Consider the following 58869-nt stretch of genomic DNA (forward strand, 5'->3'; position numbering starts at 1 on the left):
TTTTAGTTTTTCAATTCGGGTATTTCAATTTTAGTTGCCTATAAAACCCAAATAAGAACATAACAAAGCGTGTTGGAAACTTTTATAACATCAAATCATCATATTTCTTTCTTAAGCAAGGTATATGAATGCACACGCTTTGATGAGAGAAAGTATTATTTACCAAAGAGAAATAAAACACAAACTTACAAGTACATAGATCTAAAAATCAACACGTTATTAGATAAATAACAAACAAAGATCATAAGTAAATAAACAACACCCAAATACCCAATACATTCTTTTACAGGTTATGGGTCATTGCAGAGAGCAAATATCAAAACTTTTACTTTTATCTCCAGGAACAAAATTGTTAATTTGTTAATAGATACTCCACACATACGAGTAGTTTCTTTTATCTTCCCCATAATTGCTTTGCAATTTGATATGTCAATTTCTTTTAATTAAAAAGATATGGATAACAATTGGTAATAACTTAAATGGTACGATTGAATCTTATGAGTCAAATGGATTTACACAAAAAGCGAGTCGATTTGTTAAGTGACCCACTTTTGTCCAGAGTCTTACAAGTCATTGTGTGAACTTGGACCGAGTTACAAGTCGCAAACTTATAATTATTGTGTAGTTTGATAGTATGGTTATATATTTTACTTATTGTTACCTTGTTTTATGTGTTATCTATGTAGTTTTAATTCTTTTGTTACGAATATGGAGATAAATTACGAGTTTATGAGTTAAATCTATTAAAATAATAAACTTATATTATAAGAACGTTACATATATATATAAGGAAAATGATAATGACAGCCCTAAGGGTTATTATTAATACCTTATTACATACATAAAAAGTAGTACTTTATATATAAAAAACCACCCCTAGAATTTTCGCATGAGACAGTACAAATTTTAATACGCCCAAATGATTAATACTGACACCTCTAAGAGTTGTAATTAACAAAACTCTATATACAAAACCATGTTATGTAATATTATTTAAAAATGTCATGACTTTTACGAGTCGAGTTACATTATGAGTCATGAGTCAAAAAATCATGTTTTTGACTTGAGTCAAAAGTTACGAGTCGGCAACTATGGCTACAAGTATCATTTACTTTTATAATATTACATATAAAAACCGAAATCTATATTATAACAAAAAGAGGAAGTTGTATTTATACTTGACACCCCTTAAAACTCTTTTTAGGCCTAAAACTCTTTCCAAATTACTCTAGAGCTCTCTCTCTCTCTCTCTTTTCTATAGACTTTTTTATATATTTTTTATTTACTTATTAAATAGATAATTAAATTTAAAATTCTATCATAAATTCTTTTCAATCAAAACAACTTTTTAAATTTTGCAGATATATAATATCATTAATACTCTCTTAATAAATTATTGCATATACAACCTAAATTTATCAACAAAAAAACAGACGATTTTTTTATATCGTTTTATTTTATTTTTGTACTTTATTTGTGTTTGTTTATTATTTAACTAGATTATTTTCCCGCATAATACGTGAGATAAATATATTCAACTTTCATAAAAACATAAAAAAAATATTTTAACGTGTACCCACAAGACATATATTTAAGAAAATTAAATGAACTTACATTTTTTTAAATTAAAAAAATTTTAATAATCATTTATAAAGTATAAATTTTACCTAAAATCTTCATATTCTAAATTTTTTTAACTTTAATTAATGCTTCTAAACATGTGCCTTGTAGGCACATGTTAGAATATGATGATTCATTGGTTAATAAGTGTTTTTATCAAGGATGATTAACAGGACATGTATGTTATATTTTTGTATAATGATGAGCATGGTATCCGCGTAATGCGGCGACGATGGATGGTGATGGTGGTGGCAGCGTCAAATAGTGCAGGTAATTGATGTAGAGGTGTTTAATTTGAAAGGGGTAATAGAGATATTTCATAATATAAGAGACTGATGATGTAATTTAATATAAGAGGTTCGTAGTGATTTAATTTATTAAAGGTAGTTTGGTGAATTCGTATGTCCCATCTTTTGTAAACTTTCAACATGAAGGTATATTTTTTATATAGTAGTATAGATATTGTAAAGTTAAATATAGATTTTTTTTTATATTTACCAATATCAATTATCAAATTCTAGCTAATAAAGTAACATGAAATTACATTGATGTAAGTCATTAAATATTACTCCATCCGTCTCCTTTTAAGTGTCTTACTTTGACTTTCAAGTCTTTTTCTTGCAATTTGACTGTAAATATCTTCGTATATGTTACATAATTGAGTTTTAAATATATTTTTTATTGATATAATTTTCATTAACAACTATATAATAAAAATAAAGATATTTACGTTCAATGTTGAAAGAAAAAAAACTTATAAAGTCAAAATAAGACACTTAAAATTGGACGAATGGAGTGTAACTTATATGTGTTAAAGTTATGTTCATAATAAAAATAACACACAAAAAAATATATATAATCATTGTATATATGTTGATTGGATAAAAAATAAAAAACTGAAAATAATGTAAATAATTTAACATATTAATATGATTTTATGTTATTACTAACTAATCTTTAAATATATACAAAAGAGAAACCTTAATTTATAATTCGAGAAGTAAGGACCTTTAGACGATGTCAACTTTTAATTAAAGTCATTAGATTAAATGATGATGTTATATACTTTATTTAACTTTTTTAGATTTAACTTTATTTTAATAAATTTAAATTATAATTATTTCCTTATTTAAGCCTGTATACATTGATAACTAATGTTTTTAATGATATAATTATTGAAACTAATAATTTTATACTTTATATCATTTTTTTCTCTTTAAAGTTAATTTTTAATGTTTTTACAATAAAATTTTATTTTTTAATGTAATATGTTTTTATTAAATTATATTTATGTATAGGTTTTTTTTTATCATATAACGAATAAAATTTGGTTATAAGTATTTTTGTATAGGAGTTTATATCATATAACGTGTTTATTAAATCATTGTTTTGAAACCGGAACGGATGTGAAACCGGCTTTCTTAATAAAGAACTAAAAAATAAATATGGAGTCTATAGTAAGCTATCATAATTATATATCAGAAAAATAATTATACGAATATTGCATTGATGTTATGCATAATTTTAAGTTAGATTAATACAACATGCGATATATAAATTGATAATTAAATTGCTTAGTTTTTTAGTGTATAACTAAATTATTCTAGTAAAACGTTAAAACATAAGTACAATAACAATGCATACATATCAGGATGAATGAAATACATTCAAAGAATCGAAAACCTTACTTAACGAGAACTCTAATAAATGATGTATCAATTTTTCAAACGTATAGTCACGGTTAAACGGAATCTAAACGACTACTAATGTAACTTTATGTTTTTAGTGGTTTAATTCTTACCAGGTTAAATAAGTGTCAGCTTATAATATTATAAAAATTTAACATGTCATTAAATTATATGTTTCCCACATATTACGCGGGTAATAATCTAGTTTAAAACAATAATTAAATAGTATATTACATATATTGTGTTTATGAATCACATCAAAAGTAAACATAAATTATTAAGATTATATCCTTTTATTTATTTACTTACAAAAAGGTAAGTTTAAAAAGTCACCGAAGGGTACGTACACATGCACTATGTAAACTTTGCTAAAAGTAAAAATAATATATAAGAGGGATATATTTTGATTGATTGTATAAAGTATAAATATTAATATTATCTTTTATTAAAGATGAAATAATTAAATTTGATCTAATGGTTATAAATTAAAGATGGAGTTCATCCAAGGGTTCCTATTCGTTTAGGAATGAATTTTTAACCTTGTTATATTATATATATATATATATATATATATATTGGTAGATATTGTATTATTATGTGTAATGATGATAATTGAGCTTAAGTATGTGTTTTAGTGTGTGTTAATGGAGGTTGTGTGTGTTAGTGTGTGTAGATGCCGAGAAAGAAATAGTGCGTGTAGAAAGATTGGATTGCTTGAATGTGTAAAAGTTACAATACTAAGCTATGGAGGGGGCTTTATATACCTCTATACAATTTACATTAGACCCTCTTCCATACTTATGAAAATTACAAACAAGTACAAAATATGATGAAATACAAATCAACTACTAGAAATAATATTTCTAACATTATGTTATTGTTATTTTGCATCTATTTTAATTTAGTTTGTTGTCTATTGTAGTTTGATTATAAATTCTTATTTTACTACAAAAATGTTTATTCTATTAAAATTTGGTTTGTTCATGTTTTGTTATTTTTCACCTGTTTTGTTAATTATTATTTTCATATCAATGTTTGATATATATTTATATATACACACACAAACATAATATCACCCGGTAAAAACACTCTTAAAATAAGAATGGTGAGAACACTTAAAAGCATCATTTTGATACATTAAAAGTCCATAAACTAACATAGTACATAACTAATTATCATTAATTAATTGTTTAACAACATATTGTCTAAAATGAAAAAATCACGTTTTTTGTTAGATACACCATTTTGATAAACATGCATCCAAGATGGATGCACAAAAAAAAACATGATTTTCTCGATTTTGACAACTCAATATGTTGTTAAATACTAAATAATGATAATTAGTTTTACACTATATTAGTTTTATGGACTTTTAATTCATCAAAATGAAGTTTTTAAGTGTTCTCCGTGTTCTTATATTAAGGGTATTCCTATTTGATTACCCCCTATATATACTAGATTGGTGCCCGCACCATGCAGCGATGGTGAGACGATGACAGTGTGGTTAGTAACGTAAAAACAATTTCATTGCGGTCGGTGATGTGATGAACTTTTACTGTGAGATTTAAAAGGGGGGGGGGGGGGGGGGGGGGGGGGAGGAAGGGACGAATTGTGGATTAAAGTTTTTTTTTTTTTAATTTGTTTCAACGTAAGGGTGTGATAGGGGTAGATTTTTTTAAGAGTATTTTAGTCACAGTTTATAAAATAGAAATAAAGATGTATTAAGTTGGAGGATAAATTAGACCATATCATGTTCTTAAATTTAAGGGAGGGGGTTGAGTTTGTTTTATAAAAGAAGGGTAGGGTTAATGTGAGAACCACAAATATGGAGAGAATCGTGAGAACCACTAGTTCCATCCCTCTTTCTTCTTTTTTGTGTGGTATTGAAACTTTTTTTTGTTTTTTATTTTCTTTTAACAAAAACTCATTCCAAAAATAAATAAAAAATAAAAAATTTTGTAAAAAATCATATGAGTTACATGTTAAGAAAACATATGAATACGGTACTGGCGTTGCCCTACATCCGTTCTAAAGGGGTTGTCATCGGACGCATATGAAAATGGTATGGATTTGATGGGCGGCGATACAAGAGATGGTGACGGTTGTTATGGTACAGGCGTAGCCCTTAATTCTAAGGGCAAAATGATTTTTCAATGGTTCTCACGGTTTCACCATATATGTTGGTTCTCACTTGATCCCTTCACTATAAAAGAATATATATATTTATATCTAATATAATTATTAAAAGAGTAGTAATCCAAGCCTTTTAAAAACATCTTTAAAACAAAACCTATATTAAAAAGTTGTCACATAGGATTTTACTCTACATCGCATCACCACATTTTTTTATAATATTTATTCACTAAAAATTAAAAAAAATATATATTTATATACAAAATTAAGAAACCAAATCCATTATATTGAAGAAAAAAATCCCATATGAAAAATAAAAAACAAAAGCCGTATAAAATTAATAGAATAAATCTCAATATGAACAACCGGTATGAAACTTCACAAAGATAAATCTTACCTTCCTTAGGAAAATATTTTATGTAAACTAAAACGAAGAAACTTTGGTCAATTTTATATATAAATAGAATAAGAAAAGAATAATTAAAAATCTCATTCTTATTTCTTCCCCTCTCGGATGAAACAAATAAATGAAAAGTATCATATGGGTATGAGTTTTGGTAGTGATTTATACACTAGCTTTTCGACATTTAAAGCATATGAGTTTAAATTGTATATATATAATAATCTACGATAATCTTTATCTAATTTTTTTTATCTTGGATTCTTTTAATTGCAGATGGAATCAATAATATATAAAATTTCATTGTAATGATTACTTGATCATATATTATGTTTTTTCATAATTATGATCAAATTAATTAATGTTGTTTACAAAAATCATGCCTGAGGTTTGTTCAAAACTACATTGGTCATACCTACAATTTAAAAATTACGCGAGTCATACCCATCGTTGTCAAAAACTTACACTGACCATACCTATTACTGACGGCCATTAATTTGGCCGTTAAGTCAAGTCACGTGCTGTGCATATGAGGTATCAAAACCGTAATTTCGTGTACACTTCAGGTATCATTTGTGTAATTCACCCTAATAAAAATTATTAAGATATTTATATTTATATTTCATTTATTAAAGTGGGTAGATATTGTATATTAAATTCACACACACACACACACACATATATATATATATATATAATCTATATCAAAATAAAAATTAAAAAAATTATAAAAGGATGTCATCATACGATACAAGTTTAGGTTTAGAAATTCTAAGATTAAACTAACGATTAACCCTGGAATTTTAAACACAAAATTCTACAAATTGCTAACTTTGAGATATATTCTAAAACCGTAACGAGTATTCGATATTGCTTTACCCCTCTAATCTGTAGGGGATGTCAACAAACCATACAAAAAAAATTATATTGCTTTTTAAAATTATCTTTTTTTAAATAGGTTTTTATTAAAAAGATTAAATCATAAATTAATAGTAATAATAATAATATAATAATAATAATAATAATATAAAAGTGAAAATTTTAGTGGTTTTGATGGTTCTCATCCTTGTTATATTCACTATATACATATAACAAAATAATAATGACATGTTTAATAATAAATACATTCTTGTATCAACTATTTTTCTCGATATACTTTTCATTATAAAAATTATTGTTTCATAATAAATGTCATATCTACCCAACTTAATAATGAAGTATAAATAAAACTCTAAAGTTCTTAATAATTATTATTTTAGTGAATTACAAGGATAGTACCTGAAGTATGCATGAAATTACAGTTTTGATACCTCACATGCATGATACGTGACTTGACTTAATGGTCAAATAGACGACCGTCAGCGATAGGTATGATTAGTGTAAGTTTTTGACAACAGTGGGTATGACTCGCGTAATTTTTAAATTATAGGTATGACGAGTGTAGTTTCGAACAAACCTCATGTATGATTTTTGTAATTTACCCTTATATTTATGTTTTTCTTAATTCAAATGTTATATTTGTTCATGGTACAGGATTATAACATTCATATCTATTGTAAATTTTGCTTGTGATGTAGGTTTTTGTAATTGTTACTAAATATCGATTTGTATTGCTTGACGATTTTTTTATTCATGCCCATCTTAATGCATTATAACTATAATGATAGGTAATTATTACATATTTTTTAGTATTTACATGCTGAGCATTATAGTCTTATTGATTATCATCAATGTCAATTCAGAAGATATTTAAATTTATTTGACAAATACATTTAACAAAAATAGTATCAAATCATATATTATCAAAATCCTTTTATTATATGAATTTAAATATTTCTAACCAGATAAATGATATCACAATTCGATCCATTGAAGTTACGGGTTATGCATATTCATTTCTTTCACAGGTAGTAAATGTTTTAATAATTACATGGGTTGAGATTACAATTATACCTAACCGAATACAATACAGAGAGGAAATACACAACCATAAGATACTGTCAACCTCGCTTGAACTAATTATCACTGTCCAGTTATAAAAGCAACACCATTAGATTTCTAAGTATGTTCAATTGAGTTCATAAATTTTTTGGTATTTAAATGTTAATCATTATATATTATTATTGATTATCAATGTCTATACTAAAAGCTTTGAAAAATTAATTCAATATCCGCACGTACATCGTGTGGTTAAAAAACCTAGTATATATATATATTAAGACTATTCGGAGTTCGGACGAGGCTAAAGATCAATCTCTATATACTTAATTGAAAGATTCTCCCATATGCGCGTTACAATCGCGTGCGTAGGCGTGGTGGCTATGCTAAAAATCACGCGCAAAATGCGGACAATAGGAAGGAAAAACAACTACGGCTGGAATGCTTTTCTCCCATATTTTGGGCCAGAAATCAAGTAAACGTTTTTTCTTTCTTTTCTTACTCTCTCATCTTTTTATTTAAAAATTATTAAAGAATTATTTCAAAATGCAATAAATAATAAAAATACTTAATATGATAATTAATCAATTAAAAGCTTAACTTTTACCTAAAAGTTATTCTTTTCTTGTTAAAAATCTTTACAACAAATTATCTAAAATTGTACTCACCTAAAGAAAAAATATCTAAGAAATATCTATGACAATCTCTTATATAAATAAAAAAAGATTGTGATAACATCATCAATATTAAAGAAAAATTTATTTGGTATTGTTAGAATTTTTTTTATTAATTATTTGTTTTAATTTAATGAATTTATGAGATCATATTTAATTAAATATTGATTTTATTTCTCATTTTAAGAAGTATCTTTTACTTTTAAAGATTTTAATAATTATTTATATATTTTCTTTTACTATTAGATTACATGACATATACAAATGTTTTTCAGTATATCAAAATAAAATTTTTTTTAATTAGCCTACGTAATACGCGGGTTGTTAAGCTAGTTTACTTAATATGAGCATTCTAAAAATTATTAGAACATTGATAAATGTAGTCTTTAAGGCTTCATTAATGTGTTTTAAAAAATTATATTTTTCATATCAAAACTCACCCACTAAGTTTTATGGTAAATGTGAAACTATTTAAAATACCTTAATTACTGTCTTTAAGTCACGTTTAACCAAACCCAAAATATTTTAATTTGTTTAAATTCAATGTATACATATTATATAATTTATATAAGTTGAACATTAGTATGGATATAGACACACACAATTTAATTTATGTTCATGTTTATAGTTATGTTTATTTTTATCTTTACTCATTTATGAAATAAAATACCTCCCTTTCAACTTTTTAGTTTAAAAAAAATCTAAAATACCTTTAATTTTTAACATATTCTCAACTCACAAACATATACCGAAGATATCTAAAATATTTTCCTACTCTATCTATTCAAACTATCATTTTCATCTATTTACTAATTTAAATATTTCTACTTAATATACTTATACTCTTCATGAAACTTTTTTAACTCTTAATATAACTACTCTGTCTCTTCTACATAAATTATTTTTACATTAATAAACACATTCTTGCACCACCACGACCAGTCGACCACTACCACTACCCATCACCCTCACCGTCATCGCATTGTGCAGATATCTATCTCGTTTGAAATATAAAGTTTGTTATGAATTTATATTATAATTTGACAAACTTTCTTAAAAAATAAAATTGTGTATGCATTTCTAATTAAAATATATCGAATAAATATTAAAAGAGAAACTTTAAATCAAAAATGAAGTAATCTAAACCCTTTATTGAATTTTCTCTTTTTTTTATCCAACTTTTAGATCAACATGATGACATCATATTTGACTCAACTTTCAGTCAAATACTCTTTTAGTCATTCAACTATATATAAAATGCTCCAACAATACATATACAGTGAAACCTCTATTAATTAATAATCTTGGGACCAACAAATTTTATCAATTTAACGAGATATTATTATATCAATAAATTAATAGTTTATTAATTTAAAAAGGTTTTCTGATGTAAACTTTGAAGAAGACATTCGTGAGTATGATACCTTGATTACCCGTATGTATTATCAACATAAAATAGATGTGAAATACTTGATAGATTATGCTAGTGAAAATAATAAATGTTATGAGGTTTAAAACATTGGAGAAGTTATGACAGATATCATTCAAAATCTGATTGACGACGAAGTTGGGGGTGATTTAAAGATAGAACTCTTCACAACTTATTGTTACAATAATGGTAAACAGTGTCCAAACTTTTACATTGCATTCTTAAATTTGACGAGATTTATCGATAAACTCAATATAGAGTTAAAGTTCAACAAAAAAAAAAGTGACTATATATCATTATATACTAAAATTTGGAATACTTTAGTAATTATTAATTTATAGTTTCGTTGGGACCAATATAAATACACTGTGATTTAAAAAAAATTATTATCTTATTATTTTATTAATTAGGGTCCAATTTTGTACTGGTCCCAAGTTGAGACCATACAAATTATTAGTTTTATCGAGGTTATTAATTTATAGAGTATTAGTTTATAGAGGTTCTACTGTATTAATTAATGTTAATATTCTGCTTAGCTAACCATATTAAATTTAATATGTCTAATTCTTTTGTTACCCATTTTGACTATCAATCTCATATAACATGTATTATCTATTCTTTTTTTAAAAAAAATTATATTTGGATTTCATATTTGATTTTCTTATAAATCTTTGTATGGATTAATATTATAAAAAAAAGTTTATATTTTCTTTATTTGTTATCAAATAGTGATTGTTTCAAAATTTATATCTTCAAGTTTTTAATACTAAATTTTCTTTCAAGTATTAACAATTATATGTAGAGTTTCTTGTGTCAAGTAATATTATGATCCATCTTCCATGATAGTTTATTTTTCATAATTGGTTTTCTTACAAATAATTAATAACAAAAAATGTTGTATTAGATTATAGTTTAAATTAACCTTATAATACTTGATGATGTATGATCAAGGTTGAAAAATATGGTTATAATAGTTTAATGTGACTCGTTTGAATGAGTTCATCGCAGATATTTTCACATACAGTCATTATCATGATATGAAAAATGTATGAGTTTTGTACATCAACTACACATTAGCAAAATAAAGGTTAAATTTTTGCTCTCAATTCACTATATATAATATCATGACAGATCAGGTTGTGTTTGATAAGGTAGCTCACATCGATGCATCCAAGGAATCTTGGAACATCCGAGTTAAAATCGTCTTACTTTGGAAGCAAACGTATAACTACAATCCAAAATTGTCCCATTTGAGTATCTCTTTAATGAAAGAGGCGTTACGAAAATCAATAACTTAGCTATTGAGATTACATGCTTGTGAATTATTTTGTGGATACCATGAATCCTTATAATTTTGTGACTATACATCTATACGTAGTTAACTACTTTCTTACATTGGACCAAAATTTTTAGATTTCAACTCAAAGGAAAAAAGCACATGTCGTAATATGTAAAAATATAATCATTTGTGATACTACATAGAAACTAATATACACTTGACAGATGGATGATAAACCAGTGTCAAACCTTAGTATTTAAAGTTATATTTATACTATGGTTGATTTATAAAAAAGTAACCGGTTAGTTGTGATTGTTCTTAATTTATGAGTATTTATTACCGTGTCAATTTATATAGATTTTAAGTATTTCTTTTTAATATCATTATGCTAGCTGTTTATACGTATAAATGTAATATTTATATAAATTACGCCAGCGTTTCATGCGGGCTATAATCTAGTTAGTTTCTAAAACAAATATTTCCAAACTTTTTAGATTATACTTTAATTTGATCGCGTGTATATACTATATACAGACTTAAATCTAGGTTGTTTTGATTATAAAAAGTTATACATGTACAAATGATTTGTATTTAAGCATGACTTTTTCTAATATATATATGCCTATGGGTACATCCGTACATTATAATGGCTTAAACATAGAGCAAAGACTATATCTATTATTTCTCAAACAATATTGATACAAGAACATCGGAGTATTATGCATCACATAATCCAAATAATGTTAGATATTGATAATGTAAATTACTAATCTGATGCTCGTTGCGACACCATTTAGCATAGATATAAAAAATATCATAGTTATATGATAGTGAGATTTCAAATCAAAATTCTAAATTTATCCATAAACTTCAATTTTAGTTGATTTGAAATGTAATATATGAGGGGAGAAAAATAAAATTAGAATCATAGAATGTCACACCGACCCCTTCAAAGCCCCTAAACCTCATCCGTTGACCGCGCAATTCCTAGCTTTAACCTTTCAACAACTTCAAACATGAGTACTCTTTCAAACATGAAATTTCAATCTTTCGTGTGTATTTTGGTCAACATTCAACTTTCCGCTTCACCTTAAATCTCTCTCTACAAATACTTTATACTTTGTTTCAACTTATTATATATATACAATCCTATATCTATATTCTATGTTATTAACATATTTATATACCAACTTTTCAAACCTTGAAATCCGCGTTTGCATGTCCTCTTTGTATTGTATAAATATATAACACCCAAACCTTTTCCTTTCATTTATTATTCTTTCATTTATCATACAAACAAATTATTTACTAACAGAAAGTACCCAACTCATTTTTTGTCCAAAAAAAAAAAGAAAAGAAAACTTGCCAACAAAAAAATAACTAATTAGAGTAGCCAACATAACAATGATTTCTGCTTTTAGAAATCGTAGAGCAGCAAAAAATGCTAAAAATGTCAAGAAAATGATGGATGTGGAGGTTGATGAGGTGACCATACCGGACCATTTTCGATGTCCGATATCATTAGAGTTGATGAAAGACCCGGTGACTTTATCGACCGGGATAACTTACGATAGGGAAAGTGTAGAGAAATGGATATATGAAGATGGAAAGCACACGTGCCCGGTCAGCGGTGTTGTGTTGACTAGTCTTGACCCTGTGCCAAACCATACTATTAGAAGGATGATTCAAGATTGGTGTGTGGAGAACAAGTCGTATGGGTTTGACCGCATTCCAACTCCTCGAGCTCCAACTAGCTCAAATCAAGTGTCCGAGATTTTATCAAAGATTGTTGCAATGAGGTCAAAGAGAAATGGAGAAGGGGTTATGGAGTTAGTTGTAAAGATTAAGGATTTAGCAAAGGAAAGTGAGAGGAACAAGAGGTGCATTGTGTCAAATGGTGCATCTCGGGTGTTCTCCGAGACATTTGAGGCGTTTTCCTGTAATGAAAATCAGGAAAACGCCTCAGTATTGGAAGAAATATTGTCAGGGTTAACCCTGGTTCTTCCGTTTGACCAACAGACTAAGTCTAGTCTGGGGTCAAACAGATCTTTACATAGCATTGTAAAGATAATAAAGGCCGGAAGTTTATCTGGCCGAAGGAATGCAGCTTCGGTACTTAAAGAAATCCTATCATCGGATCAACGAAAGCTAAATGAATTCTCGGCGATAGAAGGAAGTATAGAAGCATTAGCAAAACTCATTTTGGAGCCAATTGACACCACCACAACAAATGCTTCATTATTAGCTATTTACCCTTTGGTTACTCCATTGACTTCCTTTGACCAAAAGAAAACCATAATAACAACATTTCTTGAAATGGGGTTAACCGAAAAGCTCATAGAAATGCTCGTACAATGCACTAGAAGCGTATGCGAAAAGACGTTAGCCGTTCTTGAAGGACTTTGCAGCATTGATGAAGGGCTTGAGAAGGCCTACAAACACGCGTTAACCGTCCCGGTTTTGGTGAAGAAGTTGTTGCGGATTTCTGATATTGCAACCGAGTTTTCGGTTTCTATTTTATGGAAGTTGAGTAAATATGAAAAGAGTATTGGAGATGAAGAAAATGTGGTGATTGAAGCACTTCAAGTAGGTGCTTTTCAGAAGCTTTTGCTGCTGTTGCAAGTGGGTTCTTCTTCAAAAACAAAGGAGAAGGCTGGTGATTTGTTGAAAGGGTTGAATATGCAAAGAGGAAGAGTTGAGTGTATTGAATCAATGGATTTCAAGAACCTCAAAAGGTCTTTTTGAACAAAAGTTTAGTTTAATTAGGGGACATAATTTGATTATTTTGTAGAATTTAACAAAGATAAATATACACATAGGAATTAATTAATATAATGATTCTTTTGCATATAATGTTGATAATAGCTATGAAATGCACAGCTGATTGTATTTTTGACTTCATTTTATTGAATTTGGTAAAGTGGTTTTTGATTATGTGGAGTGTAGCTATATCTATGATACAAACTTACAAATTAAGCACAAATTGTAACTCTGGCCAATTGTTTAATTAGTTTCTTCTTATTAATGTGTATAAAAGAAACACCTGTGACCTGATAATGTCATAAAACTATGTTCTTTTGATTAATTAACTGTTAGAACGTGATTCATTTTGCATTTTAACCAATATCATTTGTTAAAGGTGTCGCTTTGACCATCTTGTTTTGTGACCTTCAACTTCATATATAAAGCTTATTTACAATGAGAAATCAACAATATAAATGTAATCGATCAGTTCAATTCAAACTAATTTGTGTGCGCGATAAATGATCGATCCTAATTAAAGGATGGAGCATACATTTTTGATTTGTATTGTGACTTTTGTCATTTTGCTCTATTTGGCCTTCAATCTTACCCATTGATCAATAACCTAGCTATAAATGGTGTTTTAGTATAACACACCCATGCATGAATCTTTACTCCATCGTAAAGTCACTTTGTACAACTTACATACTTAATAACACGCTCAAGCAATAACCAAATTTGCACAATTTCACTGCTACTATACGTATGTATTTAACCCTATTAATAATGTCATTGTACTCCTTTGCTACAAATTCTTGACAAACGTGACATGAAAATTGCATATCTCTTTCTATTAAGTATTAGATCAATTTATTTTTGTTGGTTTTATTTTTTAGGGAAAATAATCCGTATATATTAGGTACTGCTATGTTAAAAAAAAGTTATAAATTAAATCTTTAAATTTGATAAACATACAAAAAAACCCCTTAAATTTAACATAATCCTCCCTAAACTTTATATAATTCCTCCATGTTTTACTTAATATAGGTACTGCATGCTTTAACTAACATTTCTCCTATTTTTTAATCCAGTGAATTTAGGCCCACTCTATTTTTTTCATTGAGCACAAAACTTTGCATATATTAAATGGGAGGAGATTCTCCTAATATGACTAAGGCTGACAATTTTGACACGGAACTTGTTAACACGACACGACATGTTCTTAACAGGTTTCGTGTTTGACCTTAACAGGTTTCGTGTCTTAACAGGTCCGGACCTGTTAAGATTCGTGTCTTAACAGATCCGGACCTGTTAGGACCTGTTAAGACATGTTAAGATTATACATATATATATAATACCAAGAATTGATATTATGATTTGATATATGATTTTTATAAGGTAAGATGTTTATGAACTTTTGTAATGTAAGGATTATTGTCGCTATATAATAGTTGGAATTCGTAAGAATTTTTGTATCCTTACGGTTTTTTTTCCCAATATTAGTCAAAAGTTCTATAATATACATGTTAACAGGTTCCTTAACAGATCTTAACAGATGCACCTGTTAATTTTCGTGTCGTGTTTGTGTTTGAAAAAAAAATGACACGATTAGTTAACAGGTCGTGTTCGTGTTTGTCCTTAACAGGTTCGTGTCTTAACAGGTTTCGTGTGACCTTTTATGCCAGCCTTAAATATGACTCATGTGACCCTTATATATGATATTTGAATCTTGACTTTTGATTTTCATTCAAGAGTCAAGATATCAAGTTGGGTCATAAAGTGTGATAGGAGGTTATATGTTATAGAGTGTTATAGCCAATTGTCTTAGTCGTACGGGCTCCACCATCGGATTTAAAAATTCATCGAAAGTATATCGAATGACATCTCTAATTAAAGAACATGAAATTTTAAGAATACTCATATAATTTTTATAATTTATCGATGTACGGTTTTTGAGATAAAAGATTTTGAAAAAATTAAAGTAATAAAATGATTTATGTAGGAGAGAGAAATTTGTATGCATTGATGTATGATACATTATGCATTAAGATGTGTATATTGTTGAAATTAAACGTTGAAAGTTGAAAATGAATTTGTTTTATAATATAGTATATATTTGTTTTATAATATTGTATAGATAAGTATCATTAGTTTGATATACAATCTACATCAGGTCATCACTTTTGTTACATTAATACTGCTTTCACATGTTTGAATAAATCATACAAACCAAATACTAAATTAAAACTACGTAAAATATATATTAAAAATGTTTTGTAAGATCTTCAAAGATCAAAATTATCTATAATTAAAGATTCTAGAATTTTATAGCATCTAATTGCAAGTATTCACACAACTACTCAATTAGTCATGTTCACATTGAATTATGGATTTTGACAAGTTCACGTACCCTATTTTGTGAGTTTGTCCAATATTCACATTCCTTTAATTGACTGAATATCGTACTCATGGCCATATACAGTTTTTCTTGTCTTGAATGATTATCCATGTTTTTTTTTAATTGATTTGCTCCTTCGATTGATACGTACATTTTAGATAAATCTAAACTGGTGGGACACCATGACATGGAGCTAATGATGTACTCATAGATATTTTTAGAGTTTTATGGGGAAAAAGACGTAGTTAAGAATAGCTATTTGAGATGACAAACTTTAGTCATCAAATATTTTAGAGTTTTTTTTATAAATTTAATTCAAAAATAAAAATAAAAATATTTTATATTTGGTGACGACTTTAATCATGATCAAGTCGCGGCCAATCAAAACTTGCCTTCTTGATCAGAGTCATGATCATTTCATTTTATCACTGAGCTTTAACTATGATAAAAATAAAAAAGTTGTGACCAAAAATTTCGTCCCAAAATCCATTGTTTCTTGTACTATAGTTGGAATATAACAATTAGAAAAGTAATTTGATCTTAAAAAACAAAATAATTATGTAATAGAAAATACATAATATTGACTTGTCTAATGCACACATGGAAAAAACCACAAGATGTGCATTACTCCATTAGAGAGTACTCACACACTTATATTTATCTCAGTCAGGTAAAAATATATTCGATAGATATTGATTATTATGGTATGTGCATAATGGGACAATGACAGTAGTTTTGTGTCAATAACGACTCGTAGTCATGGCATGCAATGATTATTGGTAATAGTGGCGGCGTCAAGTGATGTACATTGATGTAAATTAATTGATGTAAAGGTAGTAGTGGAGATATTTTCAAAGACAAGAGTTTAAGATGTAATAAATAAGATAAAGTGTAGGGTGTAAATTAGTTTATTAAAGCAAATTGGGTGATTTCTTTTAAGTATATTCTGGAAAGAGGGTTCATGAAGAGCAATTAGCTAGGTCAATTTCAAATTTTAATGTCCTATTTTTCTTAACTGAGATGCATAACATAATTGTACATTACCATAGATTCAAAGGATGAATTTTTGATATAATAGGTTAAAAAATTTATGCACATTAAATACGATTTTAAGTATTGTTTAGCATTTTCTTAGGGTTAAAATTATTTAATATGAATATCTTTAAGATTTCTTAACATATGTAGATAGTTTATTCATTTATTATATAACTATAAAGCATTTAAATATGTTTCAAAACATAACCATTAACTTTATAAATTAATTCAAACATGATCAACTTTTTTGATTATCATAGCTCAACCTTATCTATACTTATTTAAGCTATTTTATTTGTATAAAAATTACTTAAAAGTCAAGATTAGAAATAACATATATATCCTCAAATGTCAACAAAATTAATATTCCTTCCGTCCTACTAAATGTATCTTATTTTAAATTTTCAAAGTCTTTTTTTATAAATTTTTAACTTAAATATTTTGATTTGTATCGTATAATATTTGATAAAAGTTATATGAATTGATTAAGTTTTAAATTGTATATTTTATGGGATAGGTATCCAGAAATGTAACAAACTTTGGACGAATGTTTATAGTGTAAAATAACTAAAGTTGTGTTCATTGTATGTAATCATCTATAGATTATGTTTATTGTATGTAATAAAATGTATCAGACCAACAAAAAATTAATAAGTGTCAACTATATATGATTGCAACGTATGCATTTTTACATATAATAGACATAATTCAAAGATGATTACATACAATTACTACAACTTAGTTATTTTCCACTATAAGTATTCGTCAAAAGTTTGTTATATTTCATGATATTTATCCCCTATTTTATTGCTATAACTTTCATTAAATATTATATAACACAAATCAAAATATTTTACGTCAAAGTTTATAATAGAAAACTTTAAAAATTTAAAATATGACACATTTAGTAGGACAGAAGGAATAATAGACTTACTTTAGAAATATACTGAAAACTTAAAATAAGCTATTGGTAAAAACAACATTAGAGTTGTTTATTTTGACGAGTAAATTACATTTTTTGTCTTTAAAGTTGCAGTTTTTTCACTTCTCATCCCTAATATTTAAAATTACAATTTTAACTTTAAAGTTGACAACATTTTGCAATCAAGGTCCTTCCCCTAGACGGCGTTCGTTTTTTGCCGTTAACGTACGCACATGCTAAACACATGAGGGTATTAATGTCATTTCCTTGTTACACCTAAGGGACTAAAAGTGAAAAACGTGACATATTTAAAGACGAAAATTGCAATTTACTCCTTAGACAACCTTTTTCCCTTTCAAACATATATACGATGCTGCTGCTGCTTCTGGTCACACACACAATCACACATAAATACATACACACTTATACATAATCTGTTCATACACACAATCATATACACACGCATCCACCCTGAAACCAGGAAAAAAATATGAAGAAATTGAAAATAAAGAACAAAAAAAATATGACTTTTAGAAACCCACATCAAACCTGATAATTGTATCTATATATACACACACATATGTATAGATCTAGGTATATGTATAGAGAGATAAAGGACATAAGTATTTAGAGATATTATCCCCAAAAATACATAGACCAAATTCTCGATCTTCATTTGTGCGTTCATCGGTGAAATTGGATTTCACAGATATATTATATAGTTGTCAGTGGGGCCTGTTGTGTATACGGCTATTGAACAAAGTGAGTTTTCAATTTGAGTTTTTTGGATATATGGGATTTATATCTGAGGTTTCTTTATATTTTTTTAGTTTGCAAAATGAAAAGAGAGTAAAGATGAGGGATGAAGGTACAGTTAGTTTTTTAGTGAGATCTGAAAATATTTATGATATTGGAATTCTGTATATATCTGATTGAAGTATATGAATTTGGTGGGTATGAATTTGATGGATTTAAATATGTTTTGGGGTGATTTTGAAGAAGAATGGTTGGTTATAGATATAATTTTTGGAGATGCATTGCCTGGAAAATTTGGTTTTTGTTGCCGGAGACGTGTCGGAAATTAGCCGGAGAAGATAAACAGAATAAAGTCACCGGAAGTCTATGAATTTAGCAAATTTGTTCTTGAAGTTGACACGTTTTGCACTTTTAGTCCATCTGAAGGATAATATTACCCTCACGTGTCTAGCAAGTGCGTATGTTAACGACCAAAGATTAACACCGTTTAGTGGAAGGATCTCGATTGCAAAAATTTGAAAACTTTAATGTTAAAACTGTAATTTTTAGATGTTAGGAACGAAAAATGAAAAAATTGTCAACAGGACAAAAGATATAATTTACCCTATTTTCAAACATATAAATATAGTACGACTGTAAGAGTAACATGGTTGGTCAGTCTGTTTAATAACACGTTTTCATATGCAACACAATTGTTTTACATTTTCTGGTCTTGCCTTAGTTGGCCAATTTGTTCACCTCGAACTCCTTGCTTTTCTATGATATACTGTATTTTTTTCCTTTTCTCTTTTCTTGGCACATTTGATACTTAAAAGTTATAATATATGAATAATGATAATGATAATGTTATCTCATAAATTAATGTTAATAAATAAATTTATCAGACCTATGCATTACATCACATATTATGCGACTTCATATACAACTTGCATTTTGTTTTAGAAGGGATTAGTATCTCTAAATGTAAATAACTTTACATAAATTGTCATAATGTGTATCAAATTTTAATTATGTGCATTCTATGTAATGAATTTTTAAATTTTGTGCATTATATGTATCCAACTAATCAAAAATTTACAAGTGACAGCTTATATGGTTGTCACATATACACGGATACATACAATGCACAAAATTTAAGAGTTTATTACATATAATGCACATGAATAAAGTTTTATACAAACTATGATAATTCATAGAAAGTTATTTACAAATATTAATTCCGTTTTAGAAATCTCAATAATTTAATATATGTGATATTTTTATCATCTTCCTTCAAAAATACAGGAAGTGATCAAGTGATCACTTTATAAGTTTATACAATTAAACAGAACGATAGCTATTTTAGACGGAAGTTGGTAAACGAAGTGATTTTCATTTAACATAAATCTATAGTCTTCTATCACTCGTTTTTATTCTAATTTTTATTCAAACAAGCTTAAAAGTTAAAATACATTATGTGTCGTCTTTTCTTGCTTTATTGAAAACACTATGTACTTCAACCATGGAATAGTGTAAAGACACAAATTCTTACTATTTCTTTATATATCACCAATAGCAGTTCCTTTGGCAATATTCAAGAGTATAAGCTTCAACCTTATAGCAAGTAGAATTCTATATTACTATGAAATAGATGTTAGAATATGATCACGTAAAATGAATGTATGTCCGAAAAGTATTTGAGCCTACGAGGTCACACCTCAACGTGAATATAACTATAAATTAATTAATATATTAAATTTAATTTATTAATTAATTTGATCACAAAAAACTAATGGAGGTCCAAAAAACTAACGGACTTAACGAAGAAGAGTTGGAATTAGGAAACCCCTCTAGAATGTTCTGGGGGGGGGGGGGGGGGACAGTCGACCTAAGGGTTTCAAAACCCTAAACTTGGTCATCAAGTTTCCTAAACACTATATATAGAGACCTAACCTAATTGTTTTCTACACACAATTATTTAGGTTTTCTAAAACCCTAAAAATCTCTTATTCTCTCTCTCTCTTTGGTTCGATCGACTACAACAAGAAAAAGGGGTTTTGGGTTTTTGTTTGGGTCGAATTAAGGAGTTAGTAACAAAGGGTTGTTCGGTTCGTGATCAAGTACTAGCATACATACATTCCAACGTTGTGTGTGCAATCGTAGAGAGGTTTAATTCAAACCTTCTTATAAAGGTTTCTTGCTTTATTCTCTCCAATTTAAGGTACACGTTTTCTATCTTGGTTAATTAATTAAACTACATAGATCTTGTCTTCCGTTGCGTGTTTTGTGATTTGTTTGATAATAGTTATATATCCCAAAAGTGGTATCACGAGCCTACTATGTATGTTTTTTGATTACCAATAAATCAAAACTTGAAGGGGGTTAGGGTTCTTGATCTTTAAATTTTTTGAATATATATATATATAGGGTAAAATTATTTTGAGAATCTTTTTTTTGTGAGAACCTTTGAGAACTTTTCAAATCAAGCCCAACCGAAGATTGTTCTTTACATGAAAATTGTTTTTTTATTGTTTTCTCAATAACTTATGTGTAATTTTAAAGTTTATAATTGTGTGGAGGCATTGATTATCATCCGTTATACATATATGTGGAGATTTGGATTCTTGATCACATGTGTACGTATATTGCTATGATCACATGTATGCAAGTCGATCACATGTAATCATAGCAATATTCGTGCACATATAATCAGGAATCTAAATCTCCATATAATTGTATAACGGATGATAATCTATGCCTCCACACAATTATAAACTTTAAAATTACACATAAGTTATTCAGAATCCAATCAAAAACAATTTTCATGTAAAGAATAATTATCGGTTAGGCTTGATTTGAAAAGTTTTCAAAGGTTCTTGCAAAAAAAAGGGTTCTCAAAATAACTTTTCACTATATATATATATAGTTAAATTGATTTTGTAATTTAATTACATTATTTAAATAAGAAAAAGGTTTTATTTTATATATATATGGTTCGAAAATTTTTCCAGAAAAATAAAAAAAAATTTGTTTTTTAGGGTTCCTAATCTAAGTTTTGATTAATTGCATGTTTATGTGATAAATTGCATGTAATTATATGTTGTACATTTATTTTTAATGGTTAAAAAGAAGTAAAAATCATGAATTTTTCATGCAAATCATTCATGATTCTTACTTAGATATATTGATATGAAATCTTGATCATTAGGGTTAATTATGCTAGATAATTGGATAATTAATTGTGTGACTATGTGAATTTTCTGTTTTGTGACAGTTTACTAAAAAATTCATATCTTTTAATCCGTAATGAGTTAGAGGTCGTGCTTTGAACTATAGATGCTCAACACATAGGTCTAAAACTTTGTAGTTCTGGTAGAAATCTGAATCGCACCAGAAACAGGTCTAAACAGGTCGTGAAGCTACTGGAATTTCCAGTGAGCAACTATGTGCTTATATGATACTTACTTGTTTTGTATGTGTTTAAGGCTTACGCAATCAAGGCAAATTGATGTATGTGGTCCTCTTCTTTGAAGGGGGAGCCGATTTAGACATAACTAAACCATAGTGACATGTTTATGTGGCCTACCATAACTCGTTGCATGCTTAAAAGTTAATAGTTTATGATTTTGCATATTTATTGTGATATAAATTGTGATGTAAAATTGTTTTTGAGAAAATATAAACTTGACTAAGCAATATCGAAATAGAGATTTTTTAATAAAATTGGAGTCTTACAACCTTGAGATACACCGGCTCACCCATTTGAACAAACTCTAAGAGAGGTATAAGTCGGAGTGCGGTAGTCTTATAAAAGGGCGGGTTTTTAATTGCGTTCATCGCAAACCTTTGCCCTTGCGCTTCTTTGTGCGTTCAAATGGAGCTACCGAGCTCTCTTGTGTTGTTAAGACTATACAAATGACTTTATTAAATATTATGTTTAGAAGATATGCATGAATCTTTGAAACATAACTTTTTGATCACATATCAAATTGAATGACCCAATAAACTTAAGTCATTTGCTATCCAATTTGTCAAGGACACATGGGGTCGTTGTTTTACTCACTGGTACACAGTGGTCAAATGGTGATTGCATGGCGAAACCTATTCACTGGTACACAGTGGTGGTCAATTTTGCGCGTTCTTAGTTGGACGACTTAAAGCGAGTTAAGCGGTGAGACCTTGACCCGTGGCAAAGATGGGACAAAACATGACTACAAAAGATCACTTGATGAATCGAGTGTCTTACGTAGGTCCCATACTTTCTAGGAATTGCACTTGTAATGCAATTATTGCTCGTCACTTACCCTTTGAGTGTAATCATTTCTAGCAGATCAACTGATGAAATGGTTGCATGTCAATTGGATCCTAGCCTTAATGAAATTATTTGTTTATTATATAAACATTGGGTAATTAATTTTTTAAGGACTTATTATCGAAAATACTGATTTTTGAACTTAATCTGTTTTGTAGATGGCAATGAATCCCTCCACAAACACTAATGCTTTTCGGCAAATGTTTGAAAGAGAGAAGCTTAATGGATCGAATTTCAATGACTGGTTTCGTCAACTACGAATTGTTCTGCGAGTTGAGGAACACATGGATGTCATTGAAAGACAATGGCCTAATGAACCGGCTGCCACTGCTACAACAGATGAAAAAGCTGACTATAGAGTTCAATACACTAGATTCAATGAAGTTTGTTTTTTGATGCTTGCGAGCATGTCTCCCGAGCTACAAAAACAATTCGAACTTTACACTCCATATGATATGATCAGAGAGCTAAAAGCTTTATATGAGAAACAAGCGGGAATGGAACTTTTCGACAATGTCGTGGAACTCCATGATATGAAACTTGAATCTGGAAAGTCGGTTAGCAGTCATGTGCTCAAGATGAAGAGCATTTTTGACAAAATGGAATCAATGGAGTATGCTTATCATAAAGATGTTAAAGTTGGCATGATTCTCAAATCTCTTCCTAAGGAATTTGAGAGTTTTGTGCAAAACTATAACATGCACTCTATGAAAAAGACTGTTAATGAACTCCATGCTATGCTCAATGAATTTGAGAAAACGATTCCTAAGAAGGCCAATGAATCTAATGTTCTTATGATCAAAGGGGGTCGGATCCAAAAAGCTAAAAGATCGCAACAAGCTAAAGGCAAAGCTGATGGCAAAGGAAAGGGTAAGCAAGTTGCAAATCCTTCCAAGCCAAAAAAGACTGTCATCATTGTAATGAAGTCGGGCACTGGAAGAGGAATTGTCCCAAGTATCTTGCCAAGTTGAATGTGAAGAAGAAGAATACTAGCGGCGCTAGTACTTCAAGTATCTTCACTATTGAACTATTTTCCTTCACTAAGCGTAAATCGTGGGTTTATGACACTAGCTATGGAACTCATATCTATAATGAATTACAGGGGCTTAGGAAAAGGAGGAAACTGAAGCCCAGAGCTTTGCAGTTGATAGTGGGCAATGGTCTACCAGCAGCTGTTGAAGCAATTGGAGAATTTCATTTAGTTCTCCCTTTCGGTTTAATTATTGTTTTAGACAATTGTCATTATGCACCTTCTATTACTAGAGGTGTTATTTCAGTTTCTTTGTTGAAAGACAACGGATTCATTAATGTTTTTAATGATATTGGTATTTCAGTTTCTAAAAATAATGTTCATTATTTTGATGCTATTGCTTATGATGGTATTTATGAAATTGATATGCATGATTGTGTTTCAAATAATTCAATGTATAATGTTTGCAAAAGAGCCAAGACTGACTTGGACTCTACTTGTCTTTAGCATTGTCGTCTTGCACACATTGGCAAAAACCGCATTGAAAGACTTCAACGTGAAGGCTTTTTACAATTAAATGATGAATCATTTGATAAATGCGAGTCATGTGTTTCCGGCAAGATGACACGAAAACCCTTTAAGCATTCGCCAGAAAGGGCTAAAGATCTTCTTGGACTCATTCATACCGATGTTTGTGGCCCATTTAGACATGTGTTAAGGAAATGAGCTAGCTACTTCATAACCTTTACGGATGATTTCAGTCGTTATGGTTATGTTTACTTGCTTAAACATAAACATGAAGTCTTTGAAACATTCAAAGAGTTTAAAAATGAAGTAGAAATTCAACTCGGTAAAACCATCAAGATTCTTCGTTCGAATCGAGGTGGTGAATACTTAAGCCAAGAGTTTAAGGATTATCTTAAAGCATGTGGAATTGTCCAACAGCTTACTCCTCCATATACTCCTTAGCATAATGGAGTGTCTGAAAGGAGAAATTGAACCTTGTTAGACATGGTAAGATCAATGATGACCCGTACAACTCTCCCATTTTCGTTTTGGAATTATGCTCTAGAGACTGCTGTACGCATTCTCAATATGGTTCCAACCAAGAATGTTGACAAGACACAGTACGAATTATGGCGTGGTGATGTCCCTAATTTGTCTTACTTAAGAGTCTGGGATGTGAGGCACTTGTGAAGCGTGATACGCCTTACAAACTTGAACCGAGAACTACTAAGTGCATCTTTGTCGGATACCCTAAGGAAACAATGGGTTACGACTTCTATGATCCTGCCAAAAACACTGTTCGTGTTGCTCGATATGCTGAATTCTTTGAATAGAAGTTAGTTCAAGAGAACAGTGGGAGGGTTGTAGAACTTGATGAGACTCAAGAGGAAGATGTGTCACCTTCTGAAGATACTAGCAATCATCAACTTAGGGGGGGGGGGGGAATGTTCAAAGTGATGAACCTCAAGTCGATAATAATGAAGCGATTCCACTTCGTAGGTCCGAAAGGACAAGACGTCCTACCGAAAGACTATGTCTGATGGTAGAAGAAGACGTTGTTGGAGATCTCGATGAGCCTCCGAATTTCAAAGCTGCATTATCAGATCCGGAATCTAACAAATGGCTTGAAGCTACGAAGGTGGAAATGAAATCCATGAAAGACAATCAAGTCTGGAGCTTGGTTGATCTTCCACAAAATGCTCAAACTGTTGGGTGTAAGTGGATCTTCAAGAAGAAGACGGACATGGATGGAAATGTACACACCTATAAAGCTCGTCTCGTGGCGAAAGGTTATACTCAACGTTTCGGTGTTGATTATGATGAAACCTTTTCTCCAATCGCGGACATTAGAGCTATTAGGATTCTCTTAGCCATAGCAGCGTACTATGACTTTAAGATATGGCAAATGGATGTTAAGACTGCTTTCTTAAATGGTTACTTGGATGAAGAAGTCTATATGGATCAACCGGAAGGTTTTATTGATCCAAAACATCCCAACAAAGTATACAAGCTTCAAAGGTCCATTTATGGACTAAAGCAAGCATCAAGAAGTTGGAATAAACGGTTTGATGAAGAAATCAAAAAGTTTGGTTTTGTTCAAAATCCCGATGAGCCATGTGTAAATCGCAAAGCTAGTGGGAGTAATGTTACTTTCCTTGTCTTATATGTCGATGACATATTAATCATAGGAAAACACATTCCAATGTTGCAAGATTTTAAATCCCATCTTGGAAAGTGTTTTGCCATGAAAGATTTAGGAGAAATGACATTTATTCTTGGAATCAAGATCTACCGAGATAGATCAAGGCGATTAATTGGACTAAGTCAAAGTGCTTATATTGATAAGATCTTGAAGCGATTCAAGATGGAGAATTCTAAGCGTGGGTCTATACCTATGCAAGAAGGACTTAGTTTATCTATCAAACAAGGTGCTACTACGTCTAGTGAGGTGGAGCGTATGAGTAGAATTCCTTATGCTTCGGCTATGGGATCTATTATGTATGCGGTTAGATGCACTAGACCCGATGTGACATTCGCGCAAAACATCGTTAGCTGATACCAACAGAATCCTGGTGAAAGCCATTGGATTGCTGTTAAAAATATTCTGAAGTACCTACGAGCTACTAAAGATATATTTTTGGTGTATGGAGGAAATCCAGACTTAGAGCTCAAAGTGACTGGATACTGTGATGCTGGATTTCATACTGATAAAGATGACACGAAGTCTCAATCAGGATTCGTCTCCATTCTTAACAGAGGAGCTGTGGACTGGAAAAGCAAGAAGCAAACCACAGTTGCCATGTCTGCAACAAAGTCTGAGTACATTGTCGCCTCAGAAGCCGCGATGGAAGCAGTCTGGATAAGGAAGTTCATTAGCGGGCTAAACGTGATCCCCTCAAATGACTTACCCACTGATTTGTATTGTGATAATACTGGTGCATTAATCATTGCCAACGAACCCAGAGTTCAGAAAGGTGTCAGACATTATGCTAGACGATATCACTATGTTCGTGAGCAGATCGAACTAGGGGAAATCAAATTACTCAAAGTTCACACAGATTTTAACTTAGCTGATCCTTTCACAAAAGCTTTGTCTAGGCCCAAGCTTGAAAGGCATACCGAGGGCATAAGACTTAAATGAGCTAGTTATTTCATGTAAATCTGTTGTTTGGTATTTGGATAAGGGATGTTAAACAATTTATATTTTCTATAATGAAATAAAATACTTGATATGTTTGATTTCATTCAATATTAAATTGTGTCATATATTTTCATGTTTAAATCCTTGAATATTTTATTTAATATTTTTATATATATTATTAAATATTCTAAATTGTCCATTGTCGATTAATTATATGAAAATATAATTAAACTAAGACAAATGTGAGTGATTGGTTATATTCTTGGAATATGTAATGGATGGTTCCCACCAAACTCATATGGTATTCATAGCGGATGCATATCGGACTACCCCACTAACGAATTATCACTTTATGGATCGTCATCATTAAGTGAAATTCGTAAATGGTTACTTTTATTGATCCTTTGACTTGAGATACAAGTAGGTCAACATGTATGAATCACACTTACTAGATGTAGTTCTAACTCACCTGAATAAGGGGGTACATAAAGGAGTATTTTCAGAAAGCGTCATGAAGTATGATGACTGACACGTGTAGTCAATATAGGATTTGTTCCTTCAACTTAAAAGTTGAAGCATGATACCATTGGCGCCCTCATTTGACTAATTAAGATGTTTGCATGGCCGTACCCAAATAAATCCAGATGGTTCTCGATTATATTTGGTAATCATTAATTAGTTATTGAATGAGAAACATAATCGTTAAATTATGAAATGACCTTGATCCATATTCATATTTAACAAGGTATCTGAACAAAGGGATAGTAAATGTCTTAACCGTTTAAACAATACTTAAATGTTTTCGGGAGCATTGGCGTGTTGCTAGACGCTAACCAATGTTATTACCTTCATTCATTACGAGCTCAAGTGGGAGCTGTTAGAATATGATCACGTAAAATGAATGTATGTCCGAATAGTATTTAAGCCTACGGGGTCACACCTCAACGTAAATATAACTATAAATTAATTAATATATTAAATGTAATTTATTAATTAATTTGATCACGAAAAACTAACGGAGGTCCGTTAAAAGAGTTAATAGTTAACGGTACTTAACTAACGGACTTAATGAAGAAGAGTTGGAATTAGGAAACCCCTCTAGAATGTTCTAGGGGGGGGGGGGGTCGACCTAGGGGTTTCAAAACCCTAAACTTGGTCATCAAGTTTCCTAAACACTATATATAGAGACCTAACCTAATTGTTTTCTACACACAATTATTTAGGTTTTCTAAAATCCTAAAAATCTCTTTTTTTCTCTCTCTCTCTCTTTGGTTCGATCGACTACAACAAGAAAAAGGGGTTTTGGGTTTTTGTTTGGGTCGAATTAAGGAGTTAGTAACAAAGGGTTGTTCGGTTCGTGATCAAGTACTAGCATATATACATACATTCTAACGTTGTGTGTGTAACCGTAGAGAGGTTTAATTCAAACCTTCTTATAAAGGTTTCTTGCTTTATTCTCTCCAATTTAAGGTACACGTTTTCTATCTTGGTTAATTAATTAAACTACATAGATCTTGTCTTCCGTTGCGTGCTTTGTGATTTGTTTGATAATAGTTATATATCCCAACACTAGACAATGCCCGTACAATGCCGCGGCAATGGTGCTAGTAGCGCCAACGGCCGGCAGAGGTGGTGCCAGAGATCAATAGTGTAGGTTATTGATTTAAAAGACGTATTGTAACTATTATACAAGAATTAATGGGTATATATTTTAAATTAATTTCATTAAAGATACATTGAGTATTGAATAGTTTTATTGATAAAGTTAATGATATTTGAAAATGTATATATAGTATTTTAAAGATAAAAAATTGAAAGGGGAAAAGAAAATTTATTTTATGAGAGTGTAAAAACAAGGAAAAGTTTGTAAGAATCTTTTGATTTAAACGCAGTCAGAATTGGATGTTTACATAAGTGACCCCGTGAATGAACTTCTGTTTGCGTCCCATTGTTGAAGCCCAACAACCCAAAGACATTTTAACTCATAACCTAATTAATCACTTATCAAAATTACTGTTATTACCTTCTCACCATCAAGGCATCAACGCATCAAGCATCCGCATACCTATAGTTTATCACCTTTTCATTGGACTTTATCTTTATCTAATAGAAAACACATTCATTTATATTAAAAAATACATATTTTATTACTAGTTAATAAAATTAAAAGGCGTTTAATAACATATATAATGATAAAAGATACTAATTAAAACTAAAAATTTTAAATAACATTTTTCGGTATTAAACTAAAATTTTAAAAAATATACTCCGTATTGAGCTTACACACAAATAAACTTATAAAAAATTAAACATAACTACACTCAAATAAAATAGAACTAGTAGTCTAAATTCCTCCAAAAATGTTCATGAGGTCTTGAAGAAGGTTGTGATGAGTTTCACTACTATACTGTGTAATTAAGAGCCATTGTAATGGAGGAGTGTGTGGACGGTGTGGAAGTTAAGACATCGACCACATAGTGTGAAACCATTACACTCTCAAAGTCTTTTCGGGTGGATAGTTCAAGGTTGAAATATCCACAATGAAGTTATGCTGGGTCCTTCTATTTTTTTTTTCTTTATAAGTGTTACGTATTAATATAAAGTTGTGATGTGGTATGTTTATTGTTACGTACAGATATGGGTGTGGTTACTGAGTGGTTTTTGTGTGATAGTGTAATGTTGTGTGGTGTTGATGTGTCGTTGGTTACCCTCAATGTGTGTTTCACATATTTTAGTAAATGTTCGTTATACAATGTTAGTCGGTTAATGATAATATGGTTGTGTAGCACTTATCGTGTAACTATCTTGTACAACCATATTATGTAATATGATGCAAATATACATAATTCGACCTAGTTTATTTTCATTCCAGGATTTCGAGAATCTCTCATGTACCCTAAAGCATGTTGAGTCGTCGAATGCATGCTCGTATAATTTCATGTATTTTCTTGTATGCACCATTTGAACAATATGCATTTTTTTGTCTTCTGGTGTCAAATAACTCTTGACAAACGTAGACCACTTTGGATATATCTCATAAGCGAGGTAATTAACTGCTTCGAGCATAATTGTTGGATGTCTCTTGTGTATTCACATTTCCATGCCGTTGGTACCGAAAGCCTTAAGCCTTCACCAAAGTCGGTGAAGGCTTTTGCCGATGAATCTACGATCGAGCCAGCTTAATCTATCACCCCCTCCCCGATTGACCATTGCACCAGCCCGGTATTATAGATTGTCTAATAGAATTGTTATCGGCATTTTATAGCACAACATAAAATCAAATATCATTGGACTCCCTAATATTTCAATTAATTAATAATGCCTATAACGAAGCTTGAATCCATGTTTGACAAAGTTAAGAGAAACTACTGATACCAGTCGGCCAAGAGCCACACGGTATAAGTGACATATTGATTATACTTATTGATTGTAGAATGAATGATCAAGGTGTAAGTTTCAGTTAAAAGTGTTACGAGTACAGTCTTTTTTTTTTTTTTTTTTATGAATTGCATTGTGTTTTTTAATGATAATGCAAATTTAAATATCCATAGTAAAATTTCAATTTTGAAGGGGCATTGGCCCTTTGGTACCACCTGTGATCCTAAATTAACTCCTAAGCCAAGGTGCCTCAAAATTTTCCTTATGCAAATAGTTTAGCCCATGAAGAACCAGCCCGGCCATACCAAATCAGCAGTTTCTTTTTTCTTTTTTTAATACCCAGGTCATAACGAAACAAATTTAATGCTCGCTAGGCATGTTAATTCACTGATTTTTGTTTTTCCCTTGTCTTTTATTTTGTTGTTAACTAACCACTTACCCTACGAGTCGTTTTGCAAAAAATATCAGATAATAATCAACTACACTCTAAATCTAAATGTAATAGATTTCAATTATATATGTTTCTTCATTTCTTTTATTACAGTTATTAGATTTTTTGATATAATTTTTTTAAATGTATAAATCAAACAAAATTTCACCATTATTACGAGCAGATATATCAGTTGCGAAACAATTTAGTAAGCCAAAGATATATGTATTTCAGTCACCAAAATCTCGTTATACTAACAAATGATCATGAAATAAGTAACTTTACCATAATACATTAACAATATCTTTTAAACAATGAAATAATCTCTAGATAAAAGTCTTGATTTTATATTGAAAAACTACAGAAATGTTGTAGAATTTCATACAACAAAACCATTGTATGTATAGTTGGACTGAAGAAATGGGTTAAGCACAGAAGGATTATACACTTGTATCTGCAAATCATTCGACCCATTCGACGTTCTGCCTCTGTTTTCGGGCTCAAAATAAAACGAATTATTTGAAACCAAAAGTGGTGCAAGAATCACTGAAGCCTCCAACAGAACTTCCCAGCTCACAACACTATTATTTGGGTTGTACGTCTCATGTTGGACAATCGTTTTTTCGTTGCTCTTTACATCATCCTCAAACTGAACCCAGTCGTTGAACCTCACTAGTGGTTTATGATCATCTTCTATCGTGCTCGATGATAATGACTCGTTACTGGAAGCAACTGGAGAACCAGTTGAAGAACAAGAGTAGTCTGTTAACTGCCACATACCGTTAAGAAAGTTTTCTAGAGCTTGAATTTGGATTTCTGGGATCCGATCAACAAAAGGGTATTCGTAGATTCCACAAAGCCCAACGGATTTACACCAAGCGTAGAATTCTGAAAGATCATCGGCTTGAACTGCAGCTTTTTTGTATACACCAAAAGCTATCATACAGCTTCTGTAAGGTAATTGGATTAACTGATCTAATACTGCACTAATTTCGTTACAGAAACTTGTATAGCAAAAGAAACTGTCACGAACGATATATTTTAAGGCAGAGTGTATAAGAAAGCTTCTTGCAGCTGCTCCATGTGGTTTGCATTCGATCACACGATCAATTAGGCTTTGAAGTTGTGGTAAGAATTCTAGTTTATCACCGACTCGTTTCATTTTGTCTGGAAAACTTTGAAATATCGTTTCTTCCTCTTCTTCTTGTTCATCTTCGGTTTTTGCTTCTGGATCCTCGTATTCTTGTTCACCATTGATTGGGAGACAATTTAATGCTTCATCTAGAAGATTAGCATAAGAACAAATGAAGTGTGTGTAATCGTGGGAATTAGACGAGGAAGTGTCACGAAAAGGACATGGATTTAGAGACAGATAACCATTGGAACGGGCCCATAAAAGTTCTGTTCTAAATGGGCTGTTAAAAGGGGATGATCTAAGTAAACGGTGAAGAAGAATTAGGCATTTTAGAGCAACTCTCCAGCATTTTGTCTTGCTAAACCGTCGAGAAATGCTAGACGCAAAAGTACGATAAGAAGGGGGTGAAACCGCAAAGAGTTTTAGTAGTTGGAGGACATACCGATCACGAAGAGGTATGTCTTCAGGTGATGTAGCTTTTACAAGTATCATATCAATGTCACAAAATCCTCCAACCGTCGCAACTTTTGCGTAACTAACAAACGTGTTTTCCTTCATGGAAGTGTACGCTCGTTGAAACATCCTATGCATTGTGTATTAGTACTATCCTTAAACAAATGGATTGAGTTCGTGGTCTTGTATTTGTGTTTATGAAACTAAAAAAGCATGAAATGGGGTTGAATGTTTATAAGCAAGTGTTAAGGTTGCTGGCATCAAACCGTTGTTTACGAAGAAGATTCTGTTAGTCGAACGATGTTTACTATGAGAAGTTGAAAACAGAAGACAAACAACATATTAAAGTTGTCACATGATGATTTGAGAGTGATTCCAATGTTGGATATATACAATGTGTCCAAATGTTGTGTGCATATATATCATGTGATGTAATCAGTCTGCAGGCCATTGTAAGTAAGAAAGTTAATGAGTTTAATATTGTTTGCAGGCTGCTTAAATTAATTAAACAGTTGGAGATAGTGATGGTATAAAAAGAAAGCATATTAGCATCAGATACAAGGAGTTTGGGTTCTGAAGGTTTCAATCGAACCGTGTTCATGGGTTTCGGTGACCTTGTGTTACAATCATAGTGTACGTATCTGTTTTTGAACTTGAAAAACTCAATATATCTGACGGATTGATCATCGAGTTGTTATAATCACAAAGTAGCTAGGTCTATGTCTATGTGAGGCATGTAATGTAGTCAATCGATTTTTTAATGGACTAGATGTTTTTGGTAGTAGTATTTGATTCAAAGTGAGCAAGTAGAGGGTACTCGACTAACTCAACCTTACCCAATCCCATCATGAGCGCGGTAGGCCGGTAGGGGAGGGGAGGTCAGATGTAAACACTCAACTCAACCTTACCCAATCCATTATACAGATGGATTTCCAAGATTACACAATTACACCATCCCTTTTATAGGTTTATTTCATTTTCTTTCTTTATGCACCAAAAAGCCTTACCTTCTAACATGAGTTTTACCTACAAAAACCGCCTTTTGGTGCACCATTAATGGCGGAGATACATATTTGTGTGGTCTTTTGGCAGTTTTTGTGGGATGAACCTGTGAACAATCAATTTTAGGGTAATTAAGAAACTAATTTTTCAGTGGATTGTTTTTTTCTCGTTAGTTTATGCGAATACTAAGAGGGTACTTAATGGTGAGTATTCGTCCCCCAAAGACTAGTCCTGTCAGCGCTACATTAGCAAAAAACACTCCAAGGATTAATCCCCCCAAAATGCACCCAATGGACTCATCCCTCAAGTACTAGTCTTGGACCCACTAATTTTTTTGTCTTCTTCTTTGTATATAGCATTAAAAAAAAAACATAAAAGACTCGTCCCTGCAGGGACTAGTGACCCGGACGAGCACCAAGGACGAGTGGAGGACTAGTACCCAATGGTGTAGACTAGTCCCTCCATGCCGGACTAGTGAGGGACGAGCCCCCATTGGGCACCCTCTAATGAAAGGGTATTTTTAACAATTCTTATAAGATTTTAGAGAAATCATAAAAAAAAATTCGTGTAAAAATCACATCCCAAATATAATGCTCCGTACTAATTACACATATATTTTAGAGATGTCATTTGAAAAAAAACAGAAATTTCTAAAACACACTGTGATCCGAATTTAACACAATGTGTTTTAATTGGTTTTTTTTTTTTTATATAAAAACACAATTGTGTTTTTATTGTGTAATCTAAAAACACGTTGTGTTAAGTTTTAAAGCACAGTGTGTTTTTGATAGCGTGTGAAAATAAAAATTTGTTCAAACACATTGTGATATGAACTTAACACAATGTGTTTATTAATAACATATTGTGTTAAATTCAGATCACAGTTTATTTTGACTAATTTTCTAGTTTTCACGAAAATTTTAGTTTCTAAATGATCGTAATCCTTACTAGTTGGAGATGTAGAAAAGGTAGTTGAAATTAAAGATAAAGCCCAAATTCTAATGAGCTTGTTGATTTCTACAACAACTCGGAAAAGTTTGGTAAAACATGCAGTACCTATTTTAGGGGGCTATGTATGTTTATCAAATTCTAAGGTTTAATTTGTAATTTTTTTCAAAGTGACAGTACCTAAAGTTAGGTAAAATCTGTTGTACAGATCATTTTCCCATATATTATACATTCGTATCAAGATATTTCTAACTATGGGATTACCGACCCATTATAGGCCCCATGCGGTCTCACAACCAACATAAGAGAAGGTAAATCACGTAACACTATGATTAAAGTGACATAGAATAAGATTTGAAGATATGACCTTCGCTTTTATGATACATCCTCTCCACTAGGCTACTTCCATTGCGACTATTTTCAAACATATATTAACATAGGCCAGTTTTGCCGGTCTCACCAGTTGAACCAACAAACCACACACTAGGCTAGTTCGACATCCTATCTGATTCTAAGAAAAATATTGGAATTAGAAATCCATTTCTTTGTTTAACTGAGAAGTAATAGAATTTGGATATGAAATATTCTATCAATGTCTTTGAACACAAGAATCCTGAATTCCTTCACTTGTAGTACATCGAAATTTTGAATTCTTTTCGAATTCGTCCTCCGCCATTCATCTCTCTCAAATTCATACCTGCTCAACGATTTTCTATTGTTCACTTGTCCCCATCTAAATTGCTAAAAGCTAATCATTCATATAAATCATATCCTTTCAGTTTTTCTGTCCTAAAAGAGTAAAAGGTTTATATTTTCCTCCTGCCATAAAAACTTGTCTCTGTTTCACACTTCTTTTGACGATAAGTTTTCCATATGTTGTACTTTATTTAGAGTAGCATGTTAATATTCAGAATGCGCTAGAATAAAAATATACCCTTAGCTCAAGTTTAACTTTTAAAGTTAAAAAAGATTTTGTCAATTTTATTCACACTTAAAAATATTTACGAAATCTTAACATTTACAATCATAAAGAAACCTAAAACATCTCAACATTTTCAACACTTATTTATATATATACTACTAGGTCTTTATCTCGCACGATGAGCGGCAGTTTATACTTGATTTATAATTGAAATGATCTTTGTGTATCAAAATTATTAAAAATAAATATTTGGAATGAATAGGTATTGATGTCTAATGATATTGATAAAATATAGAGACAATATATGAAGACATTAAGGTAAAAAGTAAAAGAAGTAAAACATACATAAGCATAAAAAGTAACAAAATTTCTATCCTTTTCTTACTTGTTTGGTTGTCACACCCTCTTCATTCCCAATCGTAGATTCTCACTTAATCACCTCAACCTTCGCATACCAACCTCTACCGTTTAGATGCATCACACAATTAAACTGATTGGGGCATATATTAGTCAAAATACTTTCCTAAAGTCTTATTGATGTCATTTATTTAAGTAGCTAGTAAAACAAAATGTCTAGAAAAACATAAAGTTTAACAATGAAGCTAATAAAAGTACAATGAAAAGTAACAAATAAACAATGATTGTGTAGCTAAAAAAATTCATTTTTTGGTGATATCCTCTACGTTGTGTTCAATAGACCATATAATTATGACTTGCTAGTCCAATTCTATTCCACATAAACGAAGAAACTAAAAGAACCACAAATCATTCAAAATTAAAGTCAATAAACTAATCATAAAATACAACTATATTCCATCCTACTTATATACAACTAAACTACAGCATATGCTTATAAAAACAATACAACTGTACGTATAACAAAAAAAAATGCGAAGAAAACAAACAATATTCACTGCAGAGCTGTTTCAACCTCAACGTGACAAAAACCATTTTCGTATGTAGTTTGTCTCTATTCGGACCCATTCAACCCGTTACCCAACACGACAAAGTTCTTTTATATCCTCAAACCTAAATATTTTGCAGAGCTATGTTGGCCATTATCTTCAGCCCAATCAGCAACATCATAATCCAAGTCCATTGGTACTATATCACCCTACTTATGAACTGCTATTATCTAAATAATCAAATTAATCAATAATTACATAAGCGAAACAATGAAGTAGAACCAAACAGTATAGTGTTAACAATGGGCCAATTACTATCATTAATATCAATGTTCTTTTCTAGATTCTACTCACGATTCATGAGCCAATGATACTTCAATATACTTGAGGTGATCCCCCATGATCATGGTTAGGATCAGAAATAGGTTAACTACAAAGAAAAATAAGGTATGTAATAGTTATGGAACACACATATCCATAATCTCTTTAAGAGATATTTCAAACATAGTAAGATATAGAGGCAATGTTGCACAAAATTTGGTGGTGATCGGTTCCTTTACACAGCAGCTAATTCAACCATGATAACAATTAATAATTAATAACTCAATTAATCTTAAAATTACATGTTTTTGTTAAATCAATATGAGAACTTACACAACAGCTAATTCAACCATGATATACTTGTAAAAAACAGCAAAAAAATAAATAAATTATAAATAAATTAAAAACTTACAGATTTCGAGCAAAGAAGAAATATGGAAGGAAAAGATAATTTCAAAAGCTCTTGATCGATACATATATAGGATGAACATTGATGTATTTTTTGCGTAAATGATATCATATTCCTAACTATGAAGATTTAAATTCCTATAATATAAGGGTTTATATAATTTGGAAGATTGGATCTTATGAGTAAAAGGGATATATATGTAATGAATATAAACGGGATATATATCTATGAATATGTATCTATGTAATTAGAATTATATCTATATATTTTTATTTTAATTTAATTTTATTTATGATGATTATTATTATTGATACATTGAAAAAGAAAATAATTACCAAAGAGAATGATATAATGTCTACAAATGCTGAACTACTTTTTCGCCGTTTTGTTCTTGGTTGACGGTTTTTTGTTTTTTTTTAATACCTTTTTCTAATATATAATTAAATTTATCACTTTTTTATAATCAAATAATCAAATATCTTTTATTTTATATTGATAAAAATGTATGAGAATGACACATAAGTTGTAATCCTACGTGGTAATTTTATAAAATAGGTTTGAGTTTTTATATGTTTTATAATCATTCGGTTTCCTACTGTTTTAATAATTATATAGATGGGGAGCAATCAAATAAGAACAGTTTTAAAATAAGAACGGTAAGAACACTTAAAAAACATCATTTTGATGCATTAAAAGTCCATAAAACTAACATAGTGCTTAACTAATTATCATTATTTAAGTGTTTAACAACACATTGATCCGTCAAAAGTGAAAAAATCACGTTTTTTGTTGGATGCATCATTTTGATGAATATGCATCCAAGATGGATGCACAAAACAAAAAACGTGATTTTCTCGATTTTGACAGATCAATGTGTTGTTAAACACTTAAATAATGATAATTAGTTAAGCACTATGTTAGTTTTATGGACTTTTAATGCATCAAAATGATGTTTTTTAAGTGTTCTCACCGTTCTTATTTTAAGACTGTTCTCACTGTAATGTTACCCTATATACTATATATTATAAAGCAAATAAAGTTTCAACTTTCAATTTAAAAAATGTACACATGATAATGAATGATATATCATACATCAATGTCTCACGACTTTCAACTTTCATTTTCATCTCTAACCTTATACTATATTACGAGAAAAAGTACAAGCGCGTTGCGACGGTGAGATGATGGGGGTGATAGGTCATAAAGTGTAATAGGTCATCTTAAAGTGATAGGTCATAGATAGACAAATGCCTTAGCCGCACGGGCTCCGCATCGTATTTAAAAATTCGTCAAAAGTACGTATGTCGAATGACATCTCTAATGAAAGAGCAATTGAATTTTAAGAACACTCATATAATTTTTTTAATTTATCGATGTACGGTTTTTGAAATAAATTTTTTTGAATGAATTAGAGGAATAAAATGATTTATGGATGAGAGAGAATAAAATGAGTGGTTGGGATTTGAGGAGAGGGATGAAAGTGAATGGATGCGAAAAGTTGAAAGTTAAAAAATTTAAAATGAACAAATGCTTTATAATATAAGTTGAGATAGAGATATACTACATTATAAAGTAAATAAGGTTTCAACTTTCAACTTCAATAATGTACACATGATAATGCATGATGTATCATATATCAACGCCTCACAACTTTCAACTTTCATTTTCATCTTTAACCTTAAATCTCAACCACTCATTTTTTTTCTTTCTCCTTCATAAATCGTTTTATTCATCTAATTCATTCAAAATACTTTATCTCAAATACCGTACATCGATAAATGATAAAAATTATATGGGTGTTTTAAAATTTCATGTCCTTTCATTAGAGATGTCATTCGATATATTTTCGACAAGTTTTTAATTTCGAGGGCGGAGCCTGTACTGCTAAGGCATTTGACTATCACACTCTATGACCTATCATCCCCACAATCTCACCACCGCAACGCGCGAGTAGCTCGTATCTATACTATATTATAAAACAGATTCTCCCTAACTAAAATTTTAATTTTTAACATTTAATTCCCCAAAATGCCCCTTCTATTAATTTTATATTACCAAACACCCTTTCTCTCTCCTCAAATCTCAACCAAACATCTTTTTTCTCTCTCCTCCATAAATCATTTACTCTTACAATTCATTCAAAATCTTTTATCTCACAAACCGTACATCGATAAATTATAAAAATTATATTGGTGTTCTTAAAATTTCATGCTCTTTCATTAGAGATGTCATTCGATTTACTTTCGACGAATTTTTAAATCCGAGGGCGGAACCCGTACGGTTAAGGCCTTTGGCTATCACACTTTATGACCTATCATCCCATCATCTCAGCGCCGCAACACACAGGTACTTACTCTCGTAATTATAAAAACAGAATGTTTACACTACAATTATTTACATTCCGCATATCTAGTAATTAATATCATTCTGTCATGGAAAAGGTACCTGTGACACTCTTTGGAAGATGGTGTAGCGTTGCTAAAGAATATTGTTAGAAATTCATGAAGACATAAATGGTCATTCTCGACATAATATTATAGTATTTACTTAATTATATGATTTGTAGTCTATAGATTGTGTATGTTATATCTTCTTTATCACAAATAGGCATAAATAAATCTTTCTCTAAACAACACTTGACAACAAATATATGTAAACAATATATACGTATGTTAATTGTCAACTTATTATAACATCCACTTGCTGCTTCAGTTGTTCTTTGCTAACATTTTCTCTGTTAATTTTAAATTATTATTATATGACGAAAGAACTAAGGAGTTTTTGTATAGTGACGCAAGATTACTATGCAACCTAAGAACGTCCATGGTTTATTTAGTTAAAGAAGAAAATTTCATATTTTGTAATAATTATTCATTGTATTATAGTGCTAATAATATCTGACATTCTGACGAAACATACATATTTTTCTTGAGATATCTTTTGTTAAACGAATAAAAAATGAAGCACCTCAATCTAGAATTCTAATATAGTTTAGCCTAACTATATCTTTGTTTTGTTAAAAAAATGCACCTTAAAAAGATAGAAGTTATAGTTCAACTCATTTACTTGATTTCAATTTTCGATGGTAAGGGACAAAAGATTAGTGTCAAAATTTAGCAAATTGGTAAGTTTTTTAACCATAAAAGATTCCAAAATTTGTTACAAGATGCAAAATCTAAGGGTGTAGTATAAAAGAAAGTGCCGATCTGTTCCACGTGTCTCTTCTATTTCTATATCTATGTATCTAGTTGGAAAGAGTCAAAAGCATGCTCCACGATGCAACCCAACGTCTCTTTTGATCGACTCCATTGCGCCGATGTTACTTTCCAATTTCCGCCGATGTAAATGGTGTTACCGATTTTTTTGTCGATTCTACTTGCTGACTGTACTCTTACCACTAAATATAATAAAATTTGAAATTTGTCACTTAACATGATTTTACACTTCCGAAGGTACCATCTATAATATAACTAAAAGAAGGGTTGGGGGTATACTTGGCATCCATAATCTCCCTCCTTGAGCCTAATACTCTCTTCTCATTAATCATCTGTTTTTTCTAATATTATTTATTCTATTCTATTCTATAACCGACCTTTAAAAATAATTCTTATTATTTGTCTACATCTACTATATATATAAACCAAATCTAAAAACTTATGGAACCATAAAAAAATCCCCTACATTCGACTTTCGAAAACTCGCAGAACAAAAAAGTGTCTTGATTCGACTTACAAGCAGGTTAGTTTGACTAAGTTTTCTTTAGTTTGTTAACATTGAATTGTTAATTATAAAGTTTTTATCTTTAATTTGTTAACATTGCAGAACAAAAAATTCTCTTGATTCGACTTACAAGCAGGTTAGTTCGACTAGGAAGTTTTCTTTACTTTGTTAACATTGAATTGTTAATTATAAAGTTTTTATCTTTAATTTGTTAAAATTGAATTCATTCGACTTACAAGGTTTCTGTTCGACTAGCAACTTTTTTTTAATTTGTTAACATTGAAATCTTAATTATAATGTTTAGCTAATTTTTTAACATTGAATTTTTATGCTATTGTTTTGTAATCCATTATAGGTTCATTATGACTTCTCTTTCAACAACAAAAAATAAGACCACATTAGTTCATCTTGAAGATCTTAAGCCAACACATGTTAACCATCATCTACGACTCTGTGTTGTGCATGTATGGACTGTTCCGGAGTGGAATAACCCAAAGAAAATCAAAAACGTTCGAGATGGTCTTTGTTGATGAATTGGTATGTATTTTTCAAATTATATACTTTGCACTTTTAAAATATAACTAAAGTTGGAAAAAAGGGGTAAACTATAATCAATATTTATATGGAGTTATTTTTCATACGTTTCGTTTTTAGTTTTTGTATTGATTACGTTTAGTTTGATGATACATATTTATATGGAGTTATTTTTAATATGTTTCGTTTTAAATTTTTGTATTGATTAAGTTTAATTTGATGATACATATAATGAGTTTGTAATATAACTAAAGTTGGAAAAAAAAGGGGTAAACTATGAATAGTTCATACTTTGAATAGTTTTATGTTAGATTTTTACGTATTCTAATTTTTACATTACCTACTTAATAAAGTTGAGTTCTACTTTTTTTTAGCTTTGATTAATATATTTTGAGACTACCCGTCCAATTGATGGGTTTGAACACTAGTTCTAATATAAAGCCTAGTATTGCCATTAGATTATGACTTGATACTATATAAGTATATTATAATTGTAAGATCTTCGGTTGCGAGCAAATGATTTACACATAAAAAATTAACTAAAGTGAATTAAGGGTGTTTTAATTTGCTTATGAGAATCACAATGGGTGTGGATAGAATTTGGGAAAGGATGAAAATGAGTTATAAAACCACTCCTATCCATAAATACGTTTTGGAATGAAAAACATAAGTTGGTTGGGCTTTAAATATGGGTTACAACTTACAAACTCAGGATACAACCATTTCTCAAAGCCCATCAAATTAGATTTTAAGTCTTTAATGACAAATGATGTCCTACCACATTTCTTCTATCTCTTAATCTATTGATTTTATGTTCTTTTTCTTTCACTTAAAATAAAATTGGAAAATGATCTTTCCACAAATAATGCTTTCCTCGAATAGCATTTTCTTTTATTTTTTAAATAAAAATTATATCCACTTTCCAGTAAACAAATGCATTATTTTCCAAGTTCAATGGGTTCCACCGTTATGTTTCTATCTTTCAATAATCAATATAGACCGAACAAAAACTATTAACGTGTAGAATAAAAAGCCGCCAAGTCAACGGTCTTCCGTCAACGTTTGTTCTGACTTTATATACCACACATCTAAATCATTTAGCAAATTCAAACTCCAAACCACCACCGGTTCACACCGGAGCCACCATGTCAATCTCCGATCACCGCCACCTTTTCATCATCACCTTCCTCCTTTTCTTATCTTCTCGATATTCATTAGCTCAAACCCGAAACCAAACGACGCCGTCTTCGACCTCCAACTTCCCATGGAATCCGTCCCAAAACAGAATTCTGTTATCTAACAACTCGGTTTTTGCAACCGGTTTCCTTCCATCACTAAACTCAACAGACAGTTTCATTTTCTCGATATATTATTTTAATATATCCCCGATTACTGTTATATGGTCGGTTAACCAGGATTCCCCGGTTAACCGATCCACGTCACTTATAATTACCCAATCAGGGGAGCTCCGTCTAGGGAACCTCCAGTTCCCTGGAGCTCCCACATCATCCAACACCACAACACAACTGCTCCAGCTCAATAACGACGGTAGTCTGTCGTTTGGGAGTTGGAGCAGTTTTCGGTACCCAACCAATACAATTGTTCCAAACCAAAACATAAACGGAACTATTCTGTCTGTAAAGGTCCCCACTGACAAAATGTTCCGTTTTGTTGGGAAAGAATTGAAATTTAACGGAACATACGACCAAGAAACATCGTATTATACCATTAATAACGCGTTTTTAAAGCTAGATGATCAAGGGAAGGTTGAGCTAGAAAACGGCGCATCGTTTATCACCTCGGACTACGGTGATAACGTCTTGCGACGACTAAAACTCGACGATAATGGGAATTTAAGAATTTATTCTTATGATTCAAACTCGAGTCAATGGAATGTTGCTTGGCAAGCTGTAGCTGAGCTATGTTTGATAAGGGGGACTTGTGGCCCGAATTTTATATGTATGTATGGCGATAATTATGATACTACAGTTTGTGATTGCCCACCCGGATTTCAACGAATTTCGGGCCGTAGTGGTGAAGAATGTCAAAGGAAAATTCCGGTTGGAAATAGTAACAAGTTTTTGCAGTTGGATTATGTGAATTTTACTGGGCCTGCGGCTGAGACAAACTCGTGGCCCATTACGGCCTCGAACTTTTCCTTGTGTGAATCTACGTGCTCGAATGACCCGGATTGTCTTGGGTTCGGGTATAAGTATGATGGTCAAAGATATTGTGTGCTTGTGAGCCGGTTATATTATGGATTTTGGTCTCCGGCGACAGAACAGACTTTTTTTCTTAAGGTTGATAAGTCTGAGACCGATCAGACGAATTTTACGGGCTTGACGAGTATTCTAGAGACGACTTGCCCGGTTCAAGTTAGCTTGCCTTTACCGCCAGAAGAGTCAAAGTCCACAACCCGAAATATTGCTATTATATCGACTTTGTTTGCGGCCGAGTTGATAAGTGGTGTGGCGTTCTTTTGGGCTTTTCTCAAGAAATATGTTAAGTATCGAGATATGGCCCGAACATTTGGGCTGGAGTTTTTGCCGGCGGGTGGGCCAAAGAGGTTTAGTTATGCTGAGCTTAAAACGGCTACAAATGATTTTTCGAGCACGAATGTTGTGGGGAAAGGTGGGTTTGGTGATGTTTATAAAGGGGTGTTGACCGATCATCGGATTGTTGCGGTCAAATGCTTGAAAAATGTTACGGGTGGAGATAACGAGTTTTGGGCCGAGGTCACGATTATTGCTAGAATGCACCATTTAAATCTGGTGAGATTGTGGGGTTTTTGTGCCGAGAAGGGTCAGAGAATACTTGTTTATGAGTATGTGCCAAACGGGTCGCTGGATAAGTTCCTGTTCCATGCGGGTAAAGTTGACTACTCGAATGGAGACGGAGAAGTAGAGGATGACAAGTTGTTAGATCGAAAGCCCATACTCGATTGGGGTATTAGATATCGTATAGCTCTTGGAGTGGCGAGGGCTATTGCGTATCTTCACGAGGAATGTTTAGAATGGGTGCTGCATTGTGACATCAAACCCGAGAACATACTTATTGGGGCCGATTTTTGCCCCAAGATATCAGACTTTGGGTTGTCAAAACTAAGAAAGAAAGAAGACATGGTTAGCTACTCAAGGATGCGTGGGACTCGTGGATACATGGCACCCGAATGGGTAAAGAGTGATCAAATCACACCAAAGGCGGATGTTTACAGTTTTGGAATGGTGTTGTTAGAGATTGTGACCGGGGTGCGTAACTTTGACATCCAAGGTTCAAAAATGGATAGTGAAGATTGGTACTTCCCTAGATGGGCATTTGATAAAGTTTACAAAGAAATGAACATTGAGGACATTTTGGACAGCCAAATCAAGAGATCATATGATAGTCGACTTCATGAGGAAATGATCACAAGGATGGTTAAGACCGCGATATGGTGTCTTCAAGACCGGCCTGAAATGAGACCATCGATGGGGAAGGTGGCTAAAATGCTTGAAGGTACAGTGGAGATCATTGAGCCCAAAAAGCCCACAATATTCTTTCTGGGTGACGAGTAGATGATTTTGTTTCATGAAAATATAATTTATCATAATTTAAACATGTCATAGTAAAAAAAGAAGGTTTTGTTTTAGTTATGTTGAATTTGTTAACTTTTTTTAGCGGTCCTGTCGTTCAACAATGACGGGCTGGCGGCCCGGGTGTAAGACTTGTAAATGAAAAATAAATGTTGGTGCAACAAGTCTCTTGCAACTTGTGTTTCTAATTATTATGTTAACAACTCTATTGTGAAAATGTAGATGGCACTTGTCTTAATGACTTAATGTACTAACAAAATGGTGATGGTATGGTAACTCCTAATGTCGTTTTCTACAGGTTTTGGGTTCCAATACTGTCTTTGACGGTTTATGGGAGAGGTTGAGATGTAGACAACCTTACCCCTATCAAAGGTAAAAAGGCTGCTTCTAGGTTATACCAAAAATAGAAAAGGACCTTCAGCCTTGCTGAAGATGAGGATCGAACCCATGACCTCTGTCTCCAAAGGCCCACAAATCCAACCCAGTTGGTTATAATGTACTAACAAAAGACATCTCTTTTAAGTTTGTGAGGGTCAAATGTAGGTAAATCTGCCAAATTAACTTGGGGCATAGTAACTGCTCATTAAAAACATATACATTATTTCTTAAGCCTAAAGTCAAAGATTTAATCTCGTAAAGAATACATAGTAGTAATTATATATGTCAAAGTTCCTGAACCATTAACTTATGTAAGTAGCCGTTTAAGGAAAACGTTTCGACCCATTTGGCATTATTATGTTTTACTATGATAAAAACTTTGAAAATATTGGGAGAGGATTCCCTCAAGTTACTATAACATGACTAATCATGTTAGAGTAATCTTGACCCTTGATTGAAAATCAAAGGACAGTATTCAAATCAAAGATAATCTTTGAATCTTGTCCCTTGATTTTCAATCAAGGGTCAAGATCTTCCCAACTTGAGTCAAGTTGGGGAAATAACTTGAGGGAATCTAAGAAAAAAGCGTCATATGGTATGTAGTATGGATCCGAATGCACCAGCAGAAAAGAGGCCCGATAGCACCATCCTGCTACGCTCCCTGACTGAACTGTCCGGGCTAATAAAGTCTAAATGACATGTCTGAATGTAAAGCTCGAATAACTTATCTAGCTATGAAGCCCAAATAACATGTCCAGTTAGATGACTTATTCAGCCCGTATTACTTTGATTACTAATTAGTTTCCAAATAAATAACTCATTGTGAGATGCGGCGACACTTTCCAAGAAGTAAAACCGGCCCGAAGCTTACAAACAAAGAAGGGCTACAATTTCCCATTATATCAACTTACTTTCCATAAATTTTACTATGAATATATACGCGTCAATAATTGACACGGATTCTTCAAATCGAATCCTATAAATATATATAACAATTCTATCATATATAATCTTTATTATTTACTTATAATAACTATTACAATTTCGATAATCTTCTACGCCATTATCACACCAAGTTATAATCATTATAATCCAATGAAGAATCACAACAGTACTCTTGAAATCACTGGTACCCCCATGCATGCATTCTGTTTTCTTTTATATGTTTTTATAATAATTCATACGAGTACTATTTTTCTACTTACTTTTACTTTGTTAAACATTTACCATCTAAACAAATTGTTATATATCCATATTAAAACTAATATATTAATGTGTACGTTTATAAGATCTTGAATTGTTTCTAAGTAGAAGTTGTTATATATTTTTTTGTCATGGTTATGTAGTGGTTGGATGCACTAGACTGAAAGACACAGAATGGATATCAAGGCAAGATCCTTACGTTTGTGTTGAATACGGAAACTATAGGAATCGGACTAATGTTTGTACTGGTACTTTTTCTTTGGTCCCTGTCTATATTCCTTTGAAGATTAAATTTATCTCCGTTAATGAGGGATCACAAATTAATTAGTGTAAGTTTAAATCTGAATTGGTTTCGGGTTTTTATGACAGACGGAGGAAAAAACCCTACATTCCAGGAGAAGTTCGTATATAGCTTTATTGAAGGATTAAGGGATTTAAATATTACTGTTTGGAATAGCAATAGTGTCTCACGCGATGATTTTATTGGCAGTGGAAAGTAATTTCTCTTACTTTTCTTTGTGTGTTTTTTTTGTGTGTTAAAAGTGATATTTTCCTAAGGATGAATTATTGAATTATGTGTCTAGGGTCCAATTAGCTAAGGTACTTTCTCAGGGATTTGATGATAGCGCGTGGCCGTTGCAGTCTAAATCTGGCAGGTTAGTGTTCTAATACAAATACTTTAGATGTTATGGGTTGTCAAGCTCCTATGAGTCCATATCTCTTTTGCTTGAAAGAACAAACATGATAGGTATTTATATGTTTGATTTTCTTTTATTTTAATGTGAAACCTAGCTTGTATGTTTTAAAACTTGCAACAATATTCATGTGTATTGTTCTCATGTTTTGTGTACTCTACTACCAAGTGGAAAAATTAAACATTGTTCTATAGTGTTGTGTTAGCTAAGGCTTTTTCCGTTGTCGTAAATAGTACTAGTTGCTAACTCAAATCACATCTTATGTAGGCATGCTGGTGAGGTGCGACTGATAATGCATTATTCCGGTACCAATGTAAGTTCAATCTTTCTTTGACAAGAAGTGTTAATTAGTTTCACTCATTTAAGTTTTTTTGGAATGTTTGTATACATTTGTACCGGACTCAATTAAACCTATGTTACTTTCTTTTTTACATGTATACAGATTCCAGCTCACAGTTTTGCGCCATCAGCTCCATTCTATGGTACACCAAGTGCACCCCAGGCCCCTGTCTACTCTGTGCCGCCGCCATTGATAGCTTATCCACCATCAACTCCAGTATCCACTTATCCACTAACAACTGCCACCCAAGCGTATCCGCCTAATGCAGGTGTTTATCCACCATCTCCATACCCGCCTCAGGCTGCTCCTTATCCTCCTCAGCCATACCCTCCTAATTCAGCTTATCCGCCTCAGCCATATGGCTCCCAGTGTCCTCATGGTAACTCCTCATCTTTATGTGAATGTAACGTTTATAGAGATGGCAACATCGACCCATTTATATCCAAATGGGTCGATATGAGCTAAGTTATATCCTTAACCTATCAAAAGCATTTAATGGGTCAAATCGGTTGAAATTAATCTAACATGTAACCAAATGAATAAAAGTACTATAATTAATAAAGGAAAGTAGTTGGTAGTCATATTTAACGATCATATATATGTAGATTAAAGATTGTCTTTGGGTCTGCCCACCACAACCGGGTTTGACTTGTTTTGGCTTGTTGTAATTCAGAAAGTGCCAATTTTTTTGACTCCTAGGTTCGAAGTCGTTGACCCCCACTATATACTAATCTAGATTTCACATTCATTATCAGGTACTTCTTCATATCCAGGGGGACATCTTCCACCATATTGAGGTCTTGCCTATAAAAGACGCTGCAGGGAAACGATCATAGGCTTGATATGATCAGAAAGACTTATTTTGCTATAGTGTACCTGCAGTTTCTTTTTGGTTTATGGTAACTTGTGTAGGTTTTTCTAGTTACATGACATTTACATATGAGACAGTTTTTCAAGAGCCTAATGGTTTTTTCTAGTGATCATATACTCATATGACATTTACCTGCAGTTTTTTTTTTTTGCTATAGTGTTCAACTTTTTGGTTTATGACAGTTTGAACAAGTTTGGTGGTTACTACTTAAACGTTGGTTACAATTTTGCTCGAGAATTTTTATAAATTTTGCTCAGGCATTTTGTAAGATAAATCATGCATAAATGTTGATTAACTATGATCATCTATATTTCGAGGTTTGTGATTATATTATTTGGGTTATGCTCATTTTACAGTAAGCTCTAGTATTTTTAAAAGTTGATTAAAAAAGTGGTTTATAGGTCATATAAAAGTTCTATATGAAATCATATTCTCACTCATCTTTGGAGATGAGTCCTATCTAGAGACACGTTTCAAATTATCAAGTAGAAAATCATAAATGGAGGATATGTTTTTGACTCCTATCTAGAGATAGGTTTCAAATTAGCAAATAGAAAATCATTAGTGGGGAATATGTTTTTTTTCCAATGTTTTAGAAAACAAAGTTTTTTAAGGCCGCTCGTAGTAAGGTCATGACGAGCTCGTCATGAACATCTTCCTTTCAGGACCTTAACACTACGGGCTCGTTCATGCCCGTCCAAAACATCCCTTTCTTGTTTAGGAACAAGTTGGACGAAGAAAGGTGGATCTGAAAGAGAGAAATGGGGACAGAGAGGTGGAGTTTTTTTTAATGTTTTTTGTTGAGTAAGAGGTGAGGAATTATTGTAAGGAGTAGTTCTTGAAGAGAGAAAATCTGACGTGGCTGTAAGAAAGGGGTGAAAAAGATATTTAAGAAGAGCCTTATTAAAAAAGACCTAATAGAACTGGTCAGGTCCTGAAAAAAGTTCAATAGGTTAGGCAAGAACACTTTCCGACAAGTCCCATAAATTGATCATAACCATATCATGACTAGTCAACCTATGTTTTTGTAAAAATAGTATAAAATGTTTACAATTAAATAAAAATATACTTAAAATCTATTTAAAAATAATATTAAATAGTTATAATAAAATTAAGTTTTCAATTCCAAAAACAACCCCCAAAATACTATTAAGTATACAATGAATCGATGATCATAAAAATAATAAGAAATTTAAAAAGAAATAAAACATTTCATTGGAAAACCGAATGATTAAAACCTTCAAACTAATTAATTGACCATAGTTAAGCATGCCACCTGACAAGATACAAGATTTTTTTTTTTTTTAAGGTGAACACAAGAAACTTTATGTCGCAATTCGACAGTGGAAGATCTAGCATACGTTGTCTTAACCGGGTCCACGTTAGAGAACTCCCTCGAAGTAGAAATGCCTATTTCAAATACCCGATGGAGGGAAAACCTTCTACTAATCCGCCAGAAGGCACGACAATTAATAGGGGTAAACTCTGCCCCCTCAGACTTGAAGCTGGGTATACCCAAGTCAAGCCTTTATAAAGGGACTTAATCTTGAACTCAAGACCACTAGGGGTGTTGATGGGTCGGGTTAATTGGGTTTCGGGTTATTCGCGTTGGGGTTTTTGGATCGGGTTTGGGTAACCCAAATAAAATGTGATTGAATCTACGTGCATTAGTTTAGTAACATTACAACAATATAATTTTGATTTAAAATACTTAAATAATAGCGATATTAAGTTCTTTATATCCAAAAGTGTTGAAACACTTTAGATTATGCGTTTTTTTTGAATTGGTGCATAAACAGATGATTGTATTATTAGAATAAAAGTCATAGACGAAATAAATAAAGTACAAACTATATAAAAAGATAAAAACTACTGATGATAAATAAATAAATTTTGACAACATATAACTCTTCTTATATTCATATTAGTGTATTTTCAAACAATTATTATAATTTTGCACGATTCTGATTTTATTTATAAAAGAAAATTTATTATTCAAATAATAGAAATTTTAAACAAATTTAATTGTTATATAAGTGTATTTATATATAAACACAACTAATTTGGGTTATTCGGGTTGACCCAAATTATAAAATTTTCACCCTCAACCCAAACCGATTAAGCTTTGGGTTATTTGAGATAACCCAAATGACGACCCACAAACCAAATAACCCAACCCGTTTCACCCAAACTCATTCGGGTTGGATCGGGTTATTTAGATTTGGTTATTTTCGACACCCCTGCCACATACATGGGGATGGTGTCACAACCATTGAGCTAAAGCTCAAGCACGACGAGATACAAGTTATTTATCCCAATTTAAATCTGTACTTCAAAACATAATACATTGACTTCATTTTTTTAAAAAAAAAAACTTTTACATTTATTATCAAAAGTTAGACTATTATAAATGTGTGAAAAAACAAAAGTAAAAATGTAGTTTGTCTATCATCATGGCGTACTTTTTCGTACTACAAATTGCGTTTTTTTTCATATGGATATTATAAAACATAGACATTAGGATTTAGGGATGCAAAATTGAAATGAATGTTAGGTTGATAAATGGTAATAGCTTCTGGTAAGTAAGATTATCTTTAAAAAATCATTCAATGGGCCCCAAACTCTAGCCAACTGGCCAGTGGGCCATACATATCGACTTGCACCGAATCTAGGAAGATATGTTGACACATGATTTCGTTACGTGCTTGCTAATTGAATTGGTGACAAACGGGAAATTCCCCAAAACTAAGTTGATAATTTGATATATATAGAATAAAAAGCTTACATTCAATATTTGATAATAATATATTTTAACAACATAGTAAATAGTAAATATTAATAAGGTAATGAAGAAATAAATTAAATAATTCAATTTCCCTTTCTGGTCTCCCAGACGTCCCATTCCAACCTATTGACTCAAGAGTTCACTCTTGGCTTTAGCCTCACAATCACTACAAATGAATATTTCAGGTGCGGTTTCATGATCCTTAATGCCACTGCACTTGGTGTGCTTCCAAACATGGCATTCATCACAAGCTACCATTCTCTCCCCATCATCATCACGAGCCCCACACACACACTCCACCCTTGCCTCCATCTCCTCATCCCCTGCAGTCCCGCCTTCATACCTCAGTGCCGTACCCAAATCTAGCCCAAACCCTCTGACCCAAACCTCCCCACCTGGCTCAACAACGTACGACACCACCATCTCGTCCTCTATCCCTTTCAACCCACCTATTTGCCATACTACAAATCTATCCATTATGCAATATGTATCCCTTAGTGCACTTTCTGCTACTTCCCTCAATTTCCCAATTGTCATCCCCGCTGCCACTAGTACTATCTCGCCAGGTGGCAATGGATGAGTCAACTCTGTTTCCAGCTCGTCAAAACTTGGTAAAACTCTGCATCTTAGTGTCATTACCTGACCATTCCCTACACCCAACTCCCACTCTTTCACAAAATACTTGCTGTTTAACACGATTTGAGTCGCTTGACTAACCGACTTCCACAAGGGGTAGCCGAGTAGAACATTTGTATACAGAAACAACATATCTCCATAAACATCTACCTCCTTTTCAATACCAAGTTCTTCACCTTTTTTATCTCGGATATTGAATTCCATCAATCGGGTTTGGGGGTTTTTGGTGCGAGTAACTATATAGTTTCCAATCACCAAATTGTTGATCGATTTCAATACGAAATCGATCAAACCAGTGTCACCAACATACTTGCTAGCTATATTCCTCAAATCTTTACGTGACATTGGTCCACTTCTTCCATTGTTGAAATTCTTGTGCTCTTTTAAAATATTTGCAATCACTTTAGCAGTCCTTTCAAGCCTTTCCTTAGGCCATCTCGGCTCCAATCTCCATAGCGAAGAAACAGATTTCGTCTTCTTGGAAACCACCGCCACATCAGAAATCTCAAACTCGGCCAGCCCAGTCAACGAGTTAAACACCCGACGAATAATGTACTTCTCAAGATGCAACACATTGATCGAATTTAGCACGAAATCAATCAAACCCTTATCACCAACAAACGGTCGAAGACTCTCCCTTAATTCACAAATCGACATCACCCCATTCTTCTGTTTCAGTAACTTAACAATCACTTCCAACGAGTGTTCGATCCTTCTTTCACTCCAATTACAATCTGCATCCATAAGTGAGCTTAAAAAATCTTTTAAACACTCTGGATCTTGACTCCCTTCATCAAATGGACTATCTTCACACTTAAATAACTTTCTTGCTTGTACTAAACTTCTTCTCTCAATTTTCCCAATAAGCTTAAACTCAATCAAAAACTGCAGCAGCTCACTCATGGAAGTAAGTCTGGTTTCACTTAGTTCGCGATACTTATTAACCATTTCTCCCAATTTCCTTCCACGGCGAGTGTTTTTAAAGTCATCAATAACCTTATCGAGATCTAATTCCGCTAGAAACAACACAGCTCCCCTGTATTTATCCTCTGTAACACCAAAACTTCCATTCCCAAACTTATATCCCCAATTCCCAAACCAAGAACTCTTATAAGCAACACCATTAATTAACCTTAACTCCATTGATCTCTCTAACTTAACATCAGCAACAGATACTTTCCTATACAATGTAAATTGATACACACTATTAATTCAAGTTTTGGTTACTTGATGAGCAAGTTACGCGAAAAAATTGAAAAGAAAACATACCGAGTTTTAAGTGAAGTGCAAATACTGTCCCATAGATTCATGATATGAGTTTCTGTGAGAGAATTTGATGAGCCTGGTAATTTTAAATTATTGACAGAAATTAGATGACCAAAGCCATTGCAGTGAATCAACCCATGTAAGATCATCTGTGTATCGATGTGCTCGGAATCTTTCTTCGGGTCATAATCTTTCCATGGTTTTTTATCACCATATGATGGGATTATAAATCTGTATCTTCTTTTAGACACAAAATGATGCCCCCATCCTTCATACAACAAAATTCACAAAATCACTACTTTTCAGTATCCTCAAATTCAGAATTAAACACACACACACACACACATAGATACAGATTTGCAGAAACAGAACAAATTCACAATAATTCATCAAATCAATTCGATATTCATTATAAATTTATAACTTAAAGTATATACACAGATAGATTTGCAGTTACAGCAGAAAATCACAATTTCCACAAATTCAAAATACACACACTGAAACACACACAAACATAAATCCTGAATTCAGTTCCAGGAAAGTCAAATTCAGCACACACTTTACACACACACTCTTAGATTCAGATTAAACTAATATGACGTCACAATATCTCAATTGAGAAACACACAGTTACACACACTAATTCACACATATATATATTTATAATGACAAAAACGACGTCGGATCTGTATTAGCGTCATAAATTCACAATCTCGAAAACATCAAAATCATCAGATATTGAACAAAAATTGATTCACACACATAATCAAATTGAACAAAACGACGTCGAATTAACCGTGACATCATAAAATCTAAATTCAGAACAAAAAATTCCACAATTACTTAAACAAATACACACACAGTTATGTATAGATATAGATATAGATATAGATACAGAGACTTCCGATTTGCAGAACAACATTAAAATCAGAATTCGGAAAATCAAAATAACACAATTACTATAGATACAGATATAGATATAGATACAGAGAGAATAAGTATATAATATACTAACCGACGGATTTACAGTGAAAGCAGAACGGAAGAACAGAGCGATCATTAACATGCTCTTCAATAGTATATAGAGGAAAAACGACGCCGTTTGATTCACATAACAAAAGCGTAGACCACACATTCCTTTTCTCATCATCAATTTTCTCACCAAATTCGTCTAAAAATAATCTAACATTATCACGAAACGGACCTAAATAATCACTTAACGCTTTCGAAAAGCTATTAAATTCAAATATCCTTTGTTTTCTCTTTTTATTATTATTTATTAATAAAGTATTATTATTTTTATAAGCTTCAAGTGTTGCCATTGGTGAGTTTAATTTAGAGAGAGAGAGGGAAGTTTTTAGAGAGAGAAAGTATTGGTGAAGAAGAAGAAGAAGAAGAAGAAGGAGGAGGAGGAGGAGGGAGAACTGAAAGTGTGTGAGTGAAAAGGGGGATTATATAGTGAAATGACGATTTTGGGGGTGAGAAGGGCGGGAGAATGAAGGTGAGAGGGAAGGGTGAAATGGTAAATTTGGTGTGAGCGAAATATTCGTGAGTGTGTAGAAAACCGACTTTGTTGTGATAGGCCCCAGAGTACGTGTGTGTGTATTTGTGGGGTCCAGGCTGTGATAACGGTTTAGTCCATGTAGTTTGTTTCATTTTTCGTTTCTAATTTTCAATTTAAGAAAAATTGTATATTATGTATTTGTGTAATTGTGTTAACTTGGAGATCAAGTTAATTTTAAAAAATTATTTCACCACATCTTTAGAATATGAATCATGCTTTTCATCACTTATATCAGCATATTTAGTCAATGATCATTAGTGATTCTGATATTTGGAAGATAGAGTATAGCTCTTTGACATTGACATATTTTACAAAATAAATTTATCGTTGTACGTAAAAACGGATGTGTCATTAGATTTTTTTTCAATTTCAGGATCTGGATCAACTTGGCCAATGGGTTATTACTTATAAAGCTGGATGTTTGCGGCTAGATTTTACAAGCTAAAAGTGATTTTTTTTACAATTTATGTGACAATACATAATATCCGATCAATTCCATTAGTTGGTCGTTAAAAAAATATCATTTCTTCTATCCCAGATTTTGTTAAAAAAATCCTTTAAAAAGTATTTGCTATAAAGAAATATAGTCATTATAGTTTATAAGTATATTTTAGAAAAGAACTTTTTACGACATTAACATTGCAATAATTTTATATTTATTCAAGTTTATCACATTGATATCAAGTTTTTAATGATCACAAAAACATATGCGAGAGTGACAAACATTTTACAAACTAATTTATACAAACAAATGTGATATGTGAGTTGGTCCGATTAAATAAGAGAGAGAAAAAAAAAAGATAATACATGAGAATACACAGGAGACCTGACGAAGGCCACATCACATATTTTCATCTCGTGGTGTTTTTGGTGTACTCCCAAACAAGCCCCGAGCGGGTGTTAGTACATATATGTAGTAGTGCACGTGCACACCATATAGCATACACTCTCGATATATTTCATATTTGGAAGGCTTTAATGTGTGGAATTGAATATGCAAGGTCAGTTCTTGGAGATTCAAGTGTTCAAAGGAAAGCTAAAACAATATGATCCCTGCAAAAGTGCAAATTGAACAAAAAGTTTTATAAGTTGACTGAGGAAAATTTTTTTGGACGCCCCAAAAGAATATGTCCAAATATTTGCCTGGCCACCCTGGGAATTGGTAGGTACCAACTTTTGTGTGACTTGTGTCAACGTGCTAGTGCAAGTACGTGTCTTTAACTTTTTAAATTCCGTTATTTGGTTATTGATTTATTTTGACGATGTTACAGACGATATTAATTTCCTATCGATTTTCATCATGAGGTCATCTAATGAGTTTTCAAAATTCCCAAACCTACATGATACCTCTCAACCCATCCTCCGACTAAAACATGAAGAATTGTTTAAACAAAGAAATATGATAAATAAATCTAAAAAATAATACACCTAGTTAAGTAGTTATGGACCTAATAATAATACAATCATCTAATTATACACAATACTACATTTATCTTAGGCTTAATTTTAAATCTATTGATCAATTTTGTTGTAAATTTCTTTATATATATGCATTTTTATTTTCAATGCGTACAACCGAAATTAAAGATATGATCAAGATTAAGCAATAGCAACATCAAACTTACAACAGAAAATTTTTAATTTTCATGTATTTTAAGAAATAATAATTAAAAAATATACGAGTAATTTCAGTAATTCATGTTTCCATTAACCTATAACCGCATCATGCATAACACTGTTCAAAAAAAATACTAAACAAAACAATCTATACAAGATCGAACAAAGAACTAAATACAATATATAACTATATAAGTTGATCGAATTCTATACAACCAATTAATTAAGAAACATCCATGAAAATTCAGCCTAAACGCACCCAAATGCTAAAAACTGCTTTCATATGTGACAACAAACTAACCTTAGGTAGTTTGTACTCATATTTACCAAAAATAACACAACAAAAAGTCTTACAAGATTATTTAAACATTTATGAAGCCTAAATCGATTCATAATACTCAAATAACTACATATCTGCAAATCGGGCATACATCTTTCTGCCACAACCATTCGTAGATACAATCCATATGAAAAAAATGATTGCATTCGAGTGTTGCCGTCATCTCATCTTGTCCACAGTTTCCTTGACAAATCACACAAAACGCTCTTTCTTCTTCTTGATCCGATTCTTCCATAATCTGATCCTCATCTAACAAGCCACAGTTGGAACGAAGACACTCCTCATAGTCGTCCATTACCAGACTCGCAATCTTGATCGCGATTTCATCATTCTCTATGTCAAACAACTTAGCAGTGACTATAGACCCGTTGTTATTCGTTGTGAATTCAACTGGAAGAAAACGATAATCAGGCCCGTCATCATACAACACGGATTCGATATATTCGTTGGGTTGGATCTTTTTTAAGGCACTAGAAGAGTCGTCGATGAGCATTATTTTATCAATATGATCATCATCACCTGGTCGTGCATTGACGGTGAAGATAAACCTTGTATCTGGATCGATAATCCTGTACGAAGACGGTATACACCTTGCCATAATATATCTATCGATTATATCTATCTATCGATCGATCGATCAGTAATATCGTAATGATATAAGAGAAATATGATGTTAGAAATTTATGTGATAAACTAATAATTTATAGGATTACTGGTTATGTACTTGAGTGTAAGGCAAGTATGTACGTTTGTTTCCTAATCCTAACCAAAGATTTACGACTAATTAATTGATTCGCACAGTTCCGCGTGGTTAATATAAGGAAATAAAAAGTACGAGTAATTAACTACCGATTTAAATGAAAAATACAACAAAATAAAACGATCTACCTCTTTTATTTTTTTTTATTTTTTTTCTCTTACAATAAATTCTAAAATATATTTATTCCAACTTGAAAGAATCTTATTTTATTTTTTTCGATCGCCTAATAAGATTTTTTTGTGAAATTACTTCAAATTAATAAAGGACCAAGATAATCATCTCCAAATTGTAAAATTACTTCAAATAGTCTTCATTACTTGCAAAAGGTTGGAAATGTTACATTTATTTAATTTCCAAATATGATGGGTCTGGTTGAATTTTTCCCTCCGGTGATCGAGTTTTCATCGAGGGATTTATATTGGAGATCATCTATTCGGTGAGAAGCTTTTTAGCACGGGCCCAATTATAATAGAATGTGTTAAACCTTTTGATATCTACGAATGATTCACACTTTAAATGAAAAGGGACCGAGATCAAGAAAATTTGAATTTTCATTCTAAATTTGGCACTCACACTGGTACCCACACCAACACTCTTAGAGATTTGCTTATTATAATAATGGAATTTAGTAAAGTGATCAAGTGAAAACCAAAATAATGGTGAGAAACGTGAGTACAAAAAAGCCATCTCTAAGGGCTTAACCCTTAAACTTAAGGGCTACGTCCGTAACGTATCCAACCGTCACCATTTGTTGGATCGCCGCCCATTAAATCCATACAAATTTCATATGCGTCCAGTGACAATCTCTTTAGAAAGGATAAAGGCAACGCAGATACCGTATTTATACGTTTTTAACATGTGATTTTTTTATATATATTTTTTTTGAATGAGTTTTTATTAAAAGAAAATAAAAATAAAAAGACCACACCAAAAAAAAAATAAGATACGGAAAGTAATGATTATCACAATTCTTACCAACGTTTTAGTTTTTACATTAACTCTACCCGTGGAACTTATTACTATCTTTTAACAACTTCGTTAAAAGATAAATATCTGCAATATTCATAATTCAGAGTCAAACTAATTCAGTCACTTTTTCATCATGGTCAACAATATTTCGATTTAAGTATCATCAAAAGAATAAACTAATTACTCGATGGTACCATCATTTTTTATTCTTAAACAACACTCCATCTAAATGTACACCTAAATTATACGCATTAATATATATAACAATTCTCTTTTTTTAATTAAACGGCATA

The 58869-nt window shown here is 31.6% G+C and overlaps 5 protein-coding genes across 5 annotated transcripts; 3 read left to right on the plus strand and 2 right to left on the minus strand.

The window, feature by feature from the left end:
- The first annotated feature begins 12456 nt into the window (after positions 1-12456).
- Positions 12457-14080, plus strand: LOC122585290 (U-box domain-containing protein 21-like). Its single transcript, XM_043757411.1, has one exon. It carries the CDS (start codon positions 12566-12568, stop codon positions 13904-13906), a length of 1341 nt encoding a protein of 446 aa, XP_043613346.1. The 5' UTR covers positions 12457-12565; the 3' UTR covers positions 13907-14080.
- A 17530-nt stretch (positions 14081-31610) lies between these two features.
- LOC122591939 (putative clathrin assembly protein At1g03050) lies at positions 31611-32957 on the minus strand. The gene has a single exon (XM_043764165.1). It carries the CDS (start codon positions 32955-32957, stop codon positions 31611-31613), a length of 1347 nt encoding a protein of 448 aa, XP_043620100.1.
- A 9723-nt stretch (positions 32958-42680) lies between these two features.
- Positions 42681-45313, plus strand: LOC122602068 (G-type lectin S-receptor-like serine/threonine-protein kinase At1g34300). The gene has a single exon (XM_043774799.1). It carries the CDS (start codon positions 42726-42728, stop codon positions 45132-45134), a length of 2409 nt encoding a protein of 802 aa, XP_043630734.1. The 5' UTR covers positions 42681-42725; the 3' UTR covers positions 45135-45313.
- A 1312-nt stretch (positions 45314-46625) lies between these two features.
- Positions 46626-48233, plus strand: LOC122591949 (protein SRC2 homolog). The gene is made up of 6 exons (XM_043764173.1): positions 46626-46659; positions 46877-46981; positions 47103-47229; positions 47318-47389; positions 47696-47741; positions 47871-48233. Exons 1-6 carry the CDS (start codon positions 46626-46628, stop codon positions 48231-48233), a joined length of 747 nt encoding a protein of 248 aa, XP_043620108.1.
- A 3314-nt stretch (positions 48234-51547) lies between these two features.
- Positions 51548-57445, minus strand: LOC122591955 (PHD finger protein At2g01810-like). The gene is made up of 4 exons (XM_043764179.1): positions 56939-57445; positions 54342-54588; positions 53330-53594; positions 51548-53240 (listed from the first exon to the last, which is right to left on the minus strand). Exons 1-4 carry the CDS (start codon positions 57443-57445, stop codon positions 51548-51550), a joined length of 2712 nt encoding a protein of 903 aa, XP_043620114.1.
- Between the last annotated feature and the right edge of the window lie 1424 nt (positions 57446-58869).

The sequence above is a fragment of the Erigeron canadensis genome, chromosome 1, assembly GCF_010389155.1.
Source record: "Erigeron canadensis isolate Cc75 chromosome 1, C_canadensis_v1, whole genome shotgun sequence".
In the NCBI taxonomy this organism is placed as follows: domain Eukaryota; kingdom Viridiplantae; phylum Streptophyta; class Magnoliopsida; order Asterales; family Asteraceae; genus Erigeron; species Erigeron canadensis.

Bases quoted from the DNA above. Each gene is read 5' to 3' on its own strand.
- LOC122585290 (XM_043757411.1), top strand. From the start codon at position 12,566: ATGATTTCTGCTTTTAGAAATCGTAGAGCAGCAAAAAATGCTAAAAAT.
- LOC122591949 (XM_043764173.1), top strand. From the start codon at position 46,626: ATGAAGAATCACAACAGTACTCTTGAAATCACTG. The intron at 46,660-46,876 runs GTACCCCCATGC...ATGGTTATGTAG, and splicing joins CAGTACTCTTGAAATCACTG to TGGTTGGATGCACTAGACTG. The intron at 47,230-47,317 runs GTAATTTCTCTT...TTATGTGTCTAG, and splicing joins GATTTTATTGGCAGTGGAAA to GGTCCAATTAGCTAAGGTAC.
- LOC122591955 (XM_043764179.1), bottom strand. From the start codon at position 57,445: ATGGCAAGGTGTATACCGTCTTCGTACAGGATTATCGATCCAGATACA. The intron at 53,595-54,341 runs GTTAGTATATTA...TGTTGTATGAAG, and splicing joins CTTTCACTGTAAATCCGTCG to GATGGGGGCATCATTTTGTG. The intron at 53,241-53,329 runs GTATGTTTTCTT...TACATTGTATAG, and splicing joins TGCACTTCACTTAAAACTCG to GAAAGTATCTGTTGCTGATG.
- LOC122591939 (XM_043764165.1), bottom strand. From the start codon at position 32,957: ATGCATAGGATGTTTCAACGAGCGTACACTTCCATGAAGGAAAACACG.
- LOC122602068 (XM_043774799.1), top strand. From the start codon at position 42,726: ATGTCAATCTCCGATCACCGCCACCTTTTCATCATCACCTTCCTCCTT.